The sequence below is a fragment of the Coffea arabica genome, chromosome 7c (genome assembly GCF_036785885.1).
Source record: "Coffea arabica cultivar ET-39 chromosome 7c, Coffea Arabica ET-39 HiFi, whole genome shotgun sequence".
NCBI lineage: Eukaryota > Viridiplantae > Streptophyta > Magnoliopsida > Gentianales > Rubiaceae > Coffea > Coffea arabica.
Window position 1 is genome coordinate 36057491 of NC_092322.1, and position 72089 is coordinate 36129579.

At 35.4% G+C, this 72089-nt stretch overlaps 3 long non-coding RNA genes across 4 annotated transcripts; 1 reads left to right on the forward strand and 2 right to left on the reverse strand.

Moving 5' to 3' along the window:
- Positions 1-16866: 16866 nt before the first annotated feature.
- LOC140010147 (uncharacterized) lies at positions 16867-18006 on the forward strand. The gene is made up of 2 exons (XR_011817405.1): positions 16867-16930; positions 17758-18006. It is a non-coding gene; the product is annotated as an uncharacterized lncRNA (long non-coding RNA).
- A 12191-nt stretch (positions 18007-30197) lies between these two features.
- Positions 30198-32483, reverse strand: LOC140010275 (uncharacterized). Of its 2 annotated transcripts, none has more exons than XR_011817578.1 (2): positions 32217-32483; positions 30198-30423 (listed from the first exon to the last, which is right to left on the reverse strand). It is a non-coding gene; the product is annotated as an uncharacterized lncRNA (long non-coding RNA). The 2 variants fall into 2 exon arrangements; XR_011817579.1 differs by having other exon boundaries at positions 32201-32483.
- Positions 32484-37881: 5398 nt separating this feature from the next.
- LOC140010219 (uncharacterized) lies at positions 37882-42501 on the reverse strand. The gene is made up of 3 exons (XR_011817500.1): positions 42099-42501; positions 39398-39476; positions 37882-38067 (listed from the first exon to the last, which is right to left on the reverse strand). It is a non-coding gene; the product is annotated as an uncharacterized lncRNA (long non-coding RNA).
- Between the last annotated feature and the right edge of the window lie 29588 nt (positions 42502-72089).

Sequence of the window (72089 nt, forward strand, 5' to 3'; positions counted from 1 at the left end):
TTGACAAAGACAGAGTGGAAGAGTCATTTGCTGAAAACCAGGTTTGGGCTGCATATGACAATTGGGATGGTATGCCGTGTTTTTATGCTTTCATTCATGAAGTCCTCTCTAGGAAGTCCCTTTAAAGTTAGGATTGGCTGGTTGAACACCAAAAACAACAGCGAATTTGGTCCATTAAATTGGTGTGGGTTGTGGATTTGCTAAAACTTGCTAAACCAATTGCCATAATAGTTGGTTGTGATTTTAAAAAATTGAGAATTTTGATACCAATTGTGATATAAGGAAGTTTTTTTTTTAAAAAAAATTGAAGATAAAGTCTATCATAGAAATTGAATTGTTGAATCAAGGATGGAATTTGTAAGGAGGCTAAAATATTAAAGATAAAGTCAGCCATAGAAATTGAACAAATATTTCGCAGATGCTATAGAGATTTTAATAAAGTTGATTGTTAGTGAATCACGCACTACGCACGACTCTTCATGATCACAAGTTCTATGCAATTTTTCTTTTCTTTTTGGAAAACTGAATTTCCTTAATTCAGTATTGGAGACATCTACGCAAATTGCAGAATTTATACAGGTTTTACTGCAAATTATACAACTATTCAAAACATGGATGGTTTCGACTTAATCTCAAATAATTAATTTTTTATACACTGTCAGTGTATACACTATCACAATTGAATACATACAACTCATCTAAATTTAAATTTTACGCATATGTCATGTATTCAACTGTGATAGTGTATACATTGTCAGTGTATATAAGAGTTACTCATAAAATTTTGTCAAATTCTAATTTAGTTTGGAGTTTTGACCGGATGAATTTGTAGATAAAAAGTGAGATAGAGAGTTTTTAGTTATCCAAGGAAACCGATTTGAAATTCATAAAGGGATAATTCAGAGACCTCCTCTGATAAAAAGTCAAAATCAAACTAATAAATTGACAAATTCACTATTTCATTACATAATTTTTCTTGAAAAGAGAAGAAGTGAAAATTAAAAAAAAAAGATAAATGAGAAATACAAAATGTAAAGTCTTTAATAACTACAAATATCATTATAGGATTTTAAACCAAATCTTCAATGGTATCCTCTATTTCTTGTTTATCTATTTTTATTTTCCTTATCTTTTTTTGTACTTGGTAAAGATTAAGATTTAGCAGGCCAAAATACAATTTTTTTAAAATCATCTAATCTCTTCCCAAGGGAAAAAAGAAAAAGAGAAAGAAAAGAAAAAAGGTAAAAGATAGTGAAAGGATAATTTGTTAATTTATTAGTTTGTTTTGACTTTTTAATATTGATAATTAGTTTCAACGATCATGAAACTTTAACCTAAACCATAAGAAGATTATGCATAGAATTTTAAACTATAGGGGTGTTACGTGGAAATTCTTATAGAAACCAAATGGGTAGGTGACGGGTATTTTACATACGTGCAAGCTAAAAAATACCGAATTACACCCGTTCACTGCAAGTATACAGATCAACTAGTAGTTTAGGGTATATATCGGGTCGATCCCACAGAGAAGAGTGAACAATTACCGGTATTACTAAAGCTTCTCTATTATTTAGACTATCAATGAAGTATAACAAATTTAACCTACTAAAATTATACAAAATAACAAATAAAAGCTCCTTAGGTTGTGGTATCCCTAACTACTCATGCAAGTGCTATATTTGGATCATTGAGTACTACATCTAAGCTAGTTATAGTGTAATTTCCTTAAACATGTGAAACCTACTTTCGTAGTGAATCAACTATACTCATAACTAATCCATACCTATTTTCATGGTTATGAAATTAGTTACAAGTTCATTTCTTCAATGAAATTACATGAAATGAATCACTAAAAACCACATAGATGCACCTCTACTTTCGTGAGTGTACTTCCTATGTTTAGCACTTCTTGAACTAGTGTTAAATCTCAATTTTCATTGCAGAAACAACACCTTAGATAATCACAACTAATGGTACCAGATTAATCATGATTTAAAGAGCTAAAGTGCTAAATAACTTGCTCAAATCATAGCAATCAAATAACCAAATAATAAACACTAACAATCATAGAAAGTTCAACCAAACCCAAGGTATAAACTTTAAAGACACATAATGAACACAAAATCCAGAACTTGTATATTAACCAAACTTAGAATCAAGTACAAAAGATAAAGAGTTTGGAAGGAGTACAACCCTTGTCACATGAGCTTTCTTCCTTGGCTTCTTCATCCTCCATTTTCATCTTTGTCTGGCTAATAAACAAGAATGGATGAACTACTAGCTAAACTATCCTACACTAAGAAGAATGGCAGAGCTACATTTTTGCAGACTCCAAGCTTCTCCCGTATCTCTCTTTTTCTGCTATGGACTCCCCTCTTTTCTTGTTGCAATGAATTTGGCTATTTAATGATGAAAGGTGGTCAAGAAATGAAGCTTTACACTTTCTCCTTACAGCTGGTAATGTTTCTCACATGTCTAGCATCCCATGTGAGTTGGTGGAGGTGAAATTGAGTTTTACGCGTATAAAGCAGCCTTTTCTGACTCTGGGCTGGTACAGTGATCCGAGCTGCTACAGTGCCTCGGATCCGTATGGATCCGAGCTCGGTTCCACTAACCCAGAAACAGCCGAGGGTTCGGATGAATAGTGGATCCGAGTGTGGATCACTTGCTCTGTTTTTGGCCCAACTTCAACCGATCTTTTCTTGATGTTAGAGGCTGAACCAGCTCATGTCTAAAACACGAAAGTTGTAGCCTTTTGAGTTATCTTTCCAATGCATCAAGAATCACCTCATTTGGATCTGTGTAGGCTGAGATATGACTGAAATACCCTTGCCTGCTCCATGCCTTGTTCCAGTTTCGACCAATAGCAATTGACTCTGTACTTCGGCTTTTTTGACCTGGAAAACCTTCAAACTGGATTCAGATGTCTTCACCAAAGTTGTAGATCTATCTCTTATCTTCAAATGGGTTCAAGAATCATCCCAATCCGATCATTGTAACTCAAGTTATAGCCGAAATACGAAAATGTGTCAAAACTGTCAAAATACACAAAATCCAAGTAAAAAGTGATAAAAACCTCATTTAATTGAACAAAAGCATTTTATACCAATTATAGCCAAAATGATTCATATTCTTCCAATAATATAACCAAAGTGACTAAAAATAATATAAAATGTCATACAATTATTACGTAAATTAGTCACTTATCAAACTCCCCCACACTTAAATCATTGCTTGTCCTCAAGCAATTCACACATAATCAAATGCAATGATTCAAGAGGTGAAACAATATATGCACTTTGTCCAATTTAATTCCTCAAGACTTGGAAAATAATCATTATACAATTATTCAATTTACACTAAATACTCATAATATCAAGTAAAGAAAAGATAATTATACCCTAAATTCAACAAGTTAAACTTAATCTCTTACCCTAACTTAATTTTTCAAATAAGCAAATCACATAGTCAATTTATAGCCTTCCTCCTCCTTATAATCATCTTTTTCTCAAAATTCTATAACTAAGAGGGATTTATTCACACAAATTTTACTTAATTAGTGAGAATGTCTTTTTACGCGAAAATCGACACTTTTAGGTGAAGATCCCCGGTTACTCAACATTTCACTTATTCAAGTTGCTAATGCATACTCTTAATTCAAGTACCTTTTTATGCGAATGTCGACATTTGTAGATGCCAACGCCTGATTACTCGGTACGAGAATCATTGGAGTAGAACAATTTTTACTTTCTTTTCTTTTCTCTTTTTTTTTCTTTTTTTTTCTACTTTTTTTTTTCTTTTTCAGAAATAAAGGACAATAAATAGATATTCCCTCTTAGAAAATATATAAGAATAATCAAAGGAGGAATATAACCTTTATCGATTATATCAATCACTTAATTGCAAAATTAAGTAAAGAGAAGAAATCTCATTAAACATGTAAAATTATAGGCATAATTTTCCTCATTTTATCAAATATACTTTCTAAAATGTAAAAATTCTAATTGCGTAATAAACATTTCCAAGTTAAATGAGGACTAAACCTTCCAAAATACATATAACATTTCAACAATTGGAAGAATTAAACACTTAAGGTTGGAACAAATTGGCCCTTTTTTAATGAAAATGCAAAAATTTGAAGAAATTTTGGGCTATAGTGAAATATTGGAAAAAATTTTAGAAAAATTTTTATAGAGTTTCTCCTTATAAATGGAAGAAAACTCCCTGCCAACAAACCTATTTTCTAGCAAATTATCCACATGGCAAGCATTTCAAACACAATTCCAACATTTCTAAGCATTTAAATCCACAAAATATCATCACCTAGCAAGTAAATGCAAGTTCAATACTTTCCTCCCCCACACTTAAACTTCACATTGTCCTCAATGTGAGAAAAGGAAAATAAATAAGGAGTAAAAGAAAATACTGCTCAATTGAACTTGCGCAATCCGAATCCATGTCCAAGTGATGAATTTCCAACCATATTTGAGAAAGAATGGAGAGTTCACTTATTGCACCCTTTGCAATTGAGATCATTTGCATGAACTCTTGCCATTGCCACCTACAAAACACACAAAAACATTAATCGAAGAACTAAAACTTACTAAAAACAAGCCAACATGAAGAAAAGTGGAGTTGAAAAGTGATCCAAGCCTTCGTTTTTAACAGGATCCGAGGTCGTTTTTGAAAGGATCCGAGGTCGGATCATTGTGAGTGAGCTCGGATCAAGAAGTTCGAATTTTTTTTCTGATTGCAGAAGTGGATCCGAGCTCGGATCCATTGAATCTGCACTTATTGCAGAATTTTTGCAATTTTCAGTTTGACCTCAATTCTTCAAAATACACCCTAGATCATTTCTATGTCAAAATAAACCATTCACGCACATGTAAAATGATCTAAACATGCATTCTAAACCTCTTTAATGCATCAAAAACCATAATTACTGAATTTGAGGTATTGAGATCTTTGATCAAACTTCGCCTTTTCACCTCATTTGGTCACTTTTTCAAAACCTACAAATGAAAAACAACAAAATTACTCAAACTTATACTTTAAACATAAAATCACTCCAAAGTAACACCAACTTAAACAAGCATTGGGTTGCCTCCCAATAAGCGCTTCTTTAAAGTCAATAACTTGACTATTTCACCTCATTTTTCAAGGAGGTTTAGTTAACGAATAATCCACCATTTTAGGCCGTGGTGGATCATTAAAAGGTGACTTTATAGCAAAAGCCACATGATCTAATGATGTGAGAAATGGAAGTGACTTACCTATCCCAAGTGGTTCATAGATATTACCTTGAATATGCACCACTTGAGAATTTACCAAAGGGAATGCCATGAGAGTATCTTGTGCAGGAATATCTTTAAAACCTGTACTTTTTATACACTCCTCAAGAGGGGTGAAAATTGAGCCATTAAAACTCACCTCTTGAGGTTCAAAGTTAGTTCCAAAGATATTATCATGTGAAATGGATATTTGCTCATTAAAACACTCTTGAGATTCATCATTTTCATCAAAATGCAACCCATTTTCACATACAACATTCCCACCATTCATGCTAGGATCATTTTGCACATTATTAGAGGAAATAACTTCACACAATGCACTCAATTGCTCATGTATTCGACCAAAGTGAGAAGCTAATTCATCTATTCTTTCCTCAATCCTATCAAAACGATCGGAAGTTGCATTTGCTAGCTTTTCTAATGCTAAATCAAATTGATTAGAAACATTTTCTACAGCTAGCTCCCAAGATGCATTAGAATCATTAGCTAATGGTTCACTTTCTAACTCCCAAGGTAGAGGTGCATTAGCTAACCTTTCTATTGCCAACTCCCAAGATGGTTTTGATTCATATTGGACACTTTCAGGTTGGTAATCATAAAAATACGGATAATCACTATATGCACATTGATTTTGCCAACCATAAGCAGGAGAATTGCTCCAATTAGCACTATATTGATCAAAACAAGGATTGTAATGCTCTAATTCATAATAATAATCCACATTTTGTGCTTGCATACATGTATTAGTAGCATGATAACCTCCACACAAGTCACAAATCACATGATAAGAATTAAAAGCATTAGCATTCCTCCCTTGCTCAATTTCATGCATAATTGCGTCCATTTGAACTTGTAACATCATAACATCAAATTTAGCCTTTAAACACCTTAAACCATCTTCAAAAGACATACATTCAGTAAATTCTTGGTTACCTCTGTTGAAGGAGCTTTGCACTTGATAACCATCCATTGCCAATCTTCCACTTCTCAAGCATTGTCCTTCAAATTGACCTACCCTTCTCATTACCTAAAATTGCTTTTAAACAACTGAAGAGCAAAATTAGTAAGAAGAATAGGTGATAAAACACATACACATATAAAACACAGAAAATAACATTCACAGTATAACTAATAATATGTCTAAACTAATAAAGTTACTCTTCACACCGATATTGCCAAATCTTCCCCGGCAGCGGCGCCAAAAACTTGACGGGTATTTTACATACGTGCAAGCTAAAAAATACCGAATTACACCCGTTCACTGCAAGTATACAGATCAACTAGTAGTTTAGGGTATATATCGGGTCGATCCCACAGGGAAGAGTGAACAATTACCGGTATTACTAAAGCTTCTCTATTATTTAGACTATCAATGAAGTATAACAAATTTAACCTACTGAAATTATACAAAATAACAAATAAAAGCTCCTTAGGTTGTGGTATCCCTAACTACTCATGCAAGTGCTATATTTGGATCATTGAGTACTACATCTAAGCTAGTTATAGTGTAATTTCCTTAAACATGTGAAACCTACTTTCGTAGTGAATCAACTATACTCATAACTAATCCATACCTATTTTCATGGTTATGAAATTAGTTACAAGTTCATTTCTTCAATGAAATTACATGAAATGAATCACTAAAAATCACATAGATGCACCTCTACTTTCGTGAGTGTACTTCCTATGTTTAGCACTTCTTGAACTAGTGTTAAATCTCAATTTTCATTGCAGAAACAACACCTTAGATAATCACAACTAATGGTACCAGATTAATCATGATTTAAAGAGCTAAAGTGCTAAATAACTTGCTCAAATCATAGCAATCAAATAACCAAATAATAAACACTAACAATCATAGAAAGTTCAACCAAACCCAAGGTATAAACTTTAAAGACACATAATGAACACAAAATCCAGAACTTGTATATTAACCAAACTTAGAATCAAGTACAAAAGATAAAGAGTTTGGAAAGAGTACAACCCTTGTCACATGAGCTTTCTTCCTTGGCTTCTTCATCCTCCATTTTCATCTTTGTCTGGCTAATAAACAAGAATGGATGAACTACTAGCTAAACTATCCTACACTAAGAAGAATGGCAGAGCTACATTTTTGCAGACTCCAAGCTTCTCCCGTATCTCTCTTTTTCTGCTATGGACTCCCCTCTTTTCTTGTTGCAATGAATTTGGCTATTTAATGATGAAAGGTGGTCAAGAAATGAAGCTTTACACTTTCTCCTTACAGCTGGTAATGTTTCTCACATGTCTAGCATCCCATGTGAGTTGGTGGAGGTGAAATTGAGTTTTACGCGTATAAAGTAGCCTTTTCTGACTCTGGGCTGGTACAGTGATCCGAGCTGCTACAGTGCCTCGGATCCGTATGGATCCGAGCTCGGTTCCACTAACCCAGAAACAGCCGAGGGTTCGGATGAATAGTGGATCCGAGTGTGGATCACTTGCTCTGTTTTTGGCCCAACTTCAACCGATCTTTTCTTGATGTTAGAGGCTGAACCAGCTCATGTCTAAAACACGAAAGTTGTAGCCTTTTGAGTTATATTTCCAATGCATCAAGAATCACCTCATTTGGATCTGTGTAGGCTGAGATATGACTGAAATACCCTTGCCTGCTCCATGCCTTGTTCCAGTTTCGACCAATAGCAATTGACTCTGTACTTCGGCTTTTTTGACCTGGAAAACCTTCAAACTGGATTCAGATGTCTTCACCAAAGTTGTAGATCTATCTCTTATCTTCAAATGGGTTCAAGAATCATCCCAATCCGATCATTGTAACTCAAGTTATAGCCGAAATACGAAAATGTGTCAAAACTGTCAAAATACACAAAATCCAAGTAAAAAGTGATAAAAACCTCATTTAATTGAACAAAAGCATTTTATACCAATTATAGCCAAAATGATTCATATTCTTCCAATAATATAACCAAAGTGACTAAAAATAATATAAAATGTCATACAATTATTACGTAAATTAGTCACTTATCGGTAGGTTTGGAGCAGAGAAAGTCAGAAATTTAAGGGAATTATCAGGCTAGAAGTTTAAGGGAATTATCACAGTCAGAAATTCGAGATATGCTGATGGGAAAGGCTAGGATTGAAATGCACAAGAAGTTGCAGGAATGGAATATGGCTGCTGTACAGAAGTCTTTAGGTAAAGAAGCAAGGGAAAAGCCAACTTCAATAATGCTCTGACAGAATCTGTTGGAAGTCAATTTCTTGATGACAACTTTCTTAGACAAAACTGCCACCATTAGTACCCCTAAGCCAGGTGCACTAGGGAGCTTGCCTTCTGCTTCAACCAATGGCTCAAACACAGAAGCTACTGATCTGGAGTGGCTGATCCGGAGTTTGACAAACACAGAGTGGAAGAATCATTTACTGAAAACCGAGTTTGGGATGCATATGACAACGAGAATGGTATGCCTCGCTTTTATGCTATCATTCATGAAGTCTTGTCTAAGAAGCCCTTTAAAGATAGGATTAGCTGGTTGAACTCCAAAAGCAACGGCGAATTTGGTCCATTAAACTGGGTAGGTTGTGGCTTTGCTAAAAAAATTTTTCTTTTAGTCCTCTAGGTGATGAAATGGGTGTTTGTTTCGGGAAGAAACTTTCAATGATCTTCTCTTCATAAACTAGCAGTGAATCACGCACTACGCACGACTCTTCATGATCACAAGTTCTATGCAATTTGTTTTTTAAGAAAACTGAATTTCCTTAATCCAATTCAATGGAGTCATATCTCTGCAAATTGCAGAATTTATACAAGTTTTAATGCAAATTATACAACTATTCAAAACATGGATGGCTTCGACTTAATGTCTTTCAATTGGCTCAATAATTTACTCTACTAAGCAATGTAGCCAAATACAAGTTAGATTATTTCTATTAGTGCATAAAAACATGTAAATAAATACTATTTTGTTGAAACTTGGGAATCATTAGAATTGTGAATAACACGCATTAAAAAAATAAATACATGCATTCTTTCAAGTAATACGAATAAAATAGTTCAAAGACGCATTAAAAAATTGTTGACAAAAAAATTAAACCAGCTGATTTGTTATTTGGTAACTAGATTAGAATTTGCATTAAAATTGATTTAGAAAATATAGTTGAGTTGTGTTTAGATAGGGATGACAACGTGGGCGGGCACCCGCAGGGGATCATTGGGGCGGGGGGTGGGACGGGGGGGAGGGGGAATTTTTTTCCCCGTTTAGAAACAGGGAGGGCCCCCGCCCTGCCACCCGTTTGAAAAAAAATATATATATATATATGATTATGTACATAATTATATATAATGATATTATCAATTATACTATTAATTATACATGTCTATTAATAAAAATTTATTAATACATTTATGTTAAATTCCTAACTACACCTAATACAATAACAATTTTTCTAAAAAAAACACAATAATAATTTAGTGATTGTATTTGTATCAAAAGTGAAAACTTGATTATTTTAGTTATATTTGTTTTATCATATTAGATTGTATTCAAATAACCTTTGTTTAATTATTTTTATGAGTTTCAATTGTGAAATTACAATGAATAATAATTTGGTGATGTGTTGATATTTTAGTACTTGATTATTTGCTCAAATTTAATTATAATAAAATTTTTTTAACCCCACGGGTGCCCCCTCGGGGGCAAGCGGGGCGGGGGTTGGGGGAGGTGTCCCCCGGCCCATTGCCATGCTTATGTTTAGATATTAGTATTGGAATAGGTGTTATGCTTTTATGTGTCTATTTAAAGACTTGAGTTCAACTTTTGTTATTGAGAGAGTTGTGATATTTGAGTTACAAAATTATTTCCTCTTCAGCATAATACTTTGCCTTCCTCAATCCGTAAGAGTGATTAGACAATTGAGAGCATGAAACTTTGGGTTTACCAGGCAAAAAGTATTATACAACTCGTCAAAGTTGTGCTGAAAAGGAGTTCAAGAGAGGATTATCTTTCATTTTGTCTTGACTCCTGTCACAACCTTCCACACAAGACTCTGTTGATTGCGAGGTGGGTGCCCTTCGTCAAGAACCACAAGACTAGGCAGTTGGAGAAGGATTTCCCTAAGGTCGTATTGGGATTGAAATTTTCTGAAGTTTTTGTAAAAAATATACCTTAACGATTTGATATATGTGAAATAAAAAAGTGATTAAAAAATATGTTCACGAAAAATATAAAGATTTTTTGATGAAAAATTCCTTTCCAAACAAGGCCGTGTTATTAAGTCTTTCATCACTTCCTTTTTCCTTCCGTCCACTAGCAATCTGCCCAATTAACTGATTGCAAGAGCACTTTTATCCTTTGTCCAAGAGTACAGCTTTGTCATTCGACTTCCAACTCTCCGAAGAAATTCTGCATCAGTTTTGAGTTCGTTTCCTGACAAGTCCTTGCTATGAAAGTTATGAAAAGGAATTCTATATCCCCATTTTCGGAACTCATTTTTCCAAATAAGCAGCATGCTTGTAGGAGCTATAATCAAGAGCCAGCACATTGGATATATTTTTAACAATGATAAAATGAGAACAATTGTCAGGCAAGTCTTCCCTGTGCCAGGGGCATGTGATATTATGGCTCCTCTTCCATCATCAGACAGTTCAGTTTTCAGTTTCTCAATACAATACAAATTTCTCCTACTATGCTTTTCCACAAGAAGACAAATCCATTTAGTTGATGACTATACATTGACGTTCTAATATCATCGAGAATAAGATCCAATACAGAACCTTCAGCATCAATGGAGGTGTAGTAGTTTCCAGAGGCTAACTCACCAAAATGAAGCTCATGAATACCATTGCAAAGGTTATTAGAAGAGATCATGAGGTTGTTTTGTCATCTCATTTGAAAAGTTTGGTATAGGACAACCAGAGACTTAACTATGCAGGATGCACATATTGCTTTGTTACAAAGCTAGAAAAATTTTCAAGCCCCTTTCGACAGTAAATTGGGCATAGTGATTGTAAATCACGTCTTTTGCACGATTCGTACCAGTGAATTTTTCACAAGTTTCGGGTTTTGGAGACTTTGAATGGGAATAGGATGATGGACAGTGTGAGTTTGACACTCACGGACGCCAATCAAGACATTTTCATTAATTTAACAAATTTAGTTCCTTGATTATACTTAATTGTTCAAAAACCCAAAATATTTTTCTCCTCCACTAGATTCTACCGATCAACCCCTTTTTGTTGCCTGACTGCCGATATCTTATTTCTCCTTTTCCCTAATGTAATCCATCTGGTCGCTCGACGTTGGCAGTGAAAACCAATCTTTAGTTATTATTACGAGAAAAATATTCACATCCAATAAGCAATCGAATCAACTTACAAGAAAGCCAACCCAACTCCATTGACAATAAATTATAATAGATGACCAATGAGCTTTAGCAACCATTTTACTCATGTTCATGATTTAGCTTTATAAAAATCTAAATCTCAAGCCATCCACCACCAGCAAAGCATAATCCATCATCCCTTTAATCATCATTGTAGTTGCATAAACTTCTATATACAGTACATGTCTAAATAATTGAATAATTTTTCCAGAAGACAGAAAAAAAAAATGGGGAGATACAAGTTAACCATTCAAGAGTGTAGCTCTGGTTATGAGGGACATAATCACCTAGAGAAGATAATTGATTTGGGATTTGAGGGCAAATTAAGGATAGCTAGAAGAGGAGGAAAGGAAGGTGATGACCAAATGGTTGAGATAGAGATGTGGATAAAGAGGATTAAGGAGAATGGAATTGGAGCAAAGCAATGATGGATAAGGCAAAGAATTATAAAGTTGGGAAGATGCAAAATGTAAAAGAGAAGGACAAAGTAAAGAGAATGTGAAATAAGATGATTGTACTGTTCCTGAACAAGCAAGTAGTCTATGCACCCAAATTGAAATGAGTGGCTAGAAATTGTCCGTAGCTTTGAGAGAAGTTACCCCATTTTCCGGAGACTTTTTGGATTTCATTTTTCTTCCTGTACAATGTCTACTTGAAAGCAGCAGAGAAAGAGTGTTAAGGTGGCTTTGTCCCACATCGCCTTTCGTGTGAGGGAGACTTTCCCTTAGTTGCCTATAAATATAGTAGGTCTGTGATGGGGTTAAGTGCACTAAAACCAAGAGAGTATTAGTGGATTATTTGGGTCTTTGGGTCATTATACCTTTTGTTTAGTTAAATATTTTTTAGGCTCTCTTGTGTTTTTTAGTATTAGGTGTTTTAATCCTAAGAACACTTTCCTAAGACATTTTTTGTACTCTCTCCTTCATAGTAAAATATTGCTCTTCCTCCACCCGTGGACGTAGGTCAATTTGACCGAACCACGTAAATTCCTGTGTTCCTATTTTACTTATTTTTGCTTTGTTATTTGTTTTTTGGGGTTGCCAAAAATCCTTTCGTCAATTTCCTGAGGCTAGACCTAACAAACTGGTATCAGAGCTTCTTCGGAGAATTTGAATTTTGTGACAACAATGACAATAACAAAGACTGTAGTCGAAAAATTCGACAGGAATGTTAATTTCGAGATGTGGCAGCTCAAGATGGAGGCCATTTTGGTTCAAGACGGAGTTGATCTAGTGATACACGGAATTGAGAAAAAGCCAGAGGGTGTGACAGATGCAAACTTTTACTGAGATGGATAAGAAGGCAAGATCCAGTATTATTTTAAATCTCTCTGACAAGGTTTTACGAGAGGTAGCCACTAAGCACTACAAGAAATTTGGTCATTAGTAACAACATTTCTTAGTGACGAAAAAAAATCGTCACAGAATGGGGTCCTTTAACCACAATACAGCAAGTTGTCACAATTGAGTCAAGGGAGCCAATACATCAGTGACAACCTTGCATTGTCGTCACAATTCGATTCCCGCCAGGAGTCATGGAGAGAACGAGAACTGCAATAGTGACGACTTTTTAAAAGTTGTCAGTATTAATAGCACTTTCTCTGACAGCTTTGCAATTGTTGTCACTGATAACACTGTATAGCCGTCAGTGACAACCTAGTCTTGTCACTGTTTGGTTTAAAATATTTATTGTTTTTTGCAACTATTACTCCTAATTTTTTGTCATCATTATGTGTTCTCTAATGATTTTTAACTGTTATATACTTATGAGCCTCCTTATTAGTTTAATTTTCTTGTATATGTAATAACTTCATTAGAATAAAAATAATTAAAAAATAAAAAATTCATTAGTGTAAATAAACTTGTGACTACTTAACTGAGAATGATTATTAGTTAATTTGATATGAATATAAATAAGAGTTTTCAAATTGAACTAGTTATCGAAGTGGATAAATCCTAAACTCCATAGTTAATTAACTAATACACTTTATGTAATAGTTTAATTGTGCATTTTTTTCTTATTTGAAGATAATGGATTAATAGTGAAGTTTTGTATTGGATGTTAATTGAATGTGTGCTATTTAAAATGTGCTTTGTTAATTGAATATGCTCTATTTAAAATCTAATAAAAATTAATGGCAACCTAGGTTTGTTTTGCAAATTAGTAGTACAATAACTTCAAACAAAATTAACCGGTAACATACATGGCTTATCAGTATAAAATAACTAAAGAGTTCATTTGAAATAACTGACTTTAAAAAACACTATATACAAACCAATAGACACAAATATATGGAAATTCCTAAAAATTAGGGGGTGAACCATCTTTTAGTTTATGTCGGTCATATAAGTCATATGTTATTTAAAGTAGAATTTTCCATAACTAAAGACCTATGGTACTACTAGACTAAATTAAAAGTAAGATATAGTAATTTAGTTTTGCAATTTTCAGGAAGTGATATAAAGTTTTAACACCTGTGTGAATTATTTGAAGTTATTCAACAAAAAAATATTTAAAGTTATTACCAAAAAAATTGAACTATTTGATGTTGAACAAAAGTACATTTACCACTTGTATTAATTTAACAAAAACTTGACTCACATTATGAATTTTTTTGACAAAAATGTTAAAAGGTAGCAATTAATAATGTATTAGTAAAATTATACTTCAACTAAAAAACTTGATTGAAATTTTGGGGAACTCAGTGAACCGATATTTCACTGAAACTAAAAAAACAAAGTATGTGAAAAATATGTGGTGTGGGCCAAATTTGGAAAGCAAACATTTTGTAACTCAATAGAAAAGCTCTCCGCTTTACTCTCCATTGGTCTCCCACTCTCTCACTTTACTCCATCGACAGAAACTATTAACAAAAAACAATTCTCCTCCTTCTCTCCATAGATTGATCATATCTTTGTGATGTTGAACAGAAGAAGTACTCCACCAATTCTTTGCAACAAAAGGTATCTCATGTCTCTCCTTCTTCTCCCCGATTTTTCCCCAATTTTTTTTGCCCTAATTATTTTTTTGCCAAAAATTTGTGCCCAATTTTTATGGATATTGTTTGAGTTATGGGCGAAATCATCTCCACTAGAATTATTTTAGTTGTGAATACCATTACTTCATTTTTTTTATTGTGCAAGATAAAGGGTTTCAGTAGGGTTGGTGGTGGAAACGGGTTTGAGGTTGAGTTTGGGGACGAAGGTGAAGGTTTTAATTAGCTATAGTGGTAGGAGTGGAAAAGATTTAAGAGGTAATTATGATGTAGATATGGCTGTGAGTGGCTGCAAGTGAGAAAAATAGTGGGCTAAGTGGTGCTGGGTGGAGAGGGAATTGGGAAATGGCAAGGTTTAGTGAAATTTTTTCTGATGTAAAAAATTCCCCTCTTTTCTTTTTTTTTTTTTTCCTGTTGAAATTTGGTAAATTGTCATGGGAATTTCAAGAGAAAATCTCATGTCCATTCTCTACACCATCACCGACCTTATGTCCATTATGTACTCCATCCAATAGAGATCAAGTCTTGGTACATGAATGAAATAATTTATTATTTTTTATGTTTTTTAATAGCAGGCTTTTCAGTTTTGGAAGTGATGTTCTGATTTCTTCAAATTGCAAGAGAAAAGTTATATTGCCTTTTTTTTAAAGTTAGGTAAGTTACATTTGAACTCCCAATGTGCAACTAATGAAGTCAATAAAAGATTCATGGCTGACTGTAATGATGATTCTAGAGACTTGCTTATGAACAACTTTTAGTTGCTGAAGTGGAGCATAATTCAAATATAATACAAAAGCTGCATGGGGAATTTGTATATATTGCACATCTTTTGCATTGGGAGGCGTAATTTTCTCAAGTTTATGGTTAGTTAAGGAATATGGACTTGATAACATAGAGATAGCTGGATTTATATTATGGTATAGTCATGAAAATTGGAATTTGGGATCTGCAGTGTGATATGTAAAATGAAGAATGGATGTAAAACGGTCATACACAACTATCAAATTATTTACAAAAGTTAACAATTAAAAGTGTCATACTATCTTATTCTAGTTACACTATAAAAAGTTTCATGACAAGTGTAAAAATATCACACTTAATGGGTGTCATTTTAGTTTAACTCATGTCAGTGGTTAACACCTCTTTCTTGACATTTGCAAGTGTCATAATTCATAAAAATAATGATGCTTCTAATTGCCAATAGAGTTACTAATTGGGACGTTTGAAAGTGTCATTATTACATATCTTAATGTTAGAACGGATCACACTTTCACACTTTCATTAGATCACTAGAGTAGAAACATCATCAAATGGACGTGTAAGGATACTTTGAGCTGTCATAACAGCATATGTTTCTAGTAGTGATTGATATCAGAAAAAAAGGTGCCCAATATGTTCCCACTTCCGTACCTTCTTGCCTCCTTTTAGCTTCTTTGTGGGTCTGGTTAGATGTTCATTATCTGGCTATAAAGCCAAATACTTGCCTTTCATTTTTAAACTTGGACCTAGATTATTTCACACAATAGGGTACATGCAGCATGGGTTTCATTCTCTATGATTTTTGTTACATTCACACATGTTATCATATCCAGTTGCTTGTTTAATGAAGGTTTCTAGTGGGTAGCAGTGCATCATAAAGTAATGAAATTGATTGGAAATTTATCCAAGTTCTACCTTGGGTTATCTTATCTGGAGTGTTTACCAATTTTCACTATGTGATTAATCTGGAATACACTTTTGAAGTTTTCAATCAGTTGTTTTTACTTTTGATTCTGTTGATATTACTTTTAATTGCCTTATATAGCTAACTATGTTACAAGCAGGTGTTTTAAGTTTTTTTTTGAGGAAATCATGATATTCAAGATTATGGTATAAGCTGGAGGCAGCATTTTCCTTGCCAAAGGTATAAATCAAGCTTGATTTTCATTGTCCAAATTCTAGAGTTTATATTGAATAATTAGTTCTTTCCTACCATTTTTTTCATATTTGGTGATGGACTACCTGAATGAATATGTAAGTTTTGACGATTATGTAGTGTTCTTGGAATATGTAGTTGTAACGTTATTAGGTACAAGTATAGATTAGTATCAAAATTAAAAGAAGAAAACATATGTTTTATATGCAAACATTTTCTTATAAGAACTACAGCTACCATTTTATTCATTGTCTTCGAGCTTATAATGCATAGTATCATTTCGTAGGGACATCATTGGTTTGTTATTGTTTTGCAGCTTATTATGCTGATGCTATTGGTCCTTCCTATGGAATTTCCAATTATTGTGATGTTTTTTGGGTAAGTATATACTCCTTTCTATCTATGTTAGACTTGTTTCAAATGGTTGGGTCTTGTCAACAAAGTTTCTGTAAAAGTGACAATTTTCACTTTGTTTCTAGGAGGCATTTGCATATAAACAAGCTACAAGTGGTCTCTAAGCTAACTAGTAGAAAAGAAATTTCATAATCTGGTATTTCATCACATCTTATGCAAACTTTTCTTTATAAATACTTACTTTTATGCTATTTAAGCTACTAGCATGTGATATTTGCTATTAGAACTTTTGAAAATTGAAAGTAGGTTGGTTAGTGAATGTATTGGTTCGCCTCATAGTTAGAAGCTTCGATTTATAGTGGAGCATCTTTTCCATTTTTAACAAAGTTTCACTAAAATATTAGATGCATCAAATATTTTATTATTAAAATCATTAAAATATTACCAATGGGCGCTAAGAATCTCTATATATGTCGAATTTTATTTGTCATTGAAATTTGGTCTAGCGATAAACAATATGCATTTTCAATACTTGAAGTTGAAGTTGCTATACATAATCTATAGAATGAACCATACAAATGGAGCCTATGAAGCCATAGAAGGATCACTGTATGGTTAGCATAAGCATATTAACTGTTTCTTGAGGTCTTAATAACGTAGTGAAAGTAAAAGAAGTGTTTCTTGAGCTCTAATGTTCCAAGTGCTTATCTCTTACTTTGCTCTTATTTAGTCATCATCTAGATTATACTTAAAAGGAATGATTTAGCTTATTTTCTTGCAAATTCTTTAGTTATCTTTATTGTCTCAAGTTTTTCTTATGACCTACTAATAATTGCAGTACTTCACTGCAGATATGTTGCTCATTTTAGCTTTTTCGAAGATCAGCAGCAAGAGTTGCTAATTGACTCAAGGACGATAAAGAAAATCTTATATTTAGGAAATGTCATGACAACACTTTTTTTTTTTGAGACTTGGATTTGTTTTGTAAAGCTACCTCGACTTATATGTGAAATTTAGGCCAAATACCACTTATCAAACTATTTGTAGGGTGTTGTTGAACTTCATTATGATATTTGAATGCTTGATATGATATTTTGGTATATCGTAATGTAATGGATGCGTTCATTTGCTAATTCTCAAGCATTGTCATTTTTTTTTCATTTATAGATATAATTGTACTAGAAAAATCTTCAAATTTCATGGTGATAAAGTGTTATCACTGAATCAGAATTTTCCATTAATAACAACTTGTTGTCATAGAATTAAAAAATGTTTAGTGACAACAAAAGTTGTCAGTAATTAGTCTATACCAATGACAATTATGGATCACTTTTAGTGACGACATTGCTTTGTACATCATTGACAATATACTATGTCATCACTAAAATTATAACAATTACTGACGACACCAGTTGTCACAAAATAGTCCCATTCACTGACGACTTTTATTGTTGTTACTATGTACTTTTATCGACGGGCCTTCAGTGACGACTCTGTGACAACTAGAAAGTTGTCAATAAAAGTTATCAGTGATGACTTTTTATTTTTTTGTGACAAAAATGGCTTGTCACTGAAGACCAATTTTCTTGTAGGGGAGACTTCGGCAAAGGTCATGTGGGACAAGGTTAAGGCCTTGTATATGAAGAATACAGTTGAGAATCGATTTTATTTAAAACAAAGTCTATATATACTTCGCATGACTGAAAGGACATTTATACTTTCACATCTTGATAAATTTGATTCCATTATTATGGATTTAGAGAATATAGATTTAAAAATTGATGATGAGGATCAGACCCTGTTACTTTTGTGTTCTCTTCCCCAATCTTTTAAACATTTTCACGATACTATGATTTATGGAAAAGAAACAATTTCGTATCGAAAAATTAAATCTACATTAAAATCTAAGGAGCAGATAGACAGGGATATTACTGGGAAATTTAGTGGAGGGCAGGCAGAAGGTCTGGTTGTTAGGGGCAGAACTGAGAGAAGAAAATTTGATAGTAGTAGATCTAAATCCAGACATAGAAATGTGGAGTGCAATTAGTGTCATAAAATGGGGCACATTAAGGCAGATTATTTCAAATTAAAAAATAGATTGAAATAAAAGGGGAAACATGATGAAGAAAATATTGAAACTGCTGAAACTGGTGTTGCAACTGATGAGAATGAAGGAAATATTTTCTTTGTGACTGACGACAGGACAACCAGAGATCATGAGATTGTTTTGTCATCCCATTTGAAAAGTTTGGTATAGGACAACCAGAGACTTAACTATGCAGGATGCACATATTGCTTTGTTACAAAGCTAGAAAAATTTTCAGGCCCTTTTCGACAGCAAATTGGGCATAGTGATTGTAAATCACGTCTTTTGCACTCACAGACGCCAATCAAGACAGTTTCATTAATTTAACAAATTTAGTTCCTTGATTATACTTAATTGTTCAAAAACCCAAAATATTTTTCTCCTCCACTAGATTCTACCGATCAACCCCTTTTTGTTGCCTGTCTGCCGATATCTTATTTCTCCTTTTCCCTGATGTAATCCATCCGGTCGCTCGACGTTGGCAGTGAAAACCAATCTTTAGTTATTATTACGAGAAAAATATTCACATCCAATAAGCAATCGAATCAACTTACAAGAAAGCCAACCCAACTCCATTGACAATAAATTATAATAGATGACCAATGAGCTTTAGCAACCATTTTACTCATGTTCATGATTTAGCTTTATAAAAATCTAAATCTCAAGCCATCCACCACCAGCAAAGCATAATCCATCATCCCTTTAATCATCATTGTAGTTGCATAAACTTCTATATACAGTACATGTCTAAATAATTGAATAATTTTTTCAGAAGACAGAAAAAAATAGAAAATGGGGAGATACAAGTTAACCATTCAAGAGTGTAGCTCTGGTTATGAGGGACATAATCGCCTAGAGAAGATAATTGATTTGGGATTTGGGGGCAAATTAAGGATAGCTAGAAGAGGAGGAAAGGAAGGTGATGACCAAATGGTTGAGATAGAGAAGTGGATAAAGAGGATTAAGGAGAATGGAATTGGAGCAAAGCATAGATGGATAAGGCTAAGAATTATAGAGTTGGGAAGATGCAAAACGTAAAAGAGGAGGACAAAGAAAAGAGAACGTGAAATAAGATGATTGTACTGTTCCCGAACAGGCAAGTAGTCTATGCACCCAAATTGAAATGAGTGGCTAGAAATTGTCCGTAGCTTTGAGAGAAGTTACCCCATTTTCCGGAGACTTTTTGGATTTCATTTTTCTTCTTGGACAATGTCTACTTGAAAGCAGCAGAGAAAGAGATTCCACATAGTATTGATAGGGTGAGTGTTCACCAAGATGGGAATATAATTGTGCAACTGGATTGGTCCTACTGTAGTCTTATGTTACTTTATTAATATAGGACAGTAATTAGAGGGGGAAAATCATGAATGATTGCTATTTTAATGGTGATATGGAAGTTATGAATAAAAATAGTTGTGATTTTACAAAATTCAGAATGGGTAGTTGATGCCGAAATTCTTATGGATAGGTTTGGAGCAGAGAAAGTCATTATTTCTGATAACTAGCCTGAAAGTTTAAGGTAATTATCACGGTCAGAAATTCGAGATGTGTTGATGGGAAAGGCAAGAATGGAAATCCACAAGAAGTTTAAGGAATGGAATATGGCTGCTGTATAGAAGTCTTCAGTTAATGAAAGTAGCCAACTTCATTAATGCTACGAAAGAATCTGTTGGAAGTGGCAAGAAGGAGGCTAGAAACATGAAAGCACAAAGATGTAGGGTGCCAATACTGCAGATACACCCCAAAAAGTAGTCAATTTCTTCTATTATAACTTTCTCAGACACAACTACCACCACCAGTACCCTGAGCTAGATCATGCACTAGGGATCTTGCCTTTTGCTTCAACCAATGGCTCAAACACAGAAGCTACTGATATATTCATGACGATGGATGTGGCTGATCCGGATTTGACAAAGACGGGGTGGAAGAATCATTTGCTAAAAACCAGGTTTGGGCTGCATATGACAATGAGGTGGTATGCCTCGCTTTTATGCTATTATTCATGAAGCCTTGTCCAGAAAACCCTTTAAAGTTAGGATTAGCTGGTTGAACTCCAAAAGCAACAGCGAATTGAACTTGGTCCATTAAATTGGTGTGAGTTGTGGTTTTGCTAAACTTGCGAAAGCAATTGCCATAATGGTTGGTTGTGATTTTACAAAATTGAGAATTTTGATACCAATTGTGATATAGGGAAGTTCTTTTTAAAAAAAAAAAATTGAAGATAAAGTTGATGATAATAATTGAATTATCCAATTAAGTATGGAATTTTTTAGGCTAAAAAAATAAAGATAAAGTCAGCCGTAGAAATTGAACAAATATTCGGTAGATTGTATAGAAATTTTAATACAGTTGACTGTTAGCGAATCACGCACTACGCACGACTCTTCATGATCACAAGTACTGTGCCATTTTTTTTTTAAAACTGAATGTCCTTAATTCAATGGATACATATGTTTGCAAATTGCAGAATTTATACAGGTTTTAATGCAAATTATACAACGATTCAAAACATGGATGGATGGCTTCGACTTAATTTCAAATAACTATATAACAAAACCTTGTCAAATTCTAATTCAGTTTGGAGTCTAGACCAGATGAATTTCCAACTAAAAAGTGAGATAGAGAGATTTTAGTTATCCAAGGAAACCGACCTGAAAGTCACGAGTCATAGTTGAATCAATTGCCAATGAGTGTGAAATGTTCAGAAATAGTGAGAGTTAAAAAGAAACTGATTGTTTGAGCTGGTGTTCAGTTTTGCTGAATTTGGAAGGAATGCAAGAGCTATCACTCTATCAACTACGTAGGTAGTTTTTTTTTCTCAAGCTCAATACTCCTCTATTTGATTTTCACCTCTCAATTATACATCAATTCTCACTTTGATTTTTAAATTATGAATTGGGACACTTTAGTTCTTAAACTTTAGAAAATGTCTCACTTAAGGATAATTGTTAATGAATCCCCAAAATTAACAGAATACTAGTCAAGTGAGCAGCAAAAAAATTAAACAATAACAAAAAATATCCCAAATTAGAGAGAAAAAAAGGGAGTTTAGGAAACAATTTGAGAATCATAGTATAGTTTAGCAACTAAAATGACTCAATTTAAAGCTTAGGGACCAAATTGGGAATCAATGAATAGTTTAGGGACTAAGATATCCCAATTTAGAGTTTAGGAATCAAAATGTAAATCAAAATGTAGTTGAAGGATGTAAAATAGAATTAACCCACCAAAATAATGCTACTTTGCTCCCCTCCCCCCAACCCTACATATTTATCTAAAGTTATTTATTGTCTCTACATATTTATCTAGTTTATTTATCTAAAGTTATTTCTTTTAAAGTTTCTTGCAATAAACAAATTTCTAGTTTAGTTTCTTTCTTGGGTCTGTCTAATGAATATCCACTAGGCACTTTTTAGACAATATTTAATGGGCACTTGTTATAAGGTGGTGATATTTTCAAAATTTTAAAAATATAAATATAAGATAGGATAATAGTTGTTAATGTACATTCACCTCGTAATTTAAGTTAAATTTGTTGTCATTTAGGTGTTTTAACAAATCTCCATTGGCACATGTTCAAGAACCTTTCTTTTATACGCTTCCTAAAACAAACCACCGACTAGTCAATCTCATATAGTCACTTTCTTTTTTGACAAATTTTATGAACCAAACCAACTTCTAATCTCCATAAAATTAGTATAATATAGCAAAATAAGGAAATTATAACAAGGAAACAAAAGATAAACCAAAGGAAATCTAACTTCTACTACAATTTGTTTGTATTAAATTGACTTCAATTAACACTCATATATTAGGCAAAAACAACTACCAAAGTCATGACTTCTTCCAAAATCTGTACTTTTAACAATTAACCCTCCCCAAATAACATTCTTGTGTCTTCAAGTATCCATTTTCCCGCAAACTCCATTTTTCCAAGGAAAGTTTTTTGGTTTTTTTTGTTCCACCGAACTCCATTGTTGCAAGGCAAGTTTATTACTCCTATTTTCTTTAAAATTTTTTCTGATATGAAAATCATCAAGAGTCCATAGGCAATCAGATATGTGATGATTTTCGTGCAGAGTCATTGATGACATACTTCGAGAAAGAACTAATTTTGTTCAATTATAGATGCATTTAATCAAATGAATGAGTGTCGATCACAATTTCGCATGCCTAGCATTAATAAGGAATAGAATGTTACTTTGTATTTTACTCGCTTTGACTATTTTAAACATTTGGTTACTGCTTATGGCTTTATTAATCTTCTTTATGAATTTATTATGCTTTGTTTGTTGTTACAATTTTTCACCATTATATGTTTGATGTTCGCCCCCGTTAAGCCAGAATTCCGTCTATGTTGGCAGCTGAGTTGCTACAGCTGACCATTTATATCATTATCATAAAAAAAAGGGAAAAAAGTAATTGTCATAACTTTTTCGTACAGATTTTGTAGGATATGGGGTAGGGACGGTCATCAGAAGGACCGTCCCTGAACAGTCTCCTCATAATCCCATGCGAAAGAACCACAAACAGCCACGTCGATCAGTTTTGGGAAGGAGCAAAAACGATGTCACCTGAATCAATAATGGAAAAAAGAAATTTGTGAACCTAACGGACACCGTTGGAACTTAACAGCGGTTTCAAATGTTCAAAAATTGAAATGAATTGGAATTGTTTGAAATGAAACCCGGGAAAAATCACCAGCCACATCATTTAGTAGTCAAAATATCATTTAATAGTAAGATAAGGGGAGATATAGTTGTGGAGAGACAAGCTTGCATACATTCAGGGGATTATAGGTTTGAGAAAGAGATCTCAAAGGCACAAAGTATGTGAGGGATGAAGACGCATAGTGTTGCTGGTGTGTTAAGCAGGTGTTTGCAGAGCAAAACAAGGAAGTAGAAGTAAAAGATCTACATCATCCAATGACACTGCATATGCAGAGTGAATTGGAATAGAGAAGAAACTAAATACAGTACTTAGTCATCCCTATCATCCCTGGTGAAGCATACAGTAGTGATTAAGGGTCGTAGCATGGTTGGCGGACACTAAGTCGGAGACCAACAAAGGTAATACATTCAATTATTTCATAGGAAATGTGTAAAAATTAGGCATTTTGCCCATGAACTGTAAATGTGTAAAAAGTAGGCAACATGAGCGTATAATATATTGATTTGAAATAGATGTCATGGTTGTTGACGGCGTGAGTATTGTATGTGAGCAATGGTCACATAGTGTCACGATTGTGCACAATAAGTTTCCAATAATGTACATGTTGTTAGATGACAATTACTGAGCATAGTCATGAGTGTACACATTGTGAGTCAAGCATTGTAGTCAGTTAACTCGTTAGTACAACATAAGCAAAGTCCTCACCTTTTAAAACCCGGTTGAATAGTATACATATATCTTGGCTAAAAGAGGTTGAGTGGGGTGACTTGCATAGAAAAAACTATTAGGATAGTTGATAAGTACATGTCTATCAAAATTTACAATCGCATGGCGAGAAATTTACATAACTTAGCTGTTTCTTTGAATTTGCAATTGGGTGTTGGTTCATAGGTAATGTTGTCTATATGGCACATAATACGATAATAAAGTTGCTATATAGATGGTTAGTAATTATGTTGACTTCATGGCAGTGTGTATGTATTGAAATAGGCCAAACGTGTACATAATTAATGACTTATGTGCAATCTTTTTGTTGATGGAATGAGTAAGTGCAATGGTTCACACTGTGATGACTGATGTACACATGGTAATTGACAGAAAATGCAGTTGTTGATAGCAACAAGTTGATAGAGGATGGGATTCCTAAAATAGGAATAAGGTTTGCTGCAGAAGATGAGGCTTATAAATTTTACAATACAAATGGTTTTGTCATGGGTTTCAGCATCCAAAAAGACTACTTGAACAAGGACTAGGATGGCTTGACAACATCAAGAAGGTACACTTGTTGCAAGGTATCCCATAACACTTATGTATGCTTACATGGTCATAAATTTATAGAAGTTAGCCTATTGTTTAAATTTGCAATTAATTGTTGGCTCTTACATACTATCACGTGCATACACATAATGTGAAAATGAATTTACTATATAATTTTTTGCCGGTTATATAGAAACCATATAGGCATACAAATTGGGATCTAATATGTTATACCCTGCATGTAATTGTTAATACATTATATTTTGTTCAATTTATTTTGCAGCATACCAAGGATAAAGACAGCTTCTTTTCAAAAATCAATGAATATCAATCAAAGGTGGTAGAGCAAAGAAGCTAGATTGGATAATTAGATAGTTTTTTTATTTTATCAAACTCATAACACTCATTAGAATATATTTACACTTAGTTCTTAGTGCATTACCACATGTTCAATCTATTTTATAATTTACTAGGGGAAAGAAAAGTTAAATTGCTAATTTTAGATTTTGTGTATCGATATTGCTAATAAGCAGTTATTTGTCCACATGCATATTGCAATTAGTTATCGCAGCCACATGCATAGTGCAATGGTATGCATACATTTGGAATGATTATTGGTACTTTAATCCACTTGTGCATCTCCTTGCAGGCTGCAGTGGGTGTGTAATTTTTTTGTATGACTAATACTAATTTGTCTATAAGCAAATTACATGGGATGATATATGAGGTACAATCAGTTTACAAAAATGTACATCATATTAGATGTTAGTTACTTGACTGTGTATATATATGAAAGATAGTGCAATTGGTACGCATAACTTTGGAATGGTTATGGCCATTTGATCAACTTGTGCATCTCCCTACAATTGATGCATAATTTTACTTGTATGAGTAATACTAGTTTGTCTATGAGCATCTTACACGGGGATCTATAAGGTATAATCAGTTTATAAAAATGTACATCATGTTAGATGTTTGTTACTTGACTATGTATATCTGTAAGAGGGAGATTAGATATAGTGCAATAAAAAGTAGCCACCTGAGTTGGAATGTATTTTAGAAACTTTGGTATAATTGATATTAGTATTTTTTTGTGAAGTGTACACGTTGTTAGTGGGTACGGAGTAGTGCTATATGTTATGTTTGCTTACATGGTCATAAATTTACAAAAAGTTAGTCTATTGTTTAAATTTGTAATTGGTTGTTAGCTCTTACACACTGTCACATGCATACACATAATGTAAGAATGAATTTACCATATAATTGTTTGCTGGTTACATAGAGCTCATATAGGCGTACAAATTGGGGTTTGATTAGCTATACCGTGTATGTAATTGTTAACACATTATATTTTTGTACCTTATTTTGCAGCATGTGAAGGGCAAAGATAGCTTCTTTTGACAAATCAATGGATTTCAATCAATGCTGGTGGAGCAAAGAAATTATATTGGATAATTAGATTGTTTCATTGTGCTAGACTCATAACACTTGCTAGAATGTACCTACATTTAGTTCTTAATGCATTATCACATGTGCAATCTATTTTACAATGTACTAGAGGAAAAAAAAGTTAAATTGCTAATTTTATATTCTATGTATCAGTATTGTACATCTAGTTAGTATTTAAGTAGTATTTGTTGTTAATTTTTTTATTGTTACCTCAATTTTTTTTACAATATATCCAAAGTAGTAACTTAGATTTTATCAATTGGTAAAAAAAAATTAATTTCTATTGCTAATTATTAACATCCCGATGATGTACCCCATGTTAGTATCTATTGACTTTTTGTTGTTATTATCTTACAAACTGTTTAGTCCAATTTATGATATATTTAAGGAAATAAAAATTTTTGTTTTACAAATTGGTGAAAACCAGTTACATTTGGTTATTTATAAGTTACATACATGTTGATTAAACACAAATTTAACTAGTCATATACTACTATTATGGAAATAGTAGATTTAGGTAAAATTTTAGTTGTTAATATATTATAATCTCAAAAGGTAGTAATTGTCCATTAGCAAATTTGTAACACCCAATCATAGTATACGTCATTCGTTTCCCTTTTTATCAAACCCCAAACTAAAAACCTTAAAAACATGGTTAGAATGTCAATTATGGGCTACTTCTATCATTTAATTGATCTTTGAACAAATATCCTTAAGTTTATTAGCTGTGATGCGTATAAAAATAAACCAAATGAACAGTACTCTAGTTATAACAATATGTACAATTGTGACGCCCCGAAAGAATGAGTGTGAAAATCCGAAAATTTTTATATATTTTTGAGACATTATTTTGTTTCCTCGTCTATAATTTTGTATCTTTCTTCAATATATTAATTTCCTATACATTTTTATAAGAAAATATAGTTTTCAAATCATTTCCTTGATACAAGTTAGCCAACGTTAATTTTGAAGAGTATTATGAACGTGGGACCCGCTAGTGCGGTAAATGCAATATATTTTTGATAACTTGTTGGAGTTGTGTATTAAGTGATATTATTTTACAAGGTGCTAAGAGATAATTAGATATTACCTATATGGATTATCATTGGAGAGACAAAAAGATAAGTTTTAAACCAAAAGGTGACAACTGTCACCATCCAATTCACCCTTGGACTTTTGACCAAGATATTTATACCTTCTTAAAGCTAATTTTGATCAAAATATCTCTTCATTTTAGCTCCTCTTGGCAGACTCTCTCTCTACAAGAAAAGAAAAGAAAACTCTCAACTTGTTTCTTCAATTTCTTGCTTGGATCTAGCAAATCAACCATTTAAACTTCCAATTTCTCCATATAACCTTTAGTTTAGTGGTTGTGAGGTTGGTTGTGAAGTTGTTTGGAAGAAAGTGGTGCTAAATTGCTTCCTTTCCTGAGATTCCAAGGTGAGTAGCTAATGGATTCTTTTTTTTTGGGTCTTGATGATGTCAAATGAATGGTTTGTGTTGGTTAAAGATGTGAATTTTATGGAAGATTTGGTGATTTCTATGGTGGTTTGAGAAAATTCCAGATTTTAAGAAATCTTGTTTTCAGTTCTGCCCGTTTCTGTTTGCCTATGTTAGAGGCCGAACTAGCCTTAGCACAAAACATGAAAGTTGTAGAGAATGATATTTTATAGTTGCCTGCAAAAATTCAGGCCAATCGGAGCAACGTAGCCTATGAAAAGACTGAAATACCCCTGCTGTCCTGTTTTTGTCCGAAACTGATAATCAGTTTTGGTAATTTGTTAGGTTGACTGGGAATACTACTGATTTGGTTGTTGATGTCTTCTTAAGACTTATAGCCTTGTGTCTTAGCTTTCTAATGGCTTTGGAATCACTTGAATGAGAGTTGTATATGCTGAGATATGAGTGAATGAATCAGGACTACCAGTTGAATTCCGCGGTGAGTTTCGAACTGGAAAATCTGGAGTTGTTTTGGTAAATTTGACCTAGTTAGGGTGAGAACTGGACTGAGTGGTTTTCATGAAAGTTGTAGGTTTATGTCCTGGCTCGAAACGCCATAAGATTCGATTCAATCCGATAAGGGTAGCTTCAGTTATGGATCTTGTGCCGAAAGGTGTATTTGATAGTCTATGATATGTATGTGGTTGATTTGTGATGAATTGGTGTTGCTTGTAGGATGGAAAAGTAAGGAAATTAAGGGGAAATGCTGTCCGATCTTTGAAAGCATTTGATTACTTTGAGTTTGAGTTGAAGGGCTTGGATTTGGGCAAGGCAATGATATATGATGGATGGTTTCTGCGCCGTGGAGGTGAGTGACCCTAAACTGTTTTCAAAGTTACTTTTGAACTGTTTCTTGAGCTACTGATGAACTATTTTACAGTTGCGGAGCATTTATGGCTTGTGACGCAATTTAGAGCATTTATTACTGGAACTAGAGCATTTATTGCTTGAACTACAATTTTAGAGCATTTATTGCTTGAACTAGAGCATTTATTGCTTGAACTAGAGCATTCATTGCTTGACTTACCATTTTAGAGCATTTATTGCTTGAACTAGAGCATCATTTATTGCTTGAATTGGAGTATTTATTGCTTGAACTACAATTTTAGAGCATTTATTGCTTGAACTAGAGCATTTATTGCTTGCACTATTGCTTTAACATTTTGATTTTTAAATGACTATTGCAAAACTGATTTGATTACTGATTTTACTGGTTACTCGCTGAGCTTTTAACTTACCCCAAAAATATTTTATTCCCCTCCACAGGGCTCGTGGCGAAGGAAGGCTTGTAGTACTTATTCACGTGACTGGATGGCCTATATTTTGTACAGTTTAGATTTGGAATTCCTCTTGTATAATAGCTGGTATCAAGGATCAGAATGGCGCAGCGGAAGCGTGGACGCTTCGCTTATGATATGTAATTATTGGAGAATTTGATGTAAAATTTGAGATTTATATTGCATTTTGTTTGAGGTTTGTAGTGAGTGAGTCCCGGCGAGAGTTGGGCAGGCAACCCGCCGAACCCTGGGGTACGCCCTAGGGGGAGGTGGGGCCGTCACAACAATTCTAATAGATATATACAATACTTCAAACAAATCTACAAATTGAACGAAAATCTATGATGATTACAATGATATCTACAAGGATTCTTACCTATCACTACATAACATTTTGCATAAATCGAAATTGAAAATTTACAATATGTTGTGCTAACAAAAATCTATAAAAAGAAATTAAAAGAGTTATACAATGCTGTTAACTGATTTTCACTTACTCCATTTATTCTTCTCAAGTTGATTTCTTCTTTTTTTTTTTCTAATTATAAATGGTGGGATTGGTTCAGCAAGCTCAATAGTTCCCACTTTTTATATTTCTTCATTTTCATTTGGATTCTTCTTTATCCTTTTCTGTGCTATCTTACCACTGCTCATGCAAATTGTAAAGGCTATTTACTTTGTTCAATACATATCAGTTTGGCTATTAGTGATAGATGACTAGTTAAATTTTTATTCAATCAGCATGTATGTAACTTATAAGTAACCAAATGTAACTAGTTTTCACCAATTTGTGAAATAAAAATCTTTAGTTCCTTAAACATATTGTAAAATAGGCTAAACAGTTTGTAAGACATTAGCAATGAAAAATCAATAAATACCAACATTGGGTACAACATCGGTATGTTACTAATTACCAATAGAATATAATTTTTTTTTACCAATTGATAGAATAGAAATTATTGTCTTGGATATATTGTAAAATAGATTGAGCTAACACTAAAAAATTAGCAATAAATAGTACTTAAATACTAACTAATATACAATACTAATACACAGAATCTAAAATTAGCAATTTAACTTTTTTTTTCCTCTTGGACATTGTAAAATAGAATGAACATGTGGTAATACATTAAGAACTAAATGTAAGTACATTCTAACGAGTGTTATGAGTCTGACACAATGAAACTATCTAATTATACAATATAATGCCTTTGCTCCACCAGCATTGATTGATATCCATTGATTTGTCAAAAGACGCTATCTTTGCCCATGGCATGCTGCAAAATAAGGTGAATACGATATAATGTGTTAACAATTATATACAAGGTATAGCTAATCAAACCCCAATTTGTATGCCTATATGAATTCTATGTAACCAATGAATAACTATATTAAATTCATTCTTACATTACGTGTATGCATGTGATAGTGTGTAAGGGCTAACAACCAATTACAAATTTAAACGACTAACTTTTGTAAATTTATGACCATATAAGTGTACATAACATATAGCACTACTCCATACTCACTAACAACGTGTACACTCTACAGAGAAATTTTAATATCAACTATACCAAAGTTTGTAGAATACATTCCAATTCACGTAACTACTTTTTTTGCGTTATATCTAATCTCTCTTTTACATATATACATTGTCAAGTAACTAAAACCTAACATAATGTACATTTTTGTAAATTGATTGTACCTCATAGATTACCCTGTATAAGATACTCACAGACAAACAAAGACTACTCATACAAGTAAAATTACACATCTACTATAGGGAGATGCACAAATTGATCAAAGGGCTAAATAACTGTTCCAAATTTGTGTACAATTGCACTACCTTTTATAGATATACGCAGTTAAACAACTAACATCTAACATAATGTACATTTTCATAAACTGATTGTACCTCATAAATCATCCAGTGTAAGGTTCTTATAGGAAAATTAGTATTATTCATATAGATAAAATTACACACCCACTGCAACCTGCAAGGGGATGCACAAGTAGGTCAAAGCATGCATACCATTGCACTATGCATATTGCTGTGATGACTAATTGCAATATGCATGTGAACAAATAACTGCATGTTTAACAATTTCTATGCATCGTATTGATAAATAAAATATTGTACATTTTGATAAATATGGTGTACATCACACACCTTATCTAAGCCAATAACCATTTCAAAGTTATACATATCATTGCAGTACCTTTCACAGATATACACAGTCAAGTAACTAATACCTAACATAATATATATTTTTATAAATTGATTGTACCTCATAGATCACCCCGTAGAAGGTGCTTATAAGCAAATTAGTATTACTCATACAAGTAATATTACACATCTACTGCTGCTTGTAACGAGATGCCCAAGTTAGTCAAAGCACCAATAACCTTTCCAAAGGTATGCATACCATTGCACTATCTTTTATAAATATACAAATTCAAATAACTAATACCTAAGATGATGTACATTTTCGTAAACTAATTGTATTTATACATCATACAGTATAAGATGTTTACAGACAAATCAGTACTACTCATACAAGTAAAAAACATTTACTAAAAATCAGTACAAGTTGTGGTTGCAACGGCTAATTGCAATATGCATGTGAACAACAAACCGCATATTCAATAATTTGTACACATTGTATTTGGTCGGTTATATGGTGTACATTATTTCAATCAGATTGTACATTCACTAAGTATTTATGTACTTGCCGTTCATTGAAATAAACTATCTATCTAATTTAATGCACTCTTATAAGCACTAATGGTCAATTTCATAGACGATTGGAACAAATAACCATCTAGTAAAAACATCTGATATAAATGTTATTAATGACTAATATGCTATACGTTCCAGTAAACATGGTGTACATCACATACCTTGTCTAGGTAAAATCTTATAAGTTATCAAAAGTTATGCCATACTTTAAAAGCAATTACAAGTAGTAAAATTTATACCTTACAACAAGTTACACCATACTTTAAAAGCAATTACGAGTAGGCAAATATCATTTTAATCATGTTATGGAATACCTTGCAACAAGTGTACCTTCTTGATGTTATCAAGCCATCCTAATCCTTGTTTAGGTAGACTTTCCGGATGCTGAAACCTATGACAAAAGCATATATGTGAGTGATGGTCGCATAGTGTCACAATTGTGCACAATAGGTTTCCGATAATATACATGTTGTTAGATGACAGTTACGGTTTATAGTCATAAATGTACACATTGTGACTCAGGCATTGCAGTGTTGTATTCCCTATTTCATTCGTGTAATTTACAATAACTCACTTTACTTATCTTTTATCTTTGTATGTGTCAATCTACTGTGGTGTAAGCGCCCATACACAGTCGGTAATATAGTTTAAACTGTACAGTGTCACTACTATCCTGCAACAAGAATAAAAAAAAAAGCAAGTAATAATTACCTTCACACTAGGGGTGGACAAAATTATCCGCTAACCCGAAAATCCGTTATATCCGATCCGATCCTAAAATTTGGATATCCGATTTTTATTATTTGATCGGGTCAAAAGAGGATCGGGTATCCGCTAAGATGCGGGGTGGGTTAGGGTCACATAATTAAAAATTCACGGGTACCCGATCCGCCCCGCATATATATATTTATTTTTATTTTTATACACACACTATAAAATAATAAGTTAGAACTAAATAAGCAATTTTATTAAACAAATTGCATTACAAATATGAGAGACTATAGTTTATTTATAAGATTCATTTGTAAAGGCCATGATCTTATATTTTATAGAAAAAAGTTTAATTAATGTGGAACATATATATTAAAAATTGTGCTACTTATTTCAAACTTTTATTGATTTTGAATTCTTTTAATTTTTTCCTTTATCTTATATTCTCTTCATATGCTTATTTCTTGGTGGGAAACCTTTTTTTAGAAAAAAAATTATTAAATCTTAGATGAATGTGTAAAATATAAAATTAAATTGATATAAATCATTTTTTTAAAAAAAATTAAATGATAAACGGGGCGAGACGAGTACCCGCTGATCCAACCCTATCTCAGCGGGTTATAGGGTACCCGCTGATATTCGGGGCGAGTAAGGGTCAGAAAATGGCTGACCCGCAAGGTACGGGTCGGGTCAGCCAAATGGTGAATGGGGCGAGTACCCGCCCTGCACCCACCTCTACTTCACACTCTCCCTGTCATTTTATATACCTATAAATATCCTAAGTCATTTAATTCGTCTATTGAGTCAAATTTACAAACATTTGGCATGCATAAGTTCCCTGTGTATACGTTCTTTAAGTTGGCTTTCAATGTATCTAACTTGTGCTACCCATATGATTTCCTTGTTTAGGAGTTTTCGCTAGAGTTTCAATTTTATTATTCATGTCACACTGTCTTAAACAAATTGTACAAACAAAATCATGCAAGTAAATTCATCCCCCTGCTGTCGTAAAACAAGTCAAATAGTGCAATGAGTTTGCAATATTCTTACCTTTGGGTTTAGTCTAATTCGATTGAGTCTATCTCTGCTTCAGATCGCACCAACTTCCATCTTTTGGCAGCCATTATGAAAAATTTTTGTCCCACAACAGTTATTTCTTGTGTCCCCTCAGTATATTTCTGCAACACTTTCTCCAAAAACTTCTCATCAAACTTTCCAATTTGGGGTAGGGATATTATTTTGCTGATACTCTGGAATTGTGAATGAATGTTCACAAGATATATTTTTGGAGGGAGACCAAAATTCTATTTCATTTGAACATTTCAGATGAAGAGTCATGCCTCATTAATTTGAGCGGGAATTTTTGGAACGGATAGCTAAGGTATTTTAACGGAGCCCATTGGCCCCTGAATTTTTTTTTTTATTTTTTTCCCTACTCACTTACTAAAACAACGTCATTTTCCTTTGCTGTTGCCCCCATTATACGTGGCCTGTTGCAGTCCTCTCATTTCCTTTTGTGAGAGAATTGCTCAGGCTGACCGTCCCTGCCCCAAATCCTGCCCCAAATCCAATTTTGCACAAGATGTTTGATTTACCCTACATTGCAAACACTTTATTCATAGATGTACCCCCTGAATTCATGTGATGTAGTTATGAAAGCAATGTAAGATGATAAACCAATTATTATTATTGAGGGAATGCATTGGGATCCTACCATATACCTCAAGGATGATGACAGTAATTTGCCAATTCAGATGCCAACAAAAGATGAAGAGTCATAGCCTTTGAAGAAAGATGGCAGTCAGGGATAGGGAGAAAAAATGATTCATATCCTAAGAATGTGAAGTCGAGACAAGGAAACATCAATTGATCAGTTGATTACAGTTGCAGGGATTCTTGAATCTATTGATATCCTTGGAACCAATCCTGGGAAGGAAGTTGAGACCATTAAGGATCCAGTAGCTGATAAAATTCCTTCTGTTAGAAAAGAATAATCTGGTCCGTGACCAATTATCATTCCAATTGTCCTAAGGATGGTTGAGTTTGATCATATGACCTTACTAGAGGTGTGAATATATATATGCAATCTTCTAAGGAGAAATGCCAAATCCAGGAGAAAACTAAGCTCGTAAGCAACTGAAAAACAATTCAGGACTATCTATGTTCATTCAAGTCGTTGGGGTTTTGACAGTTTTCAACATATCAGCAACAAGAAGTTGGCAAGCTATTGGACTTTCATGTTCAAATGCTTCTCAGATTGAGGCCATGAACAAGCACAAAGATTGAGATTTAACTGCCAAGAGATCAATGGTTTCAACTTTCAAATAATAATTGAAGTTCTTCTCTTTTACTTGTTAACAATGGGAAGTGACCTATTTCTAACTTTTTTTTTTTTACCAAGCGATAGGAGACTTCATTACTGGAAACGAAAGTTTACAACTTTGGAGTAAAGGCTCCTACATCATTTTTGGCAAAACTGATTAGCCAACTTGGAAATAACTCCATCCAAGCTATCTCAGAAACTGAATTTAGGGCAAACTTTGCCAACTGGTGAGACATACTATTCCCTCTCCTTTTAACAAAGGAGAAGACACAAAAACTAAAATCCTTGCTAAGCATAAAGATGTTAAACAGGACAGCACCTGCTAGATGGCCATTCAACCTTCCCTCTCTGATTTGGTCAATTATGCTCTTACAATCAGATTGTATGATGATATTCCTCCATCCATTCTTTTTGGCCAATGACAAGTATATATTTTACGTGTTTTTAGTGTGTTCTATTAATTTGTTTCAGTATGTTTTAATTAGTTTTATAGCTAATAAACTAAGATTCTAGTGAAAATATGCATTTTATGGTTTAAAGTGTGAAAATTGCATTTCTATGAACTTTTACAGTAAAAATTTCATGTTTTTGTAGGTTTAAGGATTCAATCATCAAAGGGAGAGATTTGACAAGATAATTGGATGATTGATACCGATTTGAAGTGGTTTAAAGAAGACATGAAGTGCAAGAGAGGAAATGCAATCAAGAACAAAAGGAAGCAAGTTTCACAGCTTTGACACCTGGTGGTATTTCGACTATATCTTGAGCTACAATGATTGGTTGGAAGTGATTCTTAAACCATTTCGAAGCTCAGAGACATATCTACATTTGGTATGAGACATCAAAGTCTAGATCAGTCGTTTTCATTGTCAAAAAGTTGGAATACAGAAGTGCAAATTCTGTGGTCATAAGCTGGAACAGAGCTCTGACCAGTCTTTAGTATTTTGGTCATATCTTGGTCCACAGAGCTCTAAATTGGATGATTCTTAAGGCATTGGAAAGCTAACTCAAAGGGATACAACTTTCATGTTTTGCACAAGGGATAGTTCGGCGTCCAACCTCAAAAAAACTGCAGTTGAAGTAGTGCAGAAGTGAAAACGTGACTCAATGAAAATGTGGGTTGCAGTCGTGTATTATCAAGTAGTGTTTTCTCACCTGTCTTTTACAACTTACTCATCAACTTGCCTTGCTTTCACACAACTTTTCCAACTCAATTCCAGCTACAATCTCGGTTGTATCTGATCAAAAAAAGGTTGAAAAGTTGGAAAGACAACTCATGGAAGATTCAAGAGCCAAAAATGACAACTTTAACAACTCTTCTTGACCTTGAATTCCTCTATCTATAGAAGCCTTTGGAGAAAATTTTCACAACTTTGGAAGGCTAGAGAAACTCACAAAAAATGTAGTCTTCACTTGTTTTTCTTAGTTCATTAGTTAGAGTAATATAGTATAGAATAGTTTAGATAGTTATGTGTGTTATCCACTCTTGTATATTGGCTAGATTAGGATGAAGATAGAGATGAAGAAGGAGGGGTTGAAACTCATGTGACAAGGGTTATCTCTTCTCCAACTCTTTATCTTTTGCATTGGATTCTTAAGTATGGTTAATATGCAAGTTTTGGATTTGTGTTTTAATATGTTTAGTTAAAGTTTATGTCTAGAGTTATGGATGAACTTTCTATATCTTGTTTGTAATGTTTACTTGGTTATTTGATGATGTTATTTTGAGCAAGTTATTTATCACTTTTCCTTTTTTAATCATGATTAACTGGCCATTAGTTGTGATTATCTAAAGGTGTTAAGTTTGCAATGAGAATTGGAATTTAACACTAGTTCAAGGAAGTGATAAACCTAGGGAGTACACTCACGAGAGTAAAGGTGCACCTATGTGACTTTAGTGACTTGTTCATATAATTTCATAGAAAAAATGAGTTTGTAATTAATTTCATAACCACAAGAATAGGTATGGTTTAGCTATAAGTATAGTTGATTCACTACGAGAGTAGGTTTCACATACATTAGGAAATTATGCCATAACTAATCAAGATAATAGCATTCACTTAACCGGTAATCTCATTTGCAAGAATAGTAAGGAATTCCATATCTCTAGGAGCTTTCTAGTGCTAACTTTCATTACTTTTATGTTTATGGTAGTCTAGATAATAAAAAAGTTTGAAAAACACCGGTAATTGCAATCTTTCCAGTGGGATTAACCCTTAATACTCTATACTCGCTCACGATTCGTATACTTGCGATAAATGGCGTATGGGTTATTTAGGAGTTTATAAATATAAAACTTGATTGTGGATGAGTTAATTGTATATGTATACGCCGCGCACGTCAAGTTTTTGGCACCGTTGCCGGGAAAGATTGGTCAATATCGGTGCTAAGAATAACTTTATTAATTTAGACATTTTTACTTGTTTTTCTTGTGTTTGTAGTATTTAGTGTCTTAAATTTTGTTTTTAGTGTCTTTTTGAGTCATGGTATATGTTTTTTATGTATTTAGAGTCATCTATTTTTCTTAACTTAACTTGTTTTTAAATTACTTTGAAAGCATGTTTAGGGGTTCAAGAAGAGTAGAAAACATGAGGAGACAATGCATGAGAAGTGGAAGATCGACAATGGATGGTTACTATGTGCAAAGCTCCTTGAATAGAGGTAACCATGAAATTACCGAAGGTATGTCATTTGAAGATGATTTGAGGTGCTTAGAGGCTAAATGTGGCGACCCCACTTCCCCCTAAGGCGAACCAGAGGGTTGGCGGGCCGTCTGCCCAATTCTCGCCAGGACTCACGCAAGCAGCTAGCAAAAGTCCTTCCGAAGTATAACCTAATCTATTGCAACATCGTTTCCCTCCAAATAGGCCGGTCTCTAGAATCACATTAACTTCAGAGATAGCAGTGCCTTAAGATAGCTAACGTCGATTCTTAAAATACCTTCCCGATTACAACCCAAGAAACAAAACATATAATTCAAATACATCCTTATAAGCCAAGTAACAAATTTCATACAAGCCACATACAAATTCAAGGGTTACACTTTTCCAGCTTCAAGTGGCAACCCGAAACAAAAGCTACATTGTTTAATTCAAACTACATGCTTAAAGTACAAGTAGATCTCAAGTCTTCCTCAGTTGTCAGAACCTGTAAAAGAAAACCACAACGTGGGATGAGCTACACAGCCCAGTGAGGTTCCAAGACGCTCTAACAGTTCAAATAGGTCAAGTAAGTTATGCATATCGTATGCATGATTCTAGATTACACAATGGCATGTTACCTTGAGGTGATAATCATTACACGGTTAATTGCTACTTTGAAAACACATGTAGAACTAGTACTTTTGGAATGAATGGCCATATAAATATATTTTCATAAATTTTCAGTCAAACAAATAGTGGCTCGTCCGACTAGAAGAACATTACAAGGATTGCTTCATCTCAGAGGTTAATGCTCATGAGGAGTCTTACCCGAGAATGCCAACTAGGAGAGCAATAACATTACAATAGTAAAGCAAACACAAAAGGATACGGTGTTCCAGTGGAACTTTGTCGGTCATCTGCACCTTATAACTCCCGGATCCCCACGGTTGACTGGTCATCACCTTATCCCTCCAGTGGTAATACTCGAGTATACCGAAACGGTTGTCCAGGGTTCCAACCTACCCGACCGAGCCCAGTCCTGGCTCGAGTAGGTCAGTAACCGAGGCGGGGCCCAAGTTCAGCTTATAGCTTACAACATGCACAGGTAACAAAGTAATTGGACAAAGGTAAAATTCATCATTTGAATAGGTCGAGGGAGGTAAAGTACACACTCGCCTAACAATGATGGACAACTTCATATGAGCATATAATTTATGATAATCAAGTAATCAGTAACCACATATATTAGAAAATGGTAAGTAAACACGGTTAACGGTAAACGATAAACGGTAAACGGTAAACGGTGATAATTACGGTTAATTGGTAGACATATGTCATTTTAATAGGCCGCCATTGGCCGTTTTGCACTTTTACCACGTAAGAGTCGAGGAGATTCACTCCAACGACGTTACTACGTTTTGATTCACGAGAAAATGTTTTACGGTGATGATTCACGAGTCGAGGGATTCACCCAACGACGCAACCACATTTAGATTCACAGATTCATTAGAAAATATTTCACACACTTCACCACTCGAACGGCTAGTGTGATAAAGTACACACTGCGCACTTCGATGGATCGGAACTCATTTTCCAAATTGTTACATAACGAGTCACAAGAGCACTTTAACCAAATAAGCATGAAATAAGCAGGCTAAGCACATATTGAGTTTACAAGATTATTTGATAGGGTTAATCATTTAACCAATTCATGTCGATATGCAATGCAAGTATATATTTCTTAAATAGGCACGAGTATGGTAAAACACTTAACGATCATGAAATGAGCATGTCCTAGACTTACTCAATTACGTATTCCTATATGGAACACTCACCTAGTCAAACAAGGGCAATAGGTTCAATTTGAAGTTCAAGCGTCCTCTGTCGGATCCTCTTAAAGGTCCTCGCATGCGCCTGAACGAATAGTAATAGTCTATCATTTACAATCCCTACTATTGTTGAAAATCGTGTCATAGTACAAACTTAGGAAAAATCTCGTGAACAAGTCTTAATTATCCTAAATCTAAATTCTCAAGCGGGGTTTCAAGGTACAAGAGAAATTAAGTCTACATCATGAAATTCAAGGATAAGACATTTGAATATTATCGAAGGAATAAGGAGTACTTGAAAAACTCCATTTCCTTGGAATACGGAAAATTTCAGTTTTGATGCAATACTTTGAAAAATCGTAACTCACCTTTTTCATGTCAAAGATTGGAAAACTTGGTACCGTTGGAAACTTCCTTCAAAATGCTAAAAGTTCCTAGAATACACTTTTTCATGATTCTAAATGGAAGATAGTCAAAATGGGCTCAAAGTTACTGTTTTGGTTCATAAGGCAGATTTAAGTTAGTTTTTGGCCAACTTTGGAAATTCGGCAAAATTCACTTGTTTGGAAATAGCTTTTGAAATTTGCAACTCTATTAGTGTTGTAATTCAAGAGTATAACAAAACAAACGGAATGAGGAACGGAGTTTTGAGCACCAAGATACGGTAGCTCAAAGTTACTAAAATTTTCTTGTTAAACAAGGGTTTTCCAAAATCAAGTCTCGAACTTTGGTAATTTATTTGACCCATGAATCGGTCTCGGAATAACACCATAATTAGCAGTATAATACTACCATATAAGAGTTGTTCCTCTACCAAATTTCATGGAAAAATAACTTCGGAAAGGTGGTCAATCAAACACCTAAAATTTCGCAAATACTAAGACAAAACTGCCTTGAACCTTTTGTTTTTCCATTTCAGACATTTGGTCAAAGAAAATTCCTCCAAACCTGGTTCATTTGTTTAGGCAAAACTTAAAGAACGTTCATGGTGCATTTGGTAAGTGTTTAGCATCAAAATATTCAGTTAGCAAGTCTTTGCCAAACCTTGCATCAAATCTGTCTAAAAAAATCAGGGTTTTCAAGGACTGAGCAGGTTTCATATTTTGATCACAGATCACTCAAATTAACTCGGAATTTGGCATGGTTTAAGGCGTTGGAAAAAATATTCATAGAGCTATAATTTCATAGAAGAAATCATTTTGAAATTCGGCACACAACTAGCTCGAATTCGAGTCACAAGTTGCAGCCTCAGCATTTTGTTCTTGTAAAGCAGAGAAACAGAACAGCCGACTTAAAATAGTTGGTTTGGCTCACATACATGGAACCAGAATGTGAATTTTATATTGTCGGAAAGGTTGGAATGTCTAGTTTCAAATGCCGCTGACGGCACTCGATTTCGACATCGGAGTTCAAAATTATGGCCGAAATACGAAAGCTGGTCAGAGCATTTCGGAAATAGTTCCAGATTTACTAGCTTTGTTAAATCGATTTATTTGACCAACCAAACCTCGATATTTTTCAATGAAACTTTGTACACCATATATTCAACATATCAACATGATATACAAGTCATGAAACTCTCAAAATTTTGTAAAAAGGGTTGCGATTAAGACAGGGCAAATCTGAACATTTTTGAACGATGCATCTTTTGGAGTCTAGACTAGCTAGGTATCATTAATCTACCTATTTAAACACTAAACTAGCATTATATCCATCCTCAATCCAAGGGTGGGAGTTCATAGAGCCCACCATCAAAATTTTCCGACATGAAATAAAACAAATAACATGTAATTTTGGCAAATAATTCCACCACAATAAATCTGTCATCGGCTAAACAGAATTTCCAGCAGCTAATTGGTCATAAAACCAACTTTTTACTCGGCTAATACATGATATTAAGTACTCAAATCCGACAAGCAAATACTTGACTAGCTAATCAGATCATCCAAGTCATTGTGGGAATTCATAGAGCCCACTCACCAAGTTTCCATTAAAACTCAAAAGAGTCACCATCCGCTAGACTGGAAAAATTGCAGCAAATAGATAGTTTGGAAAACGAACTTTTCCCTAACAAAATTCATTACTTTGTTCACTCAAACTCAGCATGCATATGGTGATTATTGTGTTATGAGGTATATTGTACCACAATACAAAATTGCAGCCAAGATTTGAAGAGAAAAACTGGAAATTCTTTCTTTCCCTCTCTCGGCCAACTCAACAGATTTCCAGCAATTAGATTGGTCATAAATCCAACTTTTCCTTCGGTTAATTCATGGTATTAGGTGCTAAAAATTAACATGCAAATACTTAACTAGCTAATCAATATTTCTAGTTCAAAATCGGATTCAAACAACAGCCATATTTATCCCAAGAAAACCAGAAATTCTGTTTGCTACCTTCGGATGAGCTTGCATGCGGCCAGATTGTTTTTCATTCTTATTTTTTTCTAGCATAACCGAACCAAGGGGCTGCATGCAGAGCTTAATTACCTTGTTCTTAATTAGTTAAATGCATCTATCAGCTCAAACTACTACAAAGAGACAGAATTAAATCTGCATTTTCCAAATCAGTCCCACGGCAAATTCCAATTTCTTCCTAATCAGATTTTCTCATGCTTTGGTTTGATCATCCGAGACACAAACACTTCATGCATGACCATAATTCACTGCATCTACCACTAATCAACTCCTTCTAACTCAGAAATTACCTCAGGTTGCAGCTTATACACGCGACAAGGTGCTGTCAATTTTTCCTTCTCTCGGATGGTTCGAAGTGCAGCCCGTTTCCTCTCCTTCTCTTATACAGGCTGGCGGATGAGATGAGGGAAAGCAGCAGGTCTCTCACTTTTATTTCTAGCATGCGGTCAGGAGGTGATGAAGTAGAAGGCTCGGCTCTCTCTCCCTTTCTCACTTCACTCTCTCGGACAGAACAGGAATTGCAGCTCACACATCTCCCTTTCTTTTCTCTTGCTCAAGCTGAGGAGCTCTCTCACTCTCGGTCACGGCAGAGGAGGAAAGTGGAGGGTGAAGGTGCTGTGGTCTGAGTGAATTGTTGCAGAGGAAATGGAATGGAGTTGCGGTAGTGGTTTGTGATATAGGAATGAAGTAGAAAATATGGTGCCGCGGTTTTGGAGAAGGAAGAAAGAATGGTTTATGGTTTTGGAGCAGAGGTTGCGTGTGTGCGAATCGGTTGCGTATCGAATTGGAGAAAATGTGATTGGCCGATAGTTGCGGTGATTAAAATTGTTGTCAGAGGTTTCGTTTGGTTTGCATGGAAATGTAAGGGCATTTTAGTCTTTTCACTTTGCTCCCTAGCCTCAACTTAATTTCTCAAATCCAACTTAATTCCAAAATCATCCCCAAGTGTGATTTGAACGCCTAATTATACTCTAATATACCTAAACCATTTTCATCGAATAATTATCGATTAAGCTTGAATATTAAGGTTCCTAGAAATTCCTATATTATTTAGCGGTTAAATTAGTTATTAGAATTTCCAATTATTATTTCTCAAGGAATGGAGTTAGTCTAATTCGAAATTTATCGATTTAGTAATATAAAGTCAAGTGAAATAATAATTAAATCCCAGGGTGTCAATTTGCACATAAAAATTATTTTTACGCACTTATTGTGAAAACAAAGAAAGATAAGGATATATTTATCGAATTTTCACGCCTTAAGTATGTTTAGGATATTAGAATCATATTTATCTAAAATTCATTGGTTTTCATCTTAACGCGGAAATTCTTATTAACATTTAACATTAGCAACTAATTGGAATTAATCATAGGAACTTAAATGATTTATTTTAAGATAGTAAATCTAACGATTCAATTATCATTAATTTAGCATAAAGGAATTAAGTATTCTAACATTTTATTTTAAGGCGAAAAATTATTCCAACCCTAAAGATATTAATTTAGCCAAATAAAACCAAGAAATTTCATAACTTTGGAAAATTATATTATTTTTCACGTAAACCTATTTTTACGTACTTAATTGCGAACAATTAAAAGTAATACTAAAAAAAAATTATCCAAGAATAAAAGAAATGCAAATGAAATATGCACTAGTTTATATATCCATTTTTCAGGGTTCTCACACTAAATTTGATGTTATAACGTTACAAATTCAAATAGACACTTTTATGCATGAAATTGAGTAAAAGAGGAATGTTAATGTTTTTAATTATTATCATATGATTTGTGACTTGTGTGGAGATTATCCTGCTACTAATACATGTAGACAAGTACAAAATTAGATTATTTTCATGAATTGGGCATTGCAATCCTTGTTTTCATCAATATGGTGATAATTTGAGCAATTCTTATGCTTATGGTGGGGATAATCAATGTTCTTATAGTGATTTTTCATTTTTTTATGATTATCCATCCGAATGTATCTAATATGAATCAAAACCATCTTGGGAATTGGCAATAGAAAGGTTAGCTAATGCATCTTTACATTTGGAATTAGAGAGTGAACCATTAGCTAACAATTCCAAGCCATCTTAGGAGTTAGCATTAGAAAAACCAGCAAATGCAACTTCCGACCGTTTTGATAGGGTTGAGGAAAGATTAGATGAATTAGCTTCTCACTTTGGTAGAATATGTGACGCCCCGAAAAAAAATGAGTTTGAGAACCCGGAAATTTTCTAATTTTCTAGGGTTTATTTTTTTTAACGCTCGCCTTTTCTACATTTTCTTTATTAGAAAATTTCCCAAATAAAGTTTATGAGCAAAGATAGTTTTAAAATGATTTTTCTGGTATCGGTTAGTTTTTAAGAAAAACGGCGCGAACCGGCGGGTCCCGCGCACTACCGGTTGAACGCACTACTTGATCACCACTTTCTTGCCATACAAGTTTATCACTAATGGAGCAAAATATCCCCCCCTCATACTTATCCACATGGCTGAAATTTGTGGCCAAAAATGTAAGGGAGAGAGAGAAAAATTTGTATGGTTTTGGTGGTGACAAGTGTCACCACCCTATGGCTCTTTGATTAATTTTTTTTCCTTGTTCTTTTATCCTTCATTTTAGCTCATTTTTCTTCATTTCTTTCTGTTTTGGTCGAGCTCAAGAGAGAGAGAAAGGGAGAGCAAGAAAAACAACCATTTCATCTTGAGTTTGCACCAACCAAGTGAGGAAATCAAATTCTAAACCGATTAAAGAGTGAGTTGTGATCTTGGGAAGCTAGGGGAACTAAAAATTTCCAAAGGAGGTGAAGTATCACTCTTCCAAGCTTTGTCTTTGAGGTATGAAATCTGATCATGGTCTTTGATCTTGTGAATCTTGTGTAAATTAGCTTAGCAACTCAAATTTGGTGGTGAATCATGGATGCAATCATGTTTTGGGGGTTTTTTCCTTGTGGTATTATGAACTAGGGTTTGCTGATTTCTGCCCAAACTTGCTATATGGTTACTATATGTTGAATATAAGATTATACAAGGGGCTTTGGTAGTGATTGGAACAAGGAATTGAAGAAAGTTCAATTGAAACCAAAAGATTTCAGATTTCTGGAAATTTTCATCCTATTCTGCCCGTTTTTGTTGCACCATGTTAGAGGCCGAATTGGCCTTGGCTTAAAACATGAAAGTTGTAGGGAATGATATTTTAGAGGTACCTGTAAAATTTCAGGTCAATCGGAGCAGTGTATCTTGTGAAAAGATGGAATTACCCTTGCTGTCCTGGTTTACCCAGAATTGGAGAATTGCGACTGTAATTGGTGAATTTGGTCTGGAATGCTTCCGAATTAGTTGTTTAGGTCTTCTGATGAAATGTAACCCTGTTTCTAAGCTTTCGGGTGGCTTTGGAATTTCTGGATTTGGACTTGTGTAGGCTGAGTTATGATGTTTATGCCGGAATGCATTTTGTAAACCTGTTTTTGTGATTCTGGTGTGGTATCTTGCATTTTTGACCTGGTTACACTCGAAACTGGGTTGAGTGACCTTCTGCAATATTGTAACCCTATCTCTGAGCTTCGAAACGGTGGGTCTTGCACCTTTATCCGACAATCATAGCGCCTTTGGTACCATTACCGCAAAATGACGTCAAAACTGTTTTTCTGGTTTTGAGCTTAAGTTTCATTTCCGGATTTTTTTCCCCCTAGCTTGACTTGCACTAGTACTACTTGGAGCTTGCTGAATGGCTATGGATGAACTTGTTGTTGTGTGTGTACCTTTGGGACTGGCTGAGGAAATAATGAAGCCATGATGGCTGGAAAAGTTAGCAAATGTAGGGGAAGTGCTGTCCGAACTTTTAAAGGATTTGTTTGCATTGAGTTTGTGATCTAAGACTTGGGTTTGAGCAAGGCAATGATACATGATGGATGATTTCTGAGCCATTGAGGTGAGTGACCTCAAACTATTTCTGAAGTTCTTTATGAACCGTTTCCTGCATTATTTACTTGTAAACTGTTTCCAAAAGTTACTTTTGAACTGTTTTCTTGCATATCATGCGTACTTGCATATGAGTGTCCCTTGGTTGCTGTAATTCTTGACTTATTGGCTTGTCATTATTAATTGAAAATGTGTTAAGTACTTTCGATGATTGTTAAAACGAGTTTTCTAGGCGAGTGTGTACTTTATCGCATTCGACCTAAATAAATATGAATTTTCAATGACTAATGATTAAATGCTAGTTGCGCATGATGTAAGCCTTTTGGCTGAACTGGCCACTGCCCTTCGTTACCGATCGACTCGAGCCAGAAGCGGAATCGGTCGGGCGATATGGTGACCCTGGGTGAATTTGGTATACTCGAGTATTACCTTGTAGTCCGGCTACGTCCGGATGGGTGGAGTCCGGCCAACGTCGGATGGGTGGAGTCCGGTCAACGTCCGGAAAAGGGGATGAACGAATAAAAAGATGAACGAGGGTTTATTTATAAAAAATGTAATTTTCAAATAATTGGAGGAATAAGGGGAAATGTCAGGGGAACGAACAAATGAATAGCTCCATGTGAGCGGTATCCTTTTAATGAATATGTTACTATCGCTTTCCATTGTAAATGTTTCTTGAATTATTGATTATTGATGGTTAATGTGTTGGCTTTGTTATGAAATTTCATGTTCGGAACCTTATTGAGATTTTAGCTCATTGAGCTTTGTGGAATTACCATGTGGTGTCATTTTCTGCTTTTGTTTTACTCTCACTGTGCAAATGTTGACCTGTAACAAAATTACATTTTTACCCCCGGTTACTTATTGAACTTCTAAAACATTACAATGATTTCACTGGCTCACGAGAGCAAAAATACGTACATCTGATTTCTGAACCATGACATCAATGAAATGAATTTTTGTGAAAACTATTTGATTACTGATTTTACTGGTTATTCACTGGGCTTTTAGCTCACCCCAAAAATGTTTTATTTCCCCCCCAGGGCTCAAGACGAAGGAAGGGCTTGTTGTGCTTATTCACGTGATTGGATGGCTTATATCGTGTACAGTTTAAGTTTGGATCTATTTTATGTACGAGTTGGTCTTGTATAAATATTTGAAATTGATATGGATGTAAGTATACATTCCACGATTGGAATCAGTTTCCGCTGCATTTGTGATATGTAATCATTGGAGAATTTGATGTAATTTTGAGATTTATATTGTAATTGGGTTGAGGACTGTAGTGTGCGGCTGAGTCCCGGCGAGAGCTGGGCAGGCGGCCCGCCGAACCCTCTGGTTCGCCTTAGGGAGAGGTGGGGTCGTCACAGTTGGTGTCAGAGCTTAGGCTTCAGATCTCGATAGTGTATCCTAGGCTTGAAGTTTAGGATGCCGGACTGTGGGTTTGGTTTGAAATATTAGTGATTCTTGCAGGATGTCTCGACTTGATTAGTACAAGTGGAATGTCGAGGACGACATTCTTTTAAGGAGGGGAGATTGTGACGCCCCGAAAAAAAATGAGTTTGAGAACCCGGAAATTTTCTAATTTTCTAGGGTTTATTTTTTTTAACGCTCACCTTTTCTACATTTTCTTTATTAGAAAATTTCCCAAATAAAGTTTATGAGCAAAGATAGTTTTAAAATGATTTTTCTGGTATCGGTTAGTTTTTAAGAAAAACGGCGCGAACCGGCGGGTCTCGCGCACTACCGGTTGAACGCACTACTTGATCACCACTTTCTTGCCATACAAGTTTATCACTAATGGAGCAAAATATCCCCCCCTCATACTTATCCACATGGCTGAAATTTGTGGCCAAAAATGTAAGGGAGAGAGAGAAAAATTTGTATGGTTTTGGTGGTGACAAGTGTCACCACCCTATGGCTCTTTGATTAATTTTTTTCCTTGTTCTTTTATCCTTCATTTTAGCTCATTTTTCTTCATTTCTTTCTGTTTTGGTCGAGCTCAAGAGAGAGAGAAAGGGAGAGCAAGAAAAACAACCATTTCATCTTGAGTTTGCACCAACCAAGTGAGGAAATCAAATTCTAAACCGATTAAAGAGTGAGTTGTGATCTTGGGAAGCTAGGGGAACTAAAAATTTCCAAAGGAGGTGAAGTATCACTCTTCCAAGCTTTGTCTTTGAGGTATGAAATCTGATCATGGTCTTTGATCTTGTGAATCTTGTGTAAATTAGCTTAGCAACTCAAATTTGGTGGTGAATCATGGATGCAATCATGTTTTGGGGGTTTTTTCCTTGTGGTATTATGAACTAGGGTTTGCTGATTTCTGCCCAAACTTGCTATATGGTTACTATATGTTGAATATAAGATTATACAAGGGGCTTTGGTAGTGATTGGAACAAGGAATTGAAGAAAGTTCAATTGAAACCAAAAGATTTCAGATTTCTGGAAATTTTCATCCTATTCTGCCCGTTTTTGTTGCACCATGTTAGAGGCCGAATTGGCCTTGGCTTAAAACATGAAAGTTGTAGGGAATGACATTTTAGAGGTACCTGTAAAATTTCAGGTCAATCGGAGCAGTGTATCTTGTGAAAAGATGGAATTACCCTTGCTGTCCTGGTTTACCCAGAATTGGAGAATTGCGACTGTAATTGGTGAATTTGGTCTGGAATGCTTCCGAATTAGTTGTTTAGGTCTTCTGATGAAATGTAACCCTGTTTCTAAGCTTTCGGGTGGCTTTGGAATTTCTGGATTTGGACTTGTGTAGGCTGAGTTATGATGTTTATGCCGGAATGCGTTTTGTAAACCTGTTTTTGTGATTCTGGTGTGGTATCTTGCATTTTTGACCTGGTTACACTCGAAACTGGGTTGAGTGACCTTCTGCAATATTGTAACCCTATCTCTGAGCTTCGAAACGGTGGGTCTTGCACCTTCATCCGACAATCATAGCGCCTTTGGTACCATTACCGCAAAATGACGTCAAAACTGTTTTTCTGGTTTTGAGCTTAAGTTTCATTTCCGGATTTTTTTCCCCCTAGCTTGACTTGCACTAGTACTACTTGGAGCTTGCTGAATGGCTATGGATGAATTTGTTGTTGTGTGTGTACCTTTGGGACTGGCTGAGGAAATAATGAAGCCATGATGGCTGGAAAAGTTAGCAAATGTAGGGGAAGTGCTGTCCGAACTTTTAAAGGATTTGTTTGCATTGAGTTTGTGATCTAAGACTTGGGTTTGAGCAAGGCAATGATACATGATGGATGATTTCTGAGCCATTGAGGTGAGTGACCTCAAACTATTTCTGAAGTTCTTTATGAACCGTTTCCTGCATTATTTACTTGTAAACTGTTTCCAAAAGTTACTTTTGAACTGTTTTCTTGCATATCATGCGTACTTGCATATGAGTGTCCCTTGGTTGCTGTAATTCTTGACTTATTGGCTTGTCATTATTAATTGAAAATGTGTTAAGTACTTTCGATGATTGTTAAAACGAGTTTTCTAGGCGAGTGTGTACTTTATCGCATTCGACCTAAATAAATATGAATTTTCAATGACTAATGATTAAATGCTAGTTGCGCATGATGTAAGCCTTTTGGCTGAACTGGCCACTGCCCTTCGTTACCGATCGACTCGAGCCAGAAGCGGAATCGGTCGGGCGATATGGTGACCCTGGGTGAATTTGGTATACTCGAGTATTACCTTGTAGTCCGGCTACGTCCGGATGGGTGGAGTCCGGCCAACGTCGGATGGGTGGAGTCCGGTCAACGTCCGGAAAAGGGGATGAACGAATAAAAAGATGAACGAGGGTTTATTTATAAAAAATGTAATTTTCAAATAATTGGAGGAATAAGGGGAAATGTCAGGGGAACGAACAAATGAATAGCTCCATGTGAGCGGTATCCTTTTAATGAATATGTTACTATCGCTTTCCATTGTAAATGTTTCTTGAATTATTGATTATTGATGGTTAATGTGTTGGCTTTGTTATGAAATTTCATGTTCGGAACCTTATTGAGATTTTAGCTCATTGAGCTTTGTGGAATTACCATGTGGTGTCATTTTCTGCTTTTGTTTTACTCTCACTGTGCAAATGTTGACCTGTAACAAAATTACATTTTTACCCCCGGTTACTTATTGAACTTCTAAAACATTACAATGATTTCACTGGCTCACGAGAGCAAAAATACGTACATCTGATTTCTGAACCATGACATCAATGAAATGAATTTTTGTGAAAACTATTTGATTACTGATTTTACTGGTTATTCACTGGGCTTTTAGCTCACCCAAAAAATGTTTTATTTCCCCCCCAGGGCTCAAGACGAAGGAAGGGCTTGTTGTGCTTATTCACGTGATTGGATGGCTTATATCGTGTACAGTTTAAGTTTGGATCTATTTTATGTACGAGTTGGTCTTGTATAAATATTTGAAATTGATATGGATGTAAGTATACATTCCACGATTGGAATCAGTTTCCGCTGCATTTGTGATATGTAATCATTGGAGAATTTGATGTAATTTTGAGATTTATATTGTAATTGGGTTGAGGACTGTAGTGTGCGGCTGAGTCCCGGCGAGAGCTGGGCAGGCGGCCCGCCGAACCCTCTGGTTCGCCTTAGGGAGAGGTGGGGTCGTCACAGTTGGTGTCAGAGCTTAGGCTTCAGATCTCGATAGTGTATCCTAGGCTTGAAGTTTAGGATGCCGGACTGTGGGTTTGGTTTGAAATATTAGTGATTCTTGCAGGATGTCTCGACTTGATTAGTACAAGTGGAATGTCGAGGACGACATTCTTTTAAGGAGGGGAGATTGTGACGCCCCGAAAAAAAATGAGTTTGAGAACCCGGAAATTTTCTAATTTTCTAGGGTTTATTTTTTTTAACGCTCACCTTTTCTACATTTTCTTTATTAGAAAATTTCCCAAATAAAGTTTATGAGCAAAGATAGTTTTAAAATGATTTTTCTGGTATCGGTTAGTTTTTAAGAAAAACGGCGCGAACCGGCGGGTCTCGCGCACTACCGGTTGAACGCACTACTTGATCACCACTTTCTTGCCATACAAGTTTATCACTAATGGAGCAAAATATCCCCCCCTCATACTTATCCACATGGCTGAAATTTGTGGCCAAAAATGTAAGGGAGAGAGAGAAAAATTTGTATGGTTTTGGTGGTGACAAGTGTCACCACCCTATGGCTCTTTGATTAATTTTTTTTCCTTGTTCTTTTATCCTTCATTTTAGCTCATTTTTCTTCATTTCTTTCTGTTTTGGTCGAGCTCAAGAGAGAGAGAAAGGGAGAGCAAGAAAAACAACCATTTCATCTTGAGTTTGCACCAACCAAGTGAGGAAATCAAATTCTAAACCGATTAAAGAGTGAGTTGTGATCTTGGGAAGCTAGGGGAACTAAAAATTTCCAAAGGAGGTGAAGTATCACTCTTCCAAGCTTTGTCTTTGAGGTATGAAATCTGATCATGGTCTTTGATCTTGTGAATCTTGTGTAAATTAGCTTAGCAACTCAAATTTGGTGGTGAATCATGGATGCAATCATGTTTTGGGGGTTTTTTCCTTGTGGTATTATGAACTAGGGTTTGCTGATTTCTGCCCAAACTTGCTATATGGTTACTATATGTTGAATATAAGATTATACAAGGGGCTTTGGTAGTGATTGGAACAAGGAATTGAAGAAAGTTCAATTGAAACCAAAAGATTTCAGATTTCTGGAAATTTTCATCCTATTCTGCCCGTTTTTGTTGCACCATGTTAGAGGCCGAATTGGCCTTGGCTTAAAACATGAAAGTTGTAGGGAATGACATTTTAGAGGTACCTGTAAAATTTCAGGTCAATCGGAGCAGTGTATCTTGTGAAAAGATGGAATTACCCTTGCTGTCCTGGTTTACCCAGAATTGGAGAATTGCGACTGTAATTGGTGAATTTGGTCTGGAATGCTTCCGAATTAGTTGTTTAGGTCTTCTGATGAAATGTAACCCTGTTTCTAAGCTTTCGGGTGGCTTTGGAATTTCTGGATTTGGACTTGTGTAGGCTGAGTTATGATGTTTATGCCGGAATGCGTTTTGTAAACCTGTTTTTGTGATTCTGGTGTGGTATCTTGCATTTTTGACCTGGTTACACTCGAAACTGGGTTGAGTGACCTTCTGCAATATTGTAACCCTATCTCTGAGCTTCGAAACGGTGGGTCTTGCACCTTCATCCGACAATCATAGCGCCTTTGGTACCATTACCGCAAAATGACGTCAAAACTGTTTTTCTGGTTTTGAGCTTAAGTTTCATTTCCGGATTTTTTTCCCCCTAGCTTGACTTGCACTAGTACTACTTGGAGCTTGCTGAATGGCTATGGATGAATTTGTTGTTGTGTGTGTACCTTTGGGACTGGCTGAGGAAATAATGAAGCCATGATGGCTGGAAAAGTTAGCAAATGTAGGGGAAGTGCTGTCCGAACTTTTAAAGGATTTGTTTGCATTGAGTTTGTGATCTAAGACTTGGGTTTGAGCAAGGCAATGATACATTATGTATGATTTCTGAGCCATTGAGGTGAGTGACCTCAAACTATTTCTGAAGTTCTTTATGAACCGTTTCCTGCATTATTTACTTGTAAACTGTTTCCAAAAGTTACTTTTGAACTGTTTTCTTGCATATCATGCGTACTTGCATATGAGTGTCCCTTGGTTGCTGTAATTCTTGACTTATTGGCTTGTCATTATTAATTGAAAATGTGTTAAGTACTTTCGATGATTGTTAAAACGAGTTTTCTAGGCGAGTGTGTACTTTATCGCATTCGACCTAAATAAATATGAATTTTCAATGACTAATGATTAAATGCTAGTTGCGCATGATGTAAGCCTTTTGGCTGAACTGGCCACTGCCCTTCGTTACCGATCGACTCGAGCCAGAAGCGGAATCGGTCGGGCGATATGGTGACCCTGGGTGAATTTGGTATACTCGAGTATTACCTTGTAGTCCGGCTACGTCCGGATGGGTGGAGTCCGGCCAACGTCGGATGGGTGGAGTCCGGTCAACGTCCGGAAAAGGGGATGAACGAATAAAAAGATGAACGAGGGTTTATTTATAAAAAATGTAATTTTCAAATAATTGGAGGAATAAGGGGAAATGTCAGGGGAACGAACAAATGAATAGCTCCATGTGAGCGGTATCCTTTTAATGAATATGTTACTATCGCTTTCCATTGTAAATGTTTCTTGAATTATTGATTATTGATGGTTAATGTGTTGGCTTTGTTATGAAATTTCATGTTCGGAACCTTATTGAGATTTTAGCTCATTGAGCTTTGTGGAATTACCATGTGGTGTCATTTTCTGCTTTTGTTTTACTCTCACTGTGCAAATGTTGACCTGTAACAAAATTACATTTTTACCCCCGGTTACTTATTGAACTTCTAAAACATTACAATGATTTCACTGGCTCACGAGAGCAAAAATACGTACATCTGATTTCTGAACCATGACATCAATGAAATGAATTTTTGTGAAAACTATTTGATTACTGATTTTACTGGTTATTCACTGGGCTTTTAGCTCACCCCAAAAATGTTTTATTTCCCCCCCAGGGCTCAAGACGAAGGAAGGGCTTGTTGTGCTTATTCACGTGATTGGATGGCTTATATCGTGTACAGTTTAAGTTTGGATCTATTTTATGTACGAGTTGGTCTTGTATAAATATTTGAAATTGATATGGATGTAAGTATACATTCCACGATTGGAATCAGTTTCCGCTGCATTTGTGATATGTAATCATTGGAGAATTTGATGTAATTTTGAGATTTATATTGTAATTGGGTTGAGGACTGTAGTGTGCGGCTGAGTCCCGGCGAGAGCTGGGCAGGCGGCCCGCCGAACCCTCTGGTTCGCCTTAGGGAGAGGTGGGGTCGTCACAGTTGGTGTCAGAGCTTAGGCTTCAGATCTCGATAGTGTATCCTAGGCTTGAAGTTTAGGATGCCGGACTGTGGGTTTGGTTTGAAATATTAGTGATTCTTGCAGGATGTCTCGACTTGATTAGTACAAGTGGAATGTCGAGGACGACATTCTTTTAAGGAGGGGAGATTGTGACGCCCCGAAAAAAAATGAGTTTGAGAACCCGGAAATTTTCTAATTTTCTAGGGTTTATTTTTTTTAACGCTCACCTTTTCTACATTTTCTTTATTAGAAAATTTCCCAAATAAAGTTTATGAGCAAAGATAGTTTTAAAATGATTTTTCTGGTATCGGTTAGTTTTTAAGAAAAACGGCGCGAACCGGCGGGTCTCGCGCACTACCGGTTGAACGCACTACTTGATCACCACTTTCTTGCCATACAAGTTTATCACTAATGGAGCAAAATATCCCCCCCTCATACTTATCCACATGGCTGAAATTTGTGGCCAAAAATGTAAGGGAGAGAGAGAAAAATTTGTATGGTTTTGGTGGTGACAAGTGTCACCACCCTATGGCTCTTTGATTAATTTTTTTTCCTTGTTCTTTTATCCTTCATTTTAGCTCATTTTTCTTCATTTCTTTCTGTTTTGGTCGAGCTCAAGAGAGAGAGAAAGGGAGAGCAAGAAAAACAACCATTTCATCTTGAGTTTGCACCAACCAAGTGAGGAAATCAAATTCTAAACCGATTAAAGAGTGAGTTGTGATCTTGGGAAGCTAGGGGAACTAAAAATTTCCAAAGGAGGTGAAGTATCACTCTTCCAAGCTTTGTCTTTGAGGTATGAAATCTGATCATGGTCTTTGATCTTGTGAATCTTGTGTAAATTAGCTTAGCAACTCAAATTTGGTGGTGAATCATGGATGCAATCATGTTTTGGGGGTTTTTTCCTTGTGGTATTATGAACTAGGGTTTGCTGATTTCTGCCCAAACTTGCTATATGGTTACTATATGTTGAATATAAGATTATACAAGGGGCTTTGGTAGTGATTGGAACAAGGAATTGAAGAAAGTTCAATTGAAACCAAAAGATTTCAGATTTCTGGAAATTTTCATCCTATTCTGCCCGTTTTTGTTGCACCATGTTAGAGGCCGAATTGGCCTTGGCTTAAAACATGAAAGTTGTAGGGAATGACATTTTAGAGGTACCTGTAAAATTTCAGGTCAATCGGAGCAGTGTATCTTGTGAAAAGATGGAATTACCCTTGCTGTCCTGGTTTACCCAGAATTGGAGAATTGCGACTGTAATTGGTGAATTTGGTCTGGAATGCTTCCGAATTAGTTGTTTAGGTCTTCTGATGAAATGTAACCCTGTTTCTAAGCTTTCGGGTGGCTTTGGAATTTCTGGATTTGGACTTGTGTAGGCTGAGTTATGATGTTTATGCCGGAATGCGTTTTGTAAACCTGTTTTTGTGATTCTGGTGTGGTATCTTGCATTTTTGACCTGGTTACACTCGAAACTGGGTTGAGTGACCTTCTGCAATATTGTAACCCTATCTCTGAGCTTCGAAACGGTGGGTCTTGCACCTTCATCCGACAATCATAGCGCCTTTGGTACCATTACCGCAAAATGACGTCAAAACTGTTTTTCTGGTTTTGAGCTTAAGTTTCATTTCCGGATTTTTTTCCCCCTAGCTTGACTTGCACTAGTACTACTTGGAGCTTGCTGAATGGCTATGGATGAATTTGTTGTTGTGTGTGTACCTTTGGGACTGGCTGAGGAAATAATGAAGCCATGATGGCTGGAAAAGTTAGCAAATGTAGGGGAAGTGCTGTCCGAACTTTTAAAGGATTTGTTTGCATTGAGTTTGTGATCTAAGACTTGGGTTTGAGCAAGGCAATGATACATGATGGATGATTTCTGAGCCATTGAGGTGAGTGACCTCAAACTATTTCTGAAGTTCTTTATGAACCGTTTCCTGCATTATTTACTTGTAAACTGTTTCCAAAAGTTACTTTTGAACTGTTTTCTTGTATATCATGCGTACTTGCATATGAGTGTCCCTTGGTTGCTGTAATTCTTGACTTATTGGCTTGTCATTATTAATTGAAAATGTGTTAAGTACTTTCGATGATTGTTAAACGAGTTTTCTAGGCGAGTGTGTACTTTATCGCATTCGACCTAAATAAATATGAATTTTCAATGACTAATGATTAAATGCTAGTTGCGCATGATGTAAGCCTTTTGGCTGAACTGGCCACTGCCCTTCGTTACCGATCGACTCGAGCCAGAAGCGGAATCGGTCGGGCGATATGGTGACCCTGGGTGAATTTGGTATACTCGAGTATTACCTTGTAGTCCGGCTACGTCCGGATGGGTGGAGTCCGGCCAACGTCGGATGGGTGGAGTCCGGTCAACGTCCGGAAAAGGGGATGAACGAATAAAAAGATGAACGAGGGTTTATTTATAAAAAATGTAATTTTCAAATAATTGGAGGAATAAGGGGAAATGTCAGGGGAACGAACAAATGAATAGCTCCATGTGAGCGGTATCCTTTTAATGAATATGTTACTATCGCTTTCCATTGTAAATGTTTCTTGAATTATTGATTATTGATGGTTAATGTGTTGGCTTTGTTATGAAATTTCATGTTCGGAACCTTATTGAGATTTTAGCTCATTGAGCTTTGTGGAATTACCATGTGGTGTCATTTTCTGCTTTTGTTTTACTCTCACTGTGCAAATGTTGACCTGTAACAAAATTACATTTTTACCCCCGGTTACTTATTGAACTTCTAAAACATTACAATGATTTCACTGGCTCACGAGAGCAAAAATACGTACATCTGATTTCTGAACCATGACATCAATGAAATGAATTTTTGTGAAAACTATTTGATTACTGATTTTACTTGTTACTCACTGGGCTTTTAGCTCACCCCAAAAATGTTTTATTTCCCCCCCCAGGGCTCAAGACGAAGGAAGGGCTTGTTGTGCTTATTCACGTGATTGGATGGCTTATATCGTGTACAGTTTAAGTTTGGATCTATTTTATGTACGAGTTGGTCTTGTATAAATATTTGAAATTGATATGGATGTAAGTATACATTCCACGATTGGAATCAGTTTCCGCTGCATTTGTGATATGTAATCATTGGAGAATTTGATGTAATTTTGAGATTTATATTGTAATTGGGTTGAGGACTGTAGTGTGCGGCTGAGTCCCGGCGAGAGCTGGGCAGGCGGCCCGCCGAACCCTCTGGTTCGCCTTAGGGAGAGGTGGGGTCGTCACAGAATACAAGACCAATTATATGCATTGTGTGAAGTTATTTCTTCTAATGATATGCAAAATGATCCTAGCATGAATTGTGAGCATGTTGCAAATGAAAATGGATTATATTTTGATGAAAATGATGAATCTCAATTGAGTTTCGATGAAAAAATGCCCATTTCACATGATAGTACCTTTAGAACTAACCTTGAACCTCAAGAGGTGAGACTTAACGACTCATTTTTAATCCCTCTTGAGGAGTATGTTGAGAGTATATGTTTTAAAGGTATTATTCCCCAAGGAAGCCAAGTTGACGTTCCTTTGGTGAGTTCTCAAGTGGTACATATTCAAGATAAAATATATGAAATACTTGAGATAGGTAAGCTACTTCTATCTCTCACATCATTAGAACATGTGGCTTTTGCTATAAAGTCACCTTTTAATGATCCACCACAACCTAAAATGGTGGATTATTCATTGACAAAGCCTCTTTGAAAAATGAGGCAAAATAGTCGAGTCAACAACTATAAACAAAAGCGCTTGTTGGGAGGTAACCCAATGTTTTGGCTATTTATGTGATTTTGGTGTGATTTTATGTTTGAATTATATGTTTGAGTTATTTTGTTGTTTTGCATTTGTAGGTATTGGAAATAGAAGCAAAAGTGACCAAATGAGGTGAAAAAGGCGAAGTTCAATCAAGGAACTCTACCCCTTGATTTACGCTAAAGGTGTATTTGATCTATTCAAAAAGGGTAAAATACATGTTTTGATCGTTTTACATGTGCGTGCATTGATAATTTTGGCAAAGAATGATCTATGATGCATTTTGAGTAATTGGAGTAACATGTGTAATTTTCCAAAGTTGGCATTTCTGCAAAAATTTGCAACAGAAAATGTGGATGACTTGAAAACGCTCCATCGAGCCACGCTTTACACGAGCCAAGTTTTCAATTCTGCAATTTTTGTACAGAAAACGCAGCTTGAAAACGCTCCATCAAGCCACGTTTTACACAAGCCACATTTTTAGTACTGCCCCAGAAGGAAGAAACGCGGCTTGGAAACCCTCCATCAAGCCACGTTTTCAGTTATGCCCATAAGGAAGAAAACGTGCCTCACACAAAACGTGGCTCGAAGGCACGTTTTGTCAAGTCATGTTTTCCCTTAATGTCCGAATGCTGAAAACATGAGACTTGGTTCATTCTTCATTCTTCTTCTTTTCCTTACGTATTCCCTTGTACCTTGAGTAGTTTATTGTGTATTTTCTATAAGTACATTACCACCACAAAGACTTAGGAGTTACGGATGGCCTTTATATGTTTATTAATGTCTTTGTTATTGCCTTTGTTTCTCATTTTTCATTTTTTTATATCACTAATGGTTATCTAATGGAACTAATGAAGTTGTGGGGATAACCAGACAATGGCTCATGATCTTAATACTTTGCGCACTTCAATCACATCAATAGGGGAGTATTACTTTCTTTATCTTGGTTTCCTTTTTTACACATTGAGGACAATGTGCATGTTATGTGTGGGGGGAAGAATTGAGATTATATGCATTGTATGTGATTGACTTGTTAGTTCCAAAATTGCAAAATTACCCCAAGAAATTTCAATTTTATCCAAGGGGTAACAAGTTTCATGTCATTAGTAATTCAAATTCCTTCTACTTTTGAGATAAATATATGTGACTTGGAAATGACTTTTCTCATTTAACTTGGAAATGATTATTATGTGATTAATTTGTGCACTTATAGAAAAGTATATCTTGTAAAGTGAAAAAAATTATGCCTACATTTTGCATATTTTAGAAAATTTCTTATTTTTATTTGATTTTACATAATTAAGTGATAAGTATGGTCAATAATTGCAATCCTCTTCTCATGATTATGCTTTTGAGGGAATGTTATTATTTTACTTTGAAAAAAAAATGAAAAAAATGAAAAAAAAGAAAAAGAAAAGAAAAAAAAGAGAGAATAAAAGTTGCTTTACTCTAATGGTTCTTGTATTTAGTAACTGGGAGTCTTCATCTACAAATGTCGACTTTCGCTTAAAACGGTAATTGAATTAAGAGTATGCAAAACAACTTGAGTATGTGAAGTGTTGAGTAACCAGCGATCTTCATCTAAAAATGTCGATCTTCATGTAAAAAGGCACTTTCATAATTTGAATAATATTTATCTATATTATATGAATAAATCCTCTCTAAGTTAAATAAGAAGATGATCATGGGTTTAGAAAGTATTTTATTGACCATATGAGTTACTTACTTGTGAAATTGGGTGAGGATAAGAAATGGAATTGAACTAGTTAAATTTAAGGTATAATTGGCTCTCCTTTACTTGATATTATGAGTATTTGAGAATTAATGAATAATTGTATAATGGTTGTTTACTTTGTTTTGAGAAAATGAAGTTGATGGTGCACATATCTTTATTTTCAAAACTTTGAATCATTATTGGTATGTATTTCTAATTGCTTGAAGACAAGCAATGGTTCAAGTGTGGGGGTATTTGACAAGTATATATTTTACGTGTTTTTAGTGTATTCTATTAATTAGTTTCAGTATGTTTTAATTTGTTTTAGAGCTAATAAATTAAGATTCTAGTGAAAATATGTATTTTATGGTTTAAAGTGTGAAAATTGCATTTCTATAAACTTTTACGGCAAAAACTTCATGTTTTTGTAGGTTTAAAGATTCAATCATCAAAGGGAGATATTTGACAAGATAATTGGATGATTGATGATGATTTGAAGTGGTTTAAAGAAGACATGAAGTGCAAGAGAGGAAATGCAATCAAGAACAAAAGGAAACAAGTTTCACAGCTTTGACACCTGGTGGTATTTTAACTATATCTTGAGCTACAATGATTGGTTGGAGGTGATTCTTAAACCATTTCGAAACTAAGAGACATATCTACATTTGGTATGAGACATCGAAGTCCAGATCAGTCGTTTTCATTGTCAAAAAGTCGGAATACAGAAGTCCAAATTCTGTGGTCGTAAGCTGGAACAGAGCTCTGACCAGTCTTTAGTATTTTGGTCATATCTTGGTCCACAGAGCTCTAAATTGGATGATTCTTAAGGCATTGGAAATCTAACTCAAAGGACTACAACTTTCATGTTTTGCACAAGAGATAGTTTGGCCTCCAACCTCAAAAAAATACTAGTTGAAGTAGTGCAGAAGTGAAAACGCGACTCAATGAAAACGTGGGTTGCAGTCGCGTATTATCAAGTCGTGCTTTCTCACCTGTTTTCTACAACTTGCTCATCAACTTACCTTGCTTTCACACAACCTTTCCAATTCAATTCTAGCTATCAATCTCGGTTGTATCTGATCAAGAAAAGGTTGGAAAGTTGGAAAGACAACTCATGGAAGATTCAAGAGTCAAAAATGACAACTTTAACAACTCTTCTTGACCTTGAATTCCTCTATATATAGAAGCCTTTGGAGAACATTTTCACAACTTTGGAAGGCTAGAGAAACTCACAAAAAATGTAGTCTTCACTAGTTTTTCTTAGTTCATTAGTTAGAATAGTATAGTATAGAATAGTTTAGATAGTTATGTGTGTTATCCACTCTTGTATATTGGCTAGATTAGGATGAAGATAGAGATGAAGAAGGAGGGGTTGAAGCTCATGTGACAAGGGTTATCTTTTCTCCAACTCTTTATCTTTTGTATTGGCTTCTTAAGTATGGTTAAAATGCAAGTTTTGGATTTGTGTTTTAATATGTTTAGCTAAAATTTATGCCTAGAGTTATGGATGAACTTTCTATATCCTGTTTGTGATGTTTATTTAGTTATTTGATGATGTTATTTTGAGCAAGTTATTTATCACTTTTGCTTTTTTAATCATGATTAACTGGCCATTAGTTGTGATTATCTGAAGGTATTAAGTTTGCAATGAGAATTGGAATTTAACACTAATTTAAGGAAGTGATAAACCTAGAAAGTACACTCACGAGAGTAGAAGTGGACCTATGTGGCTTTAGTGACTTGCTCATGTAATTTCATAGAAAAAATGCGCTTGTAGTTAATTTCATAACCATAAGAGTAGGTATGGTTTAGTTATAAGTATAGTTGATTCACTACGAAAGTAGGTATCACATACATTAGGAAATTATGCCATAACTAGTCAAGATAATGGCATTTACTTAACCGGTAATCTCATTTGCAAGAGTAGTAAGGAATTCCATATCTCTAGGAGCTTTCTAGTGGTAATTTTCATTACTTTTATGTTTATGATACTCTAGATAATAAAGGAGTTCGAAAAACACCGGTAATTGCAATCTTTCCTGTGGGATCGACCCTTAATACTCTATACTCGCTCACAATTTGTATACTTGCGATAGATCGCGTGTGGGGTATTTAGGAATTTATAAATATAAAACTTGATTGTGGATGAGTTAATTGTATTTGTATACCCTGTGCACGTCAGCCAACACTAATGCTTTCCGGATTGCTCTTGCCTCTTCCACAGCTGGAACACCCTTTCTGCCTTCACACCTAGCCCAAGCCCCTCTTAACTTCCCTTCCTTACATCTAGCCACGACTCCCCAGCTGATTTTTACTGCATGCCGCTTGATAGCTGCATCTGTATATAGGCACATGAAATTTTCTGGAGGTGGCTTCCACTTCACATTTCCTTTTTCAACACCCCTATGCATATCTTCATCCTCTATCTTTGCTGAGCTTACATTTTGGAATTCTAGCCATTCGTTTATTGCCTTATTCACTGTCCTGCCTGGACATCTTCCCTTCCTATTAAATTGAATCTGGTTCCTGGATTTCCAAATCTGCCAAAGCACATTGATGGTCAGCTCGATGTGTTCCCTCCCATCCTTTCTAACCTTTGCTTCCATCAGGCTACTCTACTAATGCCAAATGCTATATCTGTACTCCTGTAGACCATCCCAGCTAATTGGGGCAGCCTTGCAAATTAGCTCTGCATTCTTACAGAAAAAGAACATATGTTCAACAGTTTCTGTCCCTTCGCCACAGCAGCAACACTTATCATTTCCTTGCCCAATCCTTCTCCTAATTGTTTCATTCACTGGTAATATCCTCTGGAGGCATTTCCATACAAAATGTTACAGCTTATGCTTTACATTCAAGCTCCATAAGAATCTCCACACCCCTGACTTAGCTTCATTCCTACTACTACTCCCCTGTTGCTTATTTTCCATCCTTCCTGTTCTCTGCAGCTCTTTAGCCACCTCATAGCCAGTTTTCACAGTATACTTCCCAGATTTAGAGAACATCCATATGAGCCTATCCTTATCACCACACTCACTTATTGGGATGGTAGTTATTCTTTGACAGTCCTTCTCCTCAAAAACTTCTCTTAGTAATTCCAGGTCCCATGTCCCATCAGAAATCAATTCATGGACTTTCTTTACATGACAAGGTTGGGGTTTTCTCATTCTTATCTTACCATCTTCCTGATCTAGTAGCCATTTATCTTCCCATATATCAATCTGCTTGCCATCCCCCACTCTCTTCCTCACCTCTTCCTTTAACAGCTCCCTTGCACTTAGAATGCTTTTCCAAACCCACGAATCTCAAGCCTTAATATTCGTTTCCCAAATGGAAGATCCTCTAAAATACCTCTCCCTAACTATCCTACTAACTAATAAATTTGGTTGAGTCAAGATCCTCCATAGTTGCTTTGCCAACATTGCTGTATTGAATTGCTGGAGATCTCTAAAACCCAACCCTCCCTTCCCTTTAACCTCAGATAACTTCCTCCATTCTACCCAATGAATTTTCCTATTCTCTCCACTATTCCCCCACCAAAACTTTGCCATCTCTTTACACATATCCACAGATAATCCCTTTAGAAGTTTGCAGCAACTCATAGCATAAGCAGGCAAAGCTAGGATCACAGATTTTAAGGACTTCCTTACCAGCATTGCTCAGTAGCCTTTCCTTCCATCCACACATTCTGTTGATGACCCTCTCCCTAATATAGTTGAAAATCTGTCTTTTTGGTCTCCCTATAACCAATGGAAGCCCCAGATATTTGCTCTGCTTAGCTTCCTTCATGCCTCCCAGGATGTCCAAAATTTCTGCCTTCCCTTCCTTCCTTGTGTTCTTACTAAAAAACACAGATGATTTTTCAGCATTTATGACTTGTCCTGAGGCATCACCATACCTTTTCAACAATTGCATCACCTTCTCACCTTCTTCTTTGTTAGCTATACAGAAAATCAATGTATCATCTGCAAAAAAGAGGTGAGACAAAGCTGGACTATGTTGTGCAATCTTTAGACCAGATATTTCCTAATTAGACATAGCACTCTTAAGTAAACTGAATAGACCTTCAGAAACTAGCAAAAATATGTATGGAGATAATGGATCTCCCTGCCTAATGCCTCTTGTAGGTGTAACTAAGCCCTTTTCTCCCCATTCAAGTTAAAGGAGTAAACAACAGAAGACATACACTTTAGAATCCAATTTGTCCATTTTTGACAAAATCCCATTTTTTCCATAATTTTTTGCATAAAAAGCCACTCAACTCTATCATAAGCTTTGGACATATCCAGTTTTAAAGCCATGAAAGCATTTGATCCACTTCTCCTATTATTTAAGCAATGAATGAATTCATGAGCAATAACAACATTATCAATGATTTGTCTTCCTGGAACAAAAGCAAATTGGTTTTTGGCTTATACACAGTTTGAGAAGAGGTTTCAGTCTGTTGACCAAGATTTTAGATATAATCCTATAGACTACATTACACAGACTAATTGGTCTAAACTGTGACACTAAGACTGGGGAAACAACTTTAGGTATAAAAGTAATGATAGTTTCATTGATAGCCTTCAATAACTAGCTAGAATGAAAGAAGCTGGAAATGGCATTTATCACATTCCAGAATTGTTGGAAAAATATAGGAGTCATACCATTAGGCCCGGGGGATTTATTTGGTTGCAGAGAGAAGCAGCTTTTCTGACTTCCATTTCTGAAACAGGTCTAACCAGCATCTCATTCATTTGGTCTGTGATCACTAGGGGAACATCATACAATATTGATTCAATCTGCTGAGGATTACTGGAAGTGAAGAGATCCTAAAAATACCCATTTATTTCATTTTCAATTTCATGTTCAGACTCACATCATGTTCCATCACCTTTTTTAAGACTTGAGATATTATTTCTTCTTCTCCTCTCTACAACACTAGCATGAAAGTAATTAGTATTCTTATCCCCTTCCTTCAACCACCTAACTCTAGCTTTCTGCCCCCAATACACCTCCTCTCTCTTATAGGCCTCCTTTAGTTCCTTCTTAAGCACTCTCATCTTTCCATTCTTATTTGCATACCCATCCCCCTGAACCTTAGCAAGTCTCTGTTTCAACTCCCTAATCTCCTTTTTTGCATTAGTATCTCTTTGTCTATGCCAGTTCAAAAGAGCCACTCTACAGCTCTTTATTTTTTGGTGTAGCTTAAAAAATCTTGATCCCTCCTGTTGTTTACCCCATTCTCTACTGATGATCTCCCCTACTTCCTTATATTGTACCCAATTCATGTCAAAGAAAAACCTCCTCTTCCACTTCCTACCCTTTGAATCAGTATCAAACAACAGTATAGCATGGTCAGAGGCATTATTCTGGATATGCAGGCATTTAGCCTTCCCATTTTCTCTCCTCCAGTGTCTACTACATAAAACTCTATCCAATCTTTCCTTAATTTTCTTTCCCTCTTCCCAATTATTAGACTATGTCCATGGAATTCCTTCAAAACCAATGTCAATAAGTTTGTTATTGTTTACAAAGTCCCTGAATGTTTGAAAACTCCTTTCTGGCCTTCTACTACCTCCCCACTTCTCATCATTAGACAGTATATCATTCATATCACCTGCCAACACCCACTACTAGCCCTACAGGCTTTTCCTACTTCTATAGTCTTCCACTGTTTTTCCCTAATCTGATCCTCACTACTGGTATACACACATATCAGCCACCATCTAGCTCTAGCACCACTCCTTTCCAGCAATAGCTTGATAGTGAAATCAGTATATAGCACTTTACAGACTTGTAGCTCATTCCTTCACATAACTGCCAATCCACCAGCTTTTCCAACTGGATCAACCACAAACAGTCTATCATACCTCAACTTTAGTCTTACTTTATTCATAACATCTTTTCTGTTTTTTGTTTCAGACAAAAAGATCACCTCAGGGGAATGGAGTTTGACACTCTCCTTTAACTGGGGAACTATCAAGAGGCTCCCAACACCTCGACAGTTCCACACCAAAGCTCTCATTGAGGCTTGGGAGCCCCATTAAGGTAGGACTCCACCACCTTAGTTGTATGTTCCAGACCTACTCCACTTCCTTCAGTTTTGCTTTTTTTTTTTTTTCTGGCATTCCCTCCCTCCCCCCTTATTCATTCTCTTTATCAGTTTTCTCATTCAGTTTTCTTTTTCCCCCCTTAATGTCAATGTCCATAACCTTATTTTTGTCACTCAGAGGTACCCTTTTACTCACCTCACGAATTAGTCTCTTCCAACCTCTATTCCCTTGTACTTACCAGCTCTCATCCCTGAACTATTGATTTGATCCTGTTTTTTATTAACAGGACCTATTCTTTTCCCTTCACTTTCACTTCCCTTATTTTCTATAGTTTATCCATCAATCCACATTGAATCAAAGTATTCCTTTTCACTCAATTCCTCCTTTTGACTATCTCCCTGAATAACCCAAAAGCACTGAAACTTACTGCTTTACTAACATTAGTTCTTCCCTTCAGTTCATCCCCCTTCTTTTTACAACTAGACTGCAAAGAACTCTCCTTCTTAGGACCTTCCATCAGACTACTTTGATGCCTGTCCTTAACTTCTTCCTTCACAGTCTCCTGCACTACTGTATCAACACTAACCTCAACCAGCTTCCAAGGTAACAATAATTGGTCCTGCTCCTTCTCTCCCTAATCCCTAGTTAGCTGAGAGCCATCCCCACCATTACTATCCAGATTACTTGAAGTATTGTGTCTTCTGGTTTGGCTCCTAGCATTACTTGCTCTTAACCAGGCGCCATACTGAGCTTCCTTGGTAATATTAATGCCCTTCACCCTGTAGCTTCTCTCATTATGCCCCATAATCCCACAACAATAGCAGAAATCAGGACATTTCTCATATCTAAACTCTATCCATCTAGCACTACCACCTAGCTTCACTGTAGTTCCCCTCAGCAGTGGTTTAGATAACTCCATTTTCACCAGAATCTTTAAATGTTTCCCCTCCTTCCCCCTTATTCGGAATTATAACTTCCTTCACAGAATTGAAAACCCCCCCAATGTTCCTACCAATTTTCTTAGTAATTCGGTGGATAGGTAAATTCCATAACTGAACCCAAATCTAAGTCCTATTAAAAGCTACATCACTCTGTTCTAACCCCTCCTTCCATGGTAATACTACTAAGGGCAAGTTATCATATATCCATGGTCTCCCTCTTAGTACCCTCTCCATATCCTGAGTGTTATTAAATATAAACTGAAACATATTAACCCCAATCTCCAGTACTTTCAACTTCCTTGCAAAAGGCCACATATTATTCGTAAAACTTCTAATACCAGATATGTTTGCAGACTTTTCCACCACCACTTTCCCAATAATACTCATCTGACATTCAGCCACACCCTGGAACAGATCTGATCCATCCAATTCCACTCCCCTCTTCTTCAGTCAGAGCAAATTTTCTCAACACTTCCTCTAATTCCTCAGTCATCCTAACCAGTACCAGGAGTATTCCCCAGTCAACACAGACACAATGAAGGTCAATACCAGTAGCCTATCCAAAACGAGCCAGAAAACTATGAAAGCAAAATGTTACCAACAAAACAGAGAGAAAACAGAAAAATGACTTACGCCTAGTAGCTAGCTTACTGGAAATGGAAAATGGAATCAGGAACCAAATAGCAGGATCTGGAATGAAGAATTAGATCTATAAAACCTGGAAAGACAGCTCAAAAGGAACTAGAGATCATGAGCTAGAAGATCGGAGCTCATGAGATAGAAGATCTTCTATACCGCCATCTTCAATCATCCTACCATGGAAAAACTTGACGTACGAACAAAGGACACCAAACAAAAAGGAAAACAGCATCATACTAACGCGTTATTACTCCATTGAATTCACCATTGATTTAATAGGCAAAGAGGATAGAAGAATTTTGTTTTGGTTTTTTGTTTGTTTTCGAAAAGTACGGGAAATTTGAAATTTTGAAAACCAGTACAAAACACCCACTAGGGGTGATTTTGACTCCCTGCTTAGAGAGAGAAAGTAACCCACCTACAAAGAGGGACTTACCTATTTCTAACTTGCCTTGAAAATTTTGGTGTTAATGAAGATTTGTAATAAAATTGAAATATTCAAATTCGATAATTTGACCCTTAATACTTGTCAATATTACATGTATTTGCTTTTTTTTGGGGTCCTAATATTATAGTACATGTATTTCAGATAAAAGAATTAAAATCTCACCAAGCCTGCTAAGAAAAAAACATAAAACTTCTTCGCTTGTAAAATTATGCTTGGATTAATTCATCCTTCTTACATTTTTGTATACCCATATGACTATTACATGTACTAAATGGTCTATAAATGAAGCGTTAGATCAAGCCTACACAAGTTTCTATGGTAGAGTTTTAATAAAAAAAATACTTATATGGTGGAATCTTTCATAAATATATTCCTTAAAACATGCCAGATAGGATTTTTTAACTATGGTTTTATCCCACCAAAATGATTGAAAAAAATATATAGGCAGTAGCTTACGAAGGTAATTGCCAATTACCTACTGAGTAAGATTTAATATTACTGTATATACTAGCTATTAGACCAATGTGCAAATCAAGTGCAATTAACATTCAAAATTTAATATTTGAGCATTTATTGGGTGAAAGTGAGAAAAATGAGAAGACTAGTACTAAAGGTTAGAAACAAAAGTTGCGGTGGAACAGGGTACTTGTCTAAATTAAAATATATAACAATTTTTTAAAGTAAAATAGGGACTGCGTAGTTCCTACTTTGACCCTGGACCCAGTCCAGCAGTTCCGTTCTTCCGAATTTTGCAGGCCCACTTTTTGTGTTAAAAATTCCATCCCGGAGAATTTTGGGGCCATTGGCTAATTTATCTGTTTTTGGCAACACGGGGTAGACTAGGTCGGAAGGGCCCAAGTATTTAACGGGTAAATATTGGTTTTTTTTTCCAGAAATGATAGAAATTTTATTTCTAATAAAAGGGTAATTCAATATATGAGCAAGGGCACAAACTTGGATTTTACAAAAGTGTATTAAGACACCGAGGGTCTAGAAACTCCTCATCAAAGTGAATGTGCATTGCTATCTTACTTAATCTATTACTGATTCTATTACCTTCAACAGGTAGACTATCAAATGAGCATCTCCTAAACATTGAGCTTATGTCTCTTATGTCTTCTAGGTGGGCTGCTAGACATATGTCTCTTGAAGCTTGACTTTTTATCAGTTGTAACACCTGAAAGCATGATGTTTGGATTGTAATGTACAGCCAGCCTTGTGCCATTATCTTGCATAGAGCCAGTTGTAAAGCCAAAAAATGATCCAACGTAACTGATCCAATGCTTCTCTCCTTCAAAACCCAAGCTGCACATATCTGGCTTTGTGCGTTTTGTGCTGTGATGCCAATGCCCATATTCTGACCTTTGATATGTTGCCGCCCCACTTCGACTGAAATGATCAGCATGTTGTCACTTTCCTCCACCATTTCCTCTTGTACTTCTGCTATATCTGTTTCTGAGATGCTCAGCTGCTGCTCTATCCGTTGGGATTGTTGGTATTTCTCCCACTCTTTTACTACTTTTCTAATTACTGCCATTGGATGCTTGACTTTGTCTTCAAACTCGGCTTCGTTCTTGGCTTTCCAGATTTGCCAAAGAATTTCCACTGTTAATGCTATATGCTCGGATCTTCACATCCATTAGCATACTCCACCACCTCCTAAAGTCACCTGTATATTCCTTAAGTCCATCCCACTGTAATGGAGCCATTTGCCATATCAGTCTTGCCTTGCTGCAATGGAAGAAAATGTGTTCTATTGTCTCACTATTTTCTCCGCACGTTTTGCATATCAGGTCACCTTTCCCTGTTCTTCTAAAAATGACTTCCCTTCCTGGTAATGTTTGGTGTAAGTTGTTTCATAGAAACAACTTTTGCTTGTGCTTAATCTTTATTTTCCATAGCTGTTTCCACACTCTATCACTCCCACCTGCCCAGCTTGTTTCTCCCATTAACCGCACTTGTGCTGTCAACTGCCTATTCTCTCTTGTCATTATTTTATAGGCTGAACTGACTGTGTAATGTCCCTTGTTGCTAATGGCTCCAAAAGTAAGTGTCAGGCTAGCCTGTTATGCTTATAGGCATTTTGAGTATTGTCCTTGCTTCCTATTGGGTAAAGGTCCTAAAAATGAGTACTGAGTTCCATCTAAAATTGGATATCAATTCACTTGCTCTACTGATCTTGCAACCTGGCTGTTTAGGGGACTGTAATTTACCATCCTTGCCCTCCTGTAGCCATGCATCCTCCCAAATTCTGATAGTCTTCCCATTTCCAATTTTCTTCCTTGCTCCTCTCTGCACATCCTCTCTTGCCCCCATCAAATTTTTCCATATCCAGGATGAGTTGCACTTTACTTTACAGCTCAATGGTGATGCTGTAGGATAGCATCTAGCTTTCATCACTTTACTCATCAGTAGATTTGGGCTTGTGAGGAGTCTCCAAATCTGTTTTCCCAGAGAGCTTTGTTGAAACCTTAGAGGTCTTTGAAGCCTAATCCTCCAGTGTGCTTTTCAGTTGTTGTCTTTTTCCAGGAGCACCAATGAATTTTCCTTTTCCCATTGTCTTCTCCCCACCAAAATCTTGCCATCAAGGCACTGATTTCTTTGCATAACTTAAATGGGAGTTTAAAACACGACATGACATAAGTTGGCATTGCCATGGTTATGGCTTTCAGCAAGATCTCTTTCCCTGCTTGACTTAACTGTTTGTTGCACCAGTTAGAGACCGTCTTATGGCATTTATCTCTAATGAAGCCAAATATTTGGTCTTTACTTTTTGTGATAACCATCGGCAGCCCCAAGTACTTTCCTTGCTTCACCACCTTTATTTTTCCTAGTCTGCTGCAAATCTCTCCTTGTTTGGCTTGCTCCACATTCTTGCTAAAAAAAACTGATGACTTATCCATGTTGATCATCTGTCTTGAGCCTCTTTCATACATCTTTAGAATTCCCATCACTTCTTGTCACGCCCCGAGCCCGCACGTGCCCGTCACATGACATCCGCCGTACTCCCAAGTCTACATTAACTAATTTAACTTTAAAGGTACTAAATAATTTAACTAAATAAAGTGCGGTACAAACCACGTATAAAAGAAAGTCTACAAATGTTCCAGACGTTCGTACATTTATTCTTTGGTTGAAACAGCGGAAATAAAAGTAAATAAAACTAACAACTAGAAGTAGCTAGCTTGCCCACTTCTTTTCATCTAAACTAATAAAAGTCATTCTCAGGGTCTTCTACGTAAACCAATTCATACTCTTCAGAATCTGCAAAAATGGTAAGAAGTGGGTTGAGCGACATATCGCTCAGTAGGTAATATTTACCCCTCTGTTGGACCATGCACTCTTAGTTTTATAGATACATATATATATATAAGTACAACTCAAATCATTTGCAAATCATTCACATCCATAATTTTGAAAGTAACGTCATTTATAAACAATCAGTAGTAAAGAATGACAAGCAATTTAAAAGCATCTTGTTGATAATTATACATGAGAAATCGTAATGTCATAAATCACTTTATAGCAATTCATAAGTCTCTTCATATCCATTCCTGAATCGTCCTATAAAACGTTGCATTTCAGTTCATAGATCATTTCAAATCAGCCCATAAGTCATTTCATATTAACTCATAAACCTTCTTTCAGTTCAGCTCAAACAAGTACATGTAATGACCGGCTACTGAGTACACAGTCTAGAGATTAAACCCCTTCTAGGTGGGCGACCAATAGATTTCGCGACTATCGATTGATCTCATTTCATTCTTAGGTCAATCGGCCGAACTTTATACCAGACTACCATGGCTTTGTCAAATTGGCCGGACTCTATACCAGGCTACCATGACTTTACCAATCGGCCGGACTTTATACCAGACTACCATGGCGATTAGACAGGACTATAACCCCTACCGTCTATTCCATGACTGCTTTGAGCCTTACTTGTCAAAATTCATTTCATATATCATATACACAAATCTTTGTTTTCATAAAAGATTCAGCTCATTTTGTATATAAGAACATAGCAAAACATTTTAAATAAGTCACATGGTCCATTTTATATAGTAAAATATTGCTTTCATAAATATCCAAGTAAAGCATTTAATCAAACACTTTTCGAGTCAACACAACAAAATAGTATTGAAACAAGAATTTCATTTTGCACATTTGAAATCTCAGAAGGGTAAGTACCACCTACCTTCGTTTGGCTGCTCGAGTAGAACTATCTTAGGTTCTTGTATTGCACCTATCAAATGCATAGGTTCCCTAATCAGTTGTTACTTCCTATAGATGCATAAATATACAACCTCTAAGTAAGTACAGTATTCATATCTAGACAATTATATGGACCCTAATAGCATTTGCCCCAAATTGGATGATTTTTATTTTTGGAAAGTTTCCTAATATGAAAAGTTTCTATTTTTAGAAAGTTTCTTAATTTGGAAAGTGCTCATTTTGTAAAGTTTCCTAATTTAACAGAAAATAATTATTCACAATCCTGGTGATTATCCTCACTACTATCTTACTATGTTTATTTATAATTTATGATTATCTATTATTATTATCACCATCCCCATCATCGCTAATTTATTTTATTATCACTTATATATATATTAGGTAGTCACTATTACCTTCCCCTTTATTTCCACTTTTAGGCGTGTGTAGGTATTATTATTATTTTTATATATATCTACTCATACACTTATACATACTGACTTTCTATAATTGTTTTAGTTTATTCCACTCGTAATTATATCTTATTTTTGTTTATATTCTTCATTTATTTCCCCCACGTCCACATTATTGTTATTCTCACTATCATTGTCTTATTAATTATTATTTACTATTACTACTACCACTAGTATTATTATTATATTTATCTTCATATATATATATATTT